The following is a 72,089-nucleotide window of genomic DNA, read 5'->3' on the forward strand; positions in this document are numbered from 1 at the left end:
GCCCAAAGATTCTCAGAAACAATTACGCTTGAGGATCCGTTTTAGCAAGATAGAAAAAGGTATAATTGCAGATGAACTTATCACCCGATACGCATCAAGATCACAAAGAAAGAGACGGAAACCATTTGGACAGGAGAATCCATTTGGACCACAAAGCCCATTTAGATAAAAGAATCCAGTGGGATAGCTGAATTTCTTTGGCCAAAACAGTCCATTGGGCCAACAATATGTATTCGGGTAGCAAAATCCAGTGACACCATGAATCCAGCTATCCAAGCAAAATTTGGTAGGCACACCAAATCTAGTGGGAGCACAAAATCTGATAGGTGCACCAAATCCAGTTGGAGCACCAAATCCAATTAGAGCACAAAATCTGGTAGGAGCACAGAATCCAGTGTGTGGCAGGGGCAGTATCATAGGTACCACCAGTTCGACCAGCCAAACCAATGAATCTGAATGGCACTAGCTTGAAGCACAAGTTTGGAGAGTATAAGAATTGCAAGAAATATGGCCGAATGACCATGTTGCACAATTCGAGATGCATTGGCAAGCTAGTAGTTTCGACAATATGTTTGGAGATCCAGAGAAGTTGCAATAGTTTGTGGTTTGTCCCTATGTGGTGGCACACTTCAACATGTATAGGAGCTGCACACATAGTTCCTACAACGGTTCCACAAATAGAAGACTCCGAACAACATCACAAGAAGTTACGTGAGCTATGGGAAGAATAAATAATGGTGGAAGATTACGTGGAAAAGTCTCGTAATTTGAATGCACAGTTGGAAGTGGTGGGAAGACCCACAATCAAAACGTTTGGTCAAATATTTATGCAAGGGCCTCAAGAAAGAAATCCGCAGTGCCATAAGTGCATTGTAGATCTCTGGTGCAAATGGATTCAATTAGTTAATCGATGTGGCCAAGAAGGCAAAAAGGAGATGTGGATCAGCAAAGAGCAGGTCCAAGAAAGGTGATTCTAAAAGTGAATAGGACTCTGATAAGGACGAATTCGGCTGTGATAAGGAGGAGGACACATAATCATAAGGTGACGATTCGAACCGTGATTTAGACAAAGAGGATAACAAAACCAAGAAAAAGAAAAAACACAAGAAGAAGCCAACCAAAAAAGAATCAAAGAAAGACAAGGCCCAAGAAGAGATCCAAAAAAAAGACAAGTGAGATGGAGAAACTGTTGGAAGAAAAGATGAAAAGTTTGGGAGTAACCTAGTCAGCATCAAAGATGATCTATGGAGTATTTAGTAAGGGTCATCCCATCGAGGAATAAACTAGTTAGCATCAAATATGATCTACGGAGTATGTAGTAAGGGTCATCCCACTGAGGTGCACTGGTGTAAGCCAAATGTCAGGATGAATTTGGCACAAAATGTGCCTCGTATGCCAATAACACGGGGCCAATGAGGTGGCAATTGAACTAGCTACCACAGCATAGAGCATGGCATAGATTCAGTAAAGAAATAATTGGAACCAACAAAGAAATTACTGAATGGATGGAATTTTTTTAAAAAAAATTGAAAGAGGTCTACTTTTTTTTAAAAAATTACTAAAAAATTAGCAAACAAGAGCTCATACAAAATGCTCTCATGTCGAGCTTTGACAGCCTCATTGGGCCAGCTGACAACCAACCATCTAGTCTGGGAGGCAATGTCCAAAACAACCTTCTTACACGGTAATGAGAACACCACAGTGCTGTTGATGGAGGCCTCGTAGCGGGCTAGCACATAATTCGTTGTCTCCTAGTTGTCCAAGTGTTACCTCAAGATATTGTAAATTAAAGGTCATGTACTAGCATGAAACTCTATTATAAAGTTATGAAATTGTGTCTTGCACTTGTTGAAGGCACTCTATGGTAATACCGTATCTCTTTGCTACTCATACAATACCCTAAGATCTTGCATTTCAAGTCATTGTCTAGATCTGCATGCGCAAATTGTATAATTTTTCCAAATTTAGCTTGATTCCAGCTCAAAACACTTGTTTCCTCTTCAAGGGGTCAACTATCTTGAGATACTCATCTTGTTTGTGAACTTGTCTCTAACTTTGATGTCCATAAACCCCTCTTTCTCTTACTTTTTTCAAATATTTCTCTTTCTCTCTTAGCTTGAATTTTTTCCTCAACATCACTCTGTGCCACAAGACATTAAAAAGTTTCAATTGATACTATGACATGAAGTTGGGGGTAGTGAAACTTCATGCACCTCTTTGATTTTTGTTTCTTTGACAAAGATCCTTTATCGCTTGAAAAGAGGGATAAAACATACATTTTATGCAAAGAAAACAACTGCACATCTTCCTTCCTTACTCCTATGATAAAAGGATAAATATGCTAACATCCTAAGTTACATTATAGTCTAGATGAGGGAAAAGAAAAGGATCAAGGAAGTCCATGATCTTACCAAGTTGATCTGCACCAAAGAGAAGGGCAATGAATTGTTGAAAGAAGATCTTATGTATCAACATGCATGCATATATTAAGTGCTAAACCTAAATGCATAGAATGATGCACCTAAAAGAGATCTTGGAAATTATATAAATTTCATAAATAACTAAGAATTGAGAAAAAAATTTAAAGAGAAGGGCAATGCATTGTTGAAAGAAGATCTTATGGCTCAACATGCATGTATATATCAAGTGCTAAAACTAAATGCATAGAATGATGCACCTAAAAGAGATCTTGGAAATGATATAAATTTCATAAATAACAAAGAATTGAGAAAAATGTTATGGGCCACAATGGGGTTGAATAGTCATATAAATTGCCCTCTATTCATACTAATTTTGCCTGAGTAGAATTCTCCCTCAAGGCCCCACCTTCATCAATGAACCAAGGCCCATGAAATTTGAAGAGAAGAAAAAGATATATATACACAATATCTTTAGAAAAGATTGACCCACGTGGTTGCAATGAGAATCCAAAGAAAGATGGCTCGTAGGCAAGAAATGGAGCATGGAGAGAGAAGAAAGGAAGACTAAAGAGAAATGCCATATTTTTAGAAGAAATGAAATTGGAACTCACGGAGCTCATATCGTAAGAGAAGTAGAGTTTTCATAAGGAAGAGAGAAAGAGAGGAAAAAAGCTCCAAGACTACTCATCCACTATGGAGAAAAGTAGACTCCAAATTCTATACAAGGGAACATATGCAAGAGTGAGAGAGAAGGCTCAAGGAAGAGGCTTGAGAAGACAAGAGATACAACAATATGTGGCCTAATGGTGGGATAATTGTTGAACAAGGGAGAGGAGCGCTCCTTATATGGATACTATGTCACCCTCCTTCACCCATAATTACTACATGTAGATTCCTTTCCCCAGCAAGCACATAAGCTCGTATGTCAGCATCCATGTCCTTCTTGGTTACTCTTGACATGAGTCCCATCACAAGATCCCCATAATTCTTTTAAAATAAGAAAAGTCAAGGTCTAGAGCCTGTAGGGATTCTCCCTTTTCCATATGTTTGTATCCTCCATATTCTACATAAGAATTCTAGAAGGATTTCTCTTGATTCCACACTCTTCCACATGCCCTCCACATGCCCTTCACACAATTGGCATACAATCTCTCTTATATTATTGAGAACACATGGACATGAGACCCATGTCTTTACATGACTGGCTCTTTCTATTTTCTAAAAATGCCCATAATATCTCATACACAAATAAGTATCACCCCATACCAAGGTATTTATTATTCATACACATGGTATTCTCTCCATCCCTTATAATATCTTAGAAAATGAATTAAAGTGATAACCACTAGGCTACCTCTTGATCCTCACACTCTATCAAACATACAAGTGATACTAAGAACAAATAAAATATATCAAATTTTGTGTCACATCTTTCCCCCCAGCAGATCCTCTCTTGTGATAGAGAGGATTTGTTGGCCCTCAAGGTGGTTGAGCATAGAAGAACTTAAGGTGATACTCATTGGTGTGTTTGAGTATCAATGTGCCATCAACATAATTCTTCTTGACTCAAGATGGTCACTCACATTGAACAATAAACGTTTTGTCTAGCTACTTAAACAAATGGCTATGACCAAATCCCCTTTTATAATATCTTGATTCTTGCGTAATTTGGTGTCAAAGCTAGCCTTCTATCATTGTTGAGTAGCGTTCAAGTTTTATAAAGCCTGAAATTGACATTCATGCAAGGCTTCTAATTCTACTAACCATTGACCATAGGCATCTAATTCAATATATGGGTTGAAAGATGGCTTCCAACCCATATACTGATTGGAATGGAGTAAGGCCAATGCATAGCTTATGTATGGCTTTGTAAACCTATAAAACTTCTACAAGTGCTTATCCCAAAGCCTTTTCTTGCTATCTACAAGCTTCCCAAGTGAAAAGTGCACAACAATCCATTTGTTTTGTCAAACAAGCCATGACATTGGGGATAGTATGGTGTGAATATGCTATGACTTATCTTTAGCTTATGTACGCCTTTTTCAATTAGTTCATTTCTAAAAGAGGATCCTCCATCAATGAGGATTTAAAATGGACTTCAAAAGCATGTATAAATTGGATCAATGAGAAATTTTGCAACTATTCTTGCCTTCTTGTTCACTATGGCTTTGGCCTCAGTCCACCAAGTTGCATAATTTGTGACCACTAGTAAGTAATACTTACCTTGAGATGAGCAAAGCAGTGGTCCCACAAAGTCCAACTCCCACATCTCAAAAGGTCCTGACATATGCTAGAATAGGTTTGAAGGGCCCAAGGATTAACTATCATCATCCAAACCTTTGGCACACTAGATAATGTTGAAACTTCTCATATACATCCTTCTAAAGACATGACCAATAAAAACTAGCATAAAGTATTTCCTAGTTGTGTTGGCTAAAGCAAAATGACCAGAGTATTCATGGTACATTTCTAGGATTCTCCTAGTTTTTGTGGGGTTTACCACTCGACAAATCACCTTGTTTTTTCTTAATTTATCAAGAATGTCATCAATAATAGTATAGGGGAAAGCCTTACTTACCAATCTCTACTTCTGCTGTACCTCAAGGAAACATGCCTTCTTCCCATGTATTGTTGAGCATATTGCAATTGTGAACATCTTGTGTCCACCAAAGAAACCCCCGCCCCCCCCACCCCGGTCTTGTGTTGCAATGTCTTGATTGTCTAATTCATTTGCCCTTTGATTTTTTTTTAAATTCATAGGAACAGACTTGCAAAAATCAAACTGACTACATAGTGCTACATCAATGAATGTATTATTACATGAAGCTGAGAATCCCCCCTCACTTCCAATTCTTTAACTTGAGTTTTAAGAAAACATTCTCAACCAAGAATCAAAGTATTATACTCAGCTACATTATTAGTTATGGTACTTGGAAGCTCTTTTCCTTTTGGCCATACCTTTTGATCTTTAGGATTCATTAAGACCATCCCCTTAGATCTATGTTGATGTGAAGGAATAAAAGCCCCATTAAAATATAGTAAAAAAGCTATTGGTGGTGTCTCTCTTTCATCCCCTATTTCCTCCTTACATTTCTTTCTTTCTTCTAGATCCTCCCATCCCGTGAACAAATCTACCATGGTGGACCTAGTGGTATTTTCAGTGTGATGAAAAAAGAGAAAGAGAACTCTTGAAGCTTTGAAAGCCATTTAAAAAATCTCCGCCCAGGATCATGCTTGTGTATTAGGCATGTTAATATAGATTAAGAGGTAAGGAAGAAAAAGGTGTTACCCATCCGGCACTCACCCAACTATTGGTGAGCTAGTCCTATCCACCTGGTGCAAGAACCTTGTCAATGCCACCTCTGACAAGTCTTTAAGACCTCTACCACCCAATGATAAAGGGTAGTTAGTTACCCCATTGCCCCTTAGCGATAGGTTGTCATACGTCTGTTCAAAGGTCTCTTAGTTTTTTGCTTGATTCTATCCCACGATGGGGATGACTGTTGGCTAGAAGCCTGATAAAAAGGGCAGTCTGCCCCATTGTAAAGGCTACCTAGCTAGTTTGAATACAAGAAACTCCTACTCACTTGTCCCTTATTGTTAATTTTTCATGCTCTACAAGGTATTACTTTCATCAAAATCTGGCCATGACTTTGTTGAAGTATTGTGTTTTTGCTATTCTCTCTCTCTCTCTCTCTCTCTCTCTCTCTCTCTCTCTCCCTCATTTCGACTGCTATTGTTGACTCATACTATGTTTGATCATCACTGACTCCCTCTGTCACATAGTTCACTCTTTTTCCATTGTGTGCTTCCCTTTTAACATGATTGCATGCACGAGTACGCATTACACAGTGCAAGTGCATGTGTTCACACTGGTTTGCAGCTGCACGTATGCTACTTCATTTGGTTCATCATGCTGTTGAGCCCCTGTGTAGCAATAACCTGCTAACACTTTTGGTAACCATGATTGCACTACAAACCCATGCTTGTGTAAGTTCACCCATGAAGCCCATTACCAAGAATGTGAGTGTCATCGATCCGTTAAGTCAGTTGAGTCCTTTGGGTCCATTGATGTTCACCTTTATGACATCTTGGATGATGATAACTCTACAGAGGACTACCTTGACTTCCTGCATGCCCCTAAGGAGCTTGCGAATGGCATCCCTGTTCCACCCTCGTATCCTCAACCCGTCGATTTCCACCTCTTTTTTCCCCATCTTTCGCATGCCCATGCTCTTTGTTCCCTAGCTTTCGCATGCCCATGCCCACACCCACCATGCCTATGCATGTGTTTTAGAATGGATACTAAATGGCCCAAGTTCACTGGCCATGTCAATCAAGATGCTGATGCCCATATATCATGTTGTTTGAGAGCACATGGGATGTAAACATCCAACCAGTGCAGCGCATTGAAGCCATCAAGGTCACCATGTTTTTCTCTCGATGCGTTGTGAAAGAAGCATATCAAGCATCGAGAAGGCTAGAGTGGACTCTATTGAAGCCGTTTGCTTGCTTGAGAAGCACTTTCCCTCGAGCATTATGACAACTCAAGTGCACTTGCTTGTGCACATAGTTGATGAGGTGGCCATTGCAGGTACCATTCATAGTCGGTAGATGTTTTTTCTTGAGTGGTTTATCAAAACTTTGAAGGGATTTATAAGACAAAGAGCAAGACCAAAAGCAAGCATGGCAGAGGGATGGCTTGTACAACAGTCATTAGTATATATCGTGGAGTTTCTTACATCCACGGATCCCGATATGCCATAGGCTTGGCATAACAAGGATGATGATTGCATCGTTGGTGAGGTTCTCCAAGGAAAAGAGATTGAAAGAAAGATGAGCGAAGAGCAAATGGAAAAATTAAATAAGTTTTGTATCCTCAATAGCAAGGAGATGCAGAAGTGGATTGAGAGATATGAAGTGGCCAAAGGAGAAAGAATAGTTGCAAGGAAGAGATGCAGAGTAATTTGTAGGTGATTGCAACCATATCCATGGGATCTTGCCCTTCTCCCCACTCACATGTCACTTGATTGGCTACAACTGGTTCTATGTAAAGCCGAATGTGATGGAGAGACAATAAACGAGTGTGAGGGAGAGTTATCATCATCTAGATGTATGATGCATGTACGTTTCTTACCTCTTGATGTAATTAAGTAATTATTTGTGGCAATATACGCTATAAAATAGATACATCTTCATTGTTTTAATGATGCTCTTTTGCAGTACAAAAAGTACAGTGCATTATGGTCATATGTATGAAATTTTCACATGGAATGCATCAATTCAAAGAGAGTCACGTATGATTGTGGAGTCATGGCTAACTTCACACAAGATAGCTGAGAAAGTGCTTTGGATACCAATCTTCTCTCCTCACAGTTGGATTATTGTGGAACAATACGTGAAATCTATGAAATTGATTTCAGATGATTTATTATTTTCATTCTTCATGTAAAATGGTTTAGAACTATTTACAACGGTCCCCATGCAATAGTGAGAAAAGACAGAAGCGGTTTCTTTGCAATAGACTCCACCAAACTTTGGACCGATGAAAGTGATACTTTTGTTCTTCCCAATCATTTTGAGCAGTTGCATACTAATGATTTAATTAATTGAAGCTTTCATTTTTAAAGATCCATTGATACATGTACTTATGCATAATTTCATATATATAATTGATGGCATTTGGCACCCATCTTCAATATAGGTGGTTTTTCATCCGAATCGTTCTGATCCAAGATGGTGGTACGTGATCCAAGTTCCACCACGAAGTAAGCAAAATTTTGAAGATAGAGATGTGGATATAGAGATGCCACTACCAATGCTGGATCCAATTGATCCAAATGGATCTAGCGAAGAAGATGAAGATCACAATATGAGCCAAGAGGAAGATGCGCATAATGACATCGTATGGGAGGAAGATGGAGATCACAATATTGAGGAAAAAGATGACGATCGTCAAGAATCACTACACTTTATTGAAGAAGATGATCAAGTCTTAGGTGAACGTACAATGCTAGAGTATGATGATGATATAGGAGATCAACTCGGTATAGAGTTAGAGATACACTTGTTTGGCACGTTAGACTTGAAGCCGTTGATGTAAATGCTCTTCATTGATTTTTTTCATCTCAAACTTGGACATGAATATATGAGCTTCAAACTTGATGTACATGCTCTTGTACTTTTATTCTCTCAAAGGATCAAACATGTATGAAAAGGAAAAAAAATTTGTCATTGGAAAAAAGTATCTTTTAAGGTCGGTATGGGAAAAAACACTCTCTATAAAATGCCGCTATAGGAAACTGTCTCAGTGTCACTATATAATGACCATTCACAAGTCTAATAAGTGTCGCTATATAGCGACGCTCTTTAAATGTTGCTATATAGCGACACTTGTTTAAAGTCGCTATATAGCGACACTTAACAAATCCTGCTTTGATTAATGATGATTAGCACCCTTTGCACACTAAACGTCGGTGCTTAAGCATCGAAATAGGGCCTGTGTGTAGTAGTGAGAGACATTCCACCCCAAAAAATTTGAAAAAAAATGGCTAGATGGCCCCAGGTGTGAGCAGGCGTGACTTTGGGCTAGACGGGGGGAGACATTCCCCCAAAAAATTTTTAAAAAATATGGCTTGATGGCCCTAGGTGTGAGTAGGCATGACTTTGGGGTAGATGGGGACCCCGTATGGCCTAGAGTCGCAGGTGCTCACACCTAGGGCCATTTGGCCATTTTTTTAATAAAAAGTTCGAGGGAATGTCTCTCCATGCCCCAAATACTATTGGGGACTAGTATTTGGGGCATGGAGAGACATGCTCCCAAAAGAATTTTGAAAAAAAATGGCGAGATGGTCCAAGGTGTGAGTAGGCATGACTTTGGGCTAGATGAGGACCCCGTCTAGCCCAAAGTCATGCCTGCTCACATGTGGGCCCATTGGGCCATTTTTTTTCAAAATTGTTTTGGGGGACTGTTTTCAAATTTTTTTTGGGGGCATGTCTCTCCATGCCCCAAATACTTGTCCTTAATAGTATTTGGGGCATGGAGAGACATTCCTCCAAAAACATTTTTAAAAAGAATGGCCAGTCGATGGCCTAGGTGTGAGTAGGTGCAACTTTGGGCCACACGGGGTCCCAATGTGGCCCAAAGTCACACCTGCTCACACCTGGGGCTATCTGGCCATTTTTTTTCAAAATATTTTGTGTGGCCCAAAGTTGCACCTGCTCCCATCTAGCCATTTGTTTTTCAAAATGTTTTTAGGGGAATGTCTCTCCATGCCCCAAATACTGGTCCCCAACATTATTTGAGAATGGAGAGACATTCCCCTAAAAAATATTTTAAAAAAAATGGCCAGATGGCCCTAGGTGTAAGCAGGCGCAACTTTGGGCCAGACAAGGACCCCGTCTGGCCCAAAGTTGCGCTTGCTTACAACTAGGGCCATCTGGCCATTTTTTTAAAAATATTTTTTAGGGGAATATCTCTCCATTCCCCAAATACTATTGGGGACCAGTATTTGGGGCATGGAGAGAAATGCCCCCAAAAAAATTTTGAAAAAAAATGGCCAGATGGCCCCAGGTGTGAGGAGGCACGAGACGGGGACCCTATCTGGCCCAAAGTCATACATGCTCACACTTGGGGCCATCTGGCCATTTTTTTTCAAAGTCTTTTTGGGGGAATGTCTCTCCATGCCCCAAATACTATTGGGGACTAGTATTTGGGGCATGGAGAGACATTCCCTCCCAAAAATTTTGGAAAAAAATGGCCAGATGGTCCCAGGTGTGAGCAAGCGTGACTTTGGGTCAGACAGGGACCCTGTTTGGCCCAAAGTCGCACCTGCTCACACTTAAGGCCATCTGGCCATTTTTTTTCAAAACTTTTGGGGGTGAATGTCTCTCCATGCCCCAAATTTTGGTTCCCAACAAATCAAGGATGCCTAATAGTTTTTTTTTTTGCGGGGGGGGAGGTCAAGATTTCCTAATATTTTTCCAAATCATCTTCTCTCTTTTATTTGTTAGGAACCACTATTTGGGGATCAATCTTGTTGAAGCCTAATTTAAGTGGTTGCCTTTCTTTGTTTACACAATACTTGTTCTTCTTGGCTCAACTGATTTTTCGTATAGATGTGTGGCTAATAAGGTGTACTAGTGTTCATTATAGAGAAACTTGCTAATCATCAAGAAGGGGTTGATTAGGGGCAAGAAGTAATGTCGTAAGGCTCTTCCATTAAGAATTCACACTTCAAAAGTTCATAAATCATTTTTGAACATTCCAATTGCTTTTGTAGAGCATAAACAACATGTGACACCGTTTCATGTTGATGTTTTCTTTTCTTTTTTTCCTCCAAGATAGCAGACAACTGAATTATTTTGAGCTTGCTTCTTTTTCATTTAATATAGCTCTTACTTATTTTCATTTAATAAAAATATTGCAGCCCTTGCATCTTTTCATTCAACATAGCTCTTGCTACATTGAGCATTGCTGTGGCCTTATTTAACTACATTGCACTCTCTAAACTTTGTACACCACATTGTTGCCTCATACTAGATGTATTACTATAAGAGAAAATATTAATGTACCGTTGCCTCCATGAATGAGGGCATACAACCCAACACTCAATGGATACAGCAAAGAGGACGAGAGAGAACACATAGTTGGCTATACAAAATTACACTTTCTATCATACTAAAATTATAAACATGGTACAATATATTACGCTTTCTATCTAAAATTATAAACATGATACTAAAATTACACTTTCTATCATCCTAAAACTATAAACATGATACAATATATTTAGAGCCCTAATGAGGGTGGCCTTAAGTCCATAAGGACTCTTCACATAGGAACATAAGATCCCTTTTAAAGTCCTCTATCCTCCTATCCATCGACCCCTGTATACAATATATGAGCATATGTGACAACATATGTACATGGATGATGACTAGCCGAATGACCCATACTTCAACACTCATGTGTCATTAGACAGTCTCAAATCACAAAAAAATAGGTAGAATTTGAAATTCTCAAACTTTTGACAAGGCAAGGCTCTAGTTCTCAAAGAAAGAATGAACATGATGAATAGTTCCTTCGCCCACCTGATGTGTGAAATGGTAGCGATGTCAATGTGCTTTGACCTCTCAAAATATTTTGGATTCTTTACCCATGTAATGGCACTCTGGTTATTACAAAATATCATGATAGTACCATCTTGGACTACACCAAGTTCCTCTAGCCTTGGCACTTTGCATGTTTTTTTCAGCTAATCCTAATGTTTTTTCTAGGTGTCACATACAATATCACTTTTACCCTAAACCTAATCAACACCTGCCCCCCATTCAATTAACAACTAGTAGGTTTCATAATTGTTAGTAGTGATAACTAACTTGCTATCATGTTGGGTGTGTGTGACACCAGCTTGCCAAAAGACTTTGATAATATTGTAATTTTCTTTTGCATTGTCTTCATACTCTGGATTTCTCCATGACTCATAGTTTATGTGCCAATGTGTCTATTCCACCACTAGATATTGCTTGGTATGATTTATTAAAATAGACACACCATTATATATTTCTTGGTATGCTTTATTAAACTATCTTTAAAGTGAAATAAGCAACTTTTTTCCTTGAATCCCACCAATGGTATAGATTGATCTTTTTTATAAACTTGCCTAATAATTGCATTCCAAATTTCCATGGAATCATTTTTTGTGAAGCCATGGAATTGAACGTCCATCACACTATGGTTTCTCATCACAATATTTAATGTCTTCCAAATTTTAATTTGGGCTATTGTGTCTTAAATTTTCATTTCACCAATGGCTATTGTCTATAGACTTGGAATATTGCAGCAATAAAAAATTATTTAACATCCTCCAAAAAGTTAAGATTCAAATCAAGGAAGGGTGCTCAATGTGAATATCTTGGGCCATCCGCATGTGTTGCCATTGTGGATGACCCACAGGCCCTTCATACATGATCAAAGAACACCAAATAATGTTGCAAATCCCTTTCCTTTTGCATCCTCCTCACCAAATCTACATCTGATGATGGTCCAGTAGTGGAAATTTTAAAAATGCAACCATCTCTCATTGTTAGTATCTATTAATTGCACAGGAAACAAGGTAGCATGGAAGTATTCATATAGACACTTGAAAATAGAATCAATTGAATTATTAACTGGATTTGAAGCCACCTTGAATGTCTCAATCCATATCTAAAGACTAAACAAAGAATTCTCAATCAGTATTTCTTTATATTGACATTGATAATAAAATGTTGGAAATCATTAACTGGATTTGAAGCCACCTTGAGTGTCTCAATCCATATCTAAAGACTACACCAATATTTCTTTATATTGACATTGATAATAAAATATTGGAAAGACCCACATGCCTCCTTTGATTCATAGGGCTCCAAATATGATAGCAACACATCAAAGGTCCCATTGTCTATCAACTTTCTAGCATTCTCTCTCTCTCTCTCTCTCTCTCTCTCTCCCTCTCTCTCTCTCTCTCTCTCTCTCTCATTCATTATATCTTTATCTATCTTCCCCTCCCTTCTCATTTCTCTATCCAAGTCCTTCCCTCCTCGCTCTTACTCTTCCCCACTCTTTCTTCCTCCTCTATATTCCCTCTCTCTTCCTCTTCCCCATCTCTCTTCCCTTTCTCTCTATCTCCCTCCCTTTCTCTTCTCTAAAACTTCAGCATGTGCTCAGTCTCAATACATGTACTCAGAGGTATGTCATCGAATAGTCCAAACTACTTCAACATAGAGAAAAGTATCTTGCTTGACTAAAAATATGACTTCCCTTATTTGTTCAATCTCAACACCAAAAGTATAATGCAAAAATCCAAAATCATGCATTTCAAACTACCTATGATGACTGCTCCTTGACAGCTTGTTATTGTTTCCTATTATGTTGAGGTCAGCCATGAGTCAACATTGGAAGAGTATTTCAAATAATATCCAATGGTTGATGACCCACAACTGATTAAAGATAATATTCAACTTAGAATCCTTATACATAAGCAACTTTCAAAGACCCCATGGATAGGCATGAATCAAAGACACAAATATCATTGACTCTAGCATTGTTACCTCGGATGTATGAGCATGAATCTCAGATGTATATTTATTGGGAAGTTTACAACCTCTACACACTAGCATTTATGCAATGGTCCCCTACATTCTACACAAAATATTTTCAAAGAGGACAATGATGCGGGTACAGGTAAAAGAGGAATAGCGAAGAGTGAAATGGAAGCAAGGCAAGTAATGAATCAAGGGAGATAAAATCATCTAGAAAGAAGGAATGCATGGTGGCACCAGCATGATAGGGGTATAAAGTTGAAGTTGACAATGCCCCTAAAGAGTGCAAAGCAAGGTGTTCTTTTTCATGTGGAAGAAACTATATACCTTTGAGTTATGATTGCTTGCTAGCGATAAGAGTCCTTACAATTTGCTCACAATTTAGGCCTTCACAATTGATCTCAGGTCTTTATTGAGGATGGAAACTTGGTAGAAGAATACCAATATGCAAATCTGAATCTCAATGCTACTTATAACTAAGGCGGTGATAGCTGAAAAGTCTAACTAACCTATTATTTTACCAATTGCAACAACGCATGGGTTTCCCATTAGTCTATTAATTATACTAGATCACAAGTATTTTAAACTAAACAACACAAACAACCATTTCATATGCAAGCTACAATGACATGAACATCAAATCAAATGACTAAGTGTCAAAGCTTGGACAATTACATTTAATAATGTTAAGTACAACAACATCAAAAGTAGAATAAACGACCAAGTGTTGAAGCCGAAACTATCATACAACATTGATAAACTACAATGACACTGAAAGCCAAATAAATGACCATGTGTCGAAGTTTAAACATTTGTTTTATAAAATAAGCTACGACAACATTGAAAGCCGAATAAATGACCTAGTGTCGAAGCCTACTTATTTTATAAATTATATATCTAAGGAACAACACCAAAAGTCGAATAAATGACAAAGTGTTGAATCCTATTACTCTTCTAAGGTTGAGAGACGACACATACAGTCGAATGATACGACCAAGTGTCGAGCTAGTTTCAAAACAATGAGAAGGAGTCCTTGTAATGACATCAAAGGTTGAATATTACAACCAAATGTCGAAATGCAGACTTACTTACTTAACCACACATATAATCGAGTAATACGGTCCAATGCGGAAAGATAAGCACCATGCAAATGCATGGCCCAAGTAATTGACTCAAATATTACATTACAAATCAGATGATCGACGTATTATGTGAAAAGGCCAAATACGACACTACGTCGATATCTAATAGTCATGTAATATCAAGAATAAAAAAGTTATGACACTGATATCAAGTCTCCAATAAACCGTAAAGGGATGGTAGTAACCACGTTATCCTACAGCTCTTCAACGCTACCATATTTTGATGTTATGTAGCAAGCACAAAGCAAGAATGACCTAGAGAAAGGTTGCCATGCTAGTGTCTCGGCAACCTAGAGTTCTTCATAGCAAACTTTGTAATAACTTAGAACTTCCTATGAAAAGCCAAGCAAGTGATGTGCCTACGTAACAAGGGGACTGAGAGTAACTCGCATGAGCTCTGTAATTCATCGCAAACATTTGAATCAGATATCCCTATTACAAGCACATGCCTATTGCAACATATTGCTGTTGTTATTGCCTATAGCGATGCCAGAAAACAAGCATGAACTCACGCAAAACTTCACACAGCCAACATCCAAACAACTTCACACCTTCAAACATTGATAATAACTTGGCGCAGGAGGGGATAGTTCCACTGAGGAGGTTGAAAGAGAGATCCAAAGCATGCAGGGTAGTGAAGTTGCCAAAGTGAGGAGGAATTAAGGGTGCCAAAGAATGGCCCATAATCTATAAAGTCCTGATGAAAGCACCAAATGAGAGGATCGTAGAGAGCGAGTACCTGGATGAATGGCTTGTTGGTTTGCTTGCTTCTTCTGATCGCTTGTTCACATTCGTGCTAAACCGTGGAAAAGTGGATGAATGGTCGATTGCGAAGGCAAAGTAGCTTGTACATTGGTGTCGTCTTCTCCTCCCTCATCGTCTTCAAGTTCTGGTTGATCAGCCCTTATCTCATGTTCTATCATGCTATCTCTTTTCCGTTTATGGTATGCCTAGCGTAGATGAGACAAGCATCAAAGTTAGAGTTATCAAAAGTAATTAGAATAGGCCAATGATGGAAAACCTTTATTGGAAAAACATGCAGCAGTGCCTCGCCTAGCTTATCCTAAGGGGTTTCAAAATGGAATGAGGAGGAATGAGATGTAAAGCGTTGCATGCTCAAGGAAGGGGCAGCCTTTGATAGATCCACATCAGCGTTTGAAGAGGAAGAGGTGGAGAGACTCTTGCTTTAGCAAGAGAGGATCGTGGAGGATGGGGGAGAAGGAGATGGTGAGGAAGATGGAACAAGATTAGGAGGGGATTTCAAAAGCGGCGGCCCGTTAAAGGGCCATTAAATTTTGGCAGCAAGATTTGGCAAGATCAAGATAAGATTGCACCTTCATAGCTTGTAGAGAGCTTGCAACCGTGTTATTCATATACCATTTTATTCCATATTCAAGAATATTCTCACAATATTGCACAACCTAGACATCATGGTTGGATTGATTTTGCAATTGCATCATCGACAATTCTTCCCCTATGGTTGATAGTGAGAATGGGAGAGGACTTGTGAGAACGTTCTAAAACAAGATGGATTCATTGTTGAATTTTACAAGGGATTTTGGCATGTCATTTAGGATGTTTTGGTTAGTATGCTTAATTTAATGTGTTACAATGGTGTTCTATTAGAAGGCATGACTAATGATTGGAGCTAGTAGACAGAGCTGTGATGCTCATCATGGAGGCACCAAGGCTCCAATATGAGGCAACATTGAGCCTTGCAACAATGGCTACCCCTCTAGGCCAAGAGCAGATCAAGTTTCCTATCATTGCTCTACACTAGAGGCACACTACAAAAGAGGAGGAGGGGGAGGAGTAGGGCAGGGTGAGACAAAAGGTCTCTTGTAGAGTAATGGGTGCTAGGGCCCTAGCCAAAGAAATGAAACTTTGTGATCGATGATGGCAGATAGGTTATGAACACAAGAGTCGCATTATCATTGGTGTAGAGATGATAGATGGAAGAGGATGGAGATATAGGCATTTAGCAAATGTAGATTCCACCCCATAAGATCCATAGCTTGTAATGGGTGGAATCAATGTCAAGAATTAAAAATCTTAACAAGGCAATAGCTGATTAATGGCCAAAAGTACATGTGGACCAATGCGTATTTTCCATAGTTTCCACGCACACCAAATATTTGTGAAAATTATTTTTCCCTTTCACAGGCATATAACCATGGTGGATGCCCCTTGGCCTTCTTTGTCCCACTCTTTCCCAGTCTTGCTAGCAATGCCTTGTGCCTCCCCTTGCCTCATGGCAGTAGTAGCCCTCTTGACGAGCATTTGCTCTCCCCCCTACACTGACCTCTGCTCGTCCGTTGCTTCAACTGGCTTAGCCATGTGATTGCCCTGCTGTCCACCAAGGTTGAGCCAAGATTCCTAGCTATGGTGAAAGGGAGGTGGTTCAATAGGTTTCCTTGTGCCCCCCTCAACCCTGTGTACATTAGGTTAGCTACTTCTTGTTAGATTATGCTAGGTTTCATTATTACTGTACATTATGTTAATCAAAATAGCTTATGTCATCTTCTGTTAAGCAAAAGTGCCAATACCTTAATGCCAATTTGTGAAATTTAATGTGAATTGGTTTTATGCATGTGAATTTTTTACTTAGAAAATGAAAAATATAGGTGCTTGAATCACTCTCATATCATAGTAGATTATAAGAGTTACAAATTCTCAACAAAAATCTCACAAAACGGTACTCATTATGTTCGAGATACACTATGCAAAATAGTGCAAAACTACAATTAGGCCCATTAAACAAATTTCTAGAACTTTGCAATCCGGAAACAAAGATTTCTCTTCATGCCATGTTATGAATTCTAGTCATCTATATGTTCTATAAGTTGTACCATGAGACGCTCTTGGAAAGATATTAATCACAAAAAAAAACAGCCTTAATGTCATACCACACTGATACACTCCACCTATGTCAAGAAGATGTAGACCGAAAGTAATGGAAAATAAGTTGCCAAGAAGAATGCAACTCATAATAGATTACAACAAAGAAAATAATCGAGTAGCCACATCTTCTAGTCTTCTACATAACTTCATCACAAAATCAGCATCTAATACGTGACAATAATATAAATTATATATGCACATAGCTTATTGCTTCATCATTGCATGTATGACTACAATATAAGTGCATTTAGGACCTATGCTCCAACGCCATGCTAACACCTATGTACAACCACATCCATGACAACTCGGGGAGATTTTAGCATTGTCCTTCTAATAACTAATCCACCACTAGATGCCGCAAACAACAAGATGCCATTTCTAGGCATTTTTAGGCATTGTGTAGCATGAGTGTAGCATATGCCGCAAAAAACAAGATGCAATTTCTAGGCATTTTGTAGCGTATATAATACCTTGAGAAAAGATATGGTCTAAGAAGCTAGAAAGGGTCTTCTTTAATCTTTGAAGATACCATATATAAGAGCCTTCTTTAGCTCTCAATGTACCAGGCACAAGGGCTTATGTTCTCCTAACCTAGAAATAGTTTTATTCTTTCATTTACTTTGAATTGATCATGTTTACCATATTCTAGTTCAAACTTTCACTGGTAGTGATGCTCATGGTACTTGCTAATCTACAACTCTAGGCACAAGTGCGTGAGAAATCCTCAAGCATAATGGGATTCTCACTCAATGAAAATTTTTCCTTTTGCTTTGATCCCTTGTTGCTATATGGATACTATATTTTCCCAAGTGGGAGAATCCTTTTGAATAGGGATATCTAAAAATAAATACCTTACTTCTTTACTCTCACAGGTTTTATCCGATGGATTTAATTATAGAAGTGGCTCTCCACTATCTATTCTTTTTTAAATAATAGATCAATTGTTTGAGAGCCTAAAGGATCTTTACAAAGGCAGTGCTAAATAGACTGAGTAGAACCAAAGAAAATCAAGTATAAGAACTTCAAAAATAGTCCTCCACCATTGATTCAATGCAATCCCTCTGTGAATAGAAAGAAAAAAAAAGAGAGTGACGGGATAAAAAAAATTTCAAAAAATAAATTCAAAATTAATGGTGTTCATCAAGATTAGAGATCAATATATGCAAGAAAGCATAGCATCCTCATAGCATCCTAATCTCATCCTAATGAAAAGGCCAAAAAAGAGCAATAAAGAGAGAAAATCATAGCATCATAATCTCATCCTAATGCAAAGGCCAAAAAGAGCAACAAAGAGAGAAAAGTTTTTTAGAATTCTCTAGAATTCAAGAAAGCATAGTATCCTAACCTCATCCTAATGCAAAGGCCAAAAAGAGCAATAAAGAGAAAAGGTTTTTAGAATTCTCTAGAACTCAAGAAAATGCAAGAGGAGCGCTTACTCATTTCAAAAGGAAAATGCCAGTAATAGCATTTCAAAATGTCCCATGACATAAGCCACTCTACGCAAATATCCATGTCACATGTTGCAAGCTTCTAGACAATTTTCAATATAAAACACCCTTCTGTATATTAACCTTTGGGTATCAAATTACTTCCTTATGTATATATAAATATGTAAGTAATTGAATTAATAAAAACCCATCTGTTGAACTCACGTGATAGGGTTACATATGACGAGTGACCAGCATTTGGGGCATGGAGAGAAATGCTATTAGGGACTAGTATTTGGGGCATGGAAAGAAATGCCCCCAAAAAAATTTTGAAAAAAAATGGCCAGATGGCCCCAGGTGTGAGGAGGCACGACTTTGGGCTAGACGGGGACCCTATCTGGCCCAAAGTCACACATGCTCACACCTGGGGCCATATGGCCATTTTTTTTCAAAGTCTTTTTGGGGGAATGTCTCTCCATGCCCCAAATACTATTGGGGACTAGTATTTGGGGCATGGAGAGATATTCTCTCCCAAAAATTTTGGAAAAAAATGGCCAGATGGCCCCAAGTGTAAGCAGGCATGACTTTGGGTTAGACAGGGACCCCATTTGGCCCAAAGTTGCACCTGCTCACACTTGGGGCCATCTGGCCATTTTTTTTCAAAACTTTTGGGGGGGAATGTCTCTCCATGCCCCAAATTTTGGTTCCCAACAAATCAAGGATGCCTAATAGTTTTTCTTTTTGGGGGGGGGAGGTCAAGATTGCCTAATATTTTTCCAAATCATCTTCTCTCTTTTATTTGTTAGGAACCACTATTTGGGGCTCAATCTTGTTGAAGCCTAGTTCAAGTGGTTGCCTTTCTTTATTTACACAATACTTGTTCTTCTTGGCTCAACTGATTTTTTGTATAGATATGTGGCTAATAAGGTGTACTGGTGTTCATTATAGAGAAACTTGCTAATCATCAAGAAGGGGTTGATTAGGGGCAAGAAGTAATGTCGTAAGGCTCTTCCATTAAGAATCCACACTTCAAAAGTTCATAAATCATTTTTGAACATTCCAATTGCTTTTGTAGAGCATAAACAACATGTGACACCGTTTTGTGTTGATGTTTTCTTTTCTTTTCCTCCTCCAAGATAGCAGGCAACTGAATTATTTTGCGCTTTCTTCTTTTTCATTTAATATAGCTCTTACTTATTTTCATTTAATAAAAACATTGCAGCCCTTGCATCTTTTCATTCAACGTAGCTCTTGCTACATTGAGCATTGCTGTGGCCTTATTTAACTACATTGCACTCTCTAAACTTTGTACACCACATTGTTGCCTCATACTAGATGTATTACTATAAGAGAAAATATTAATGTACCGTTGCCTCCATGAATGAGGGCATACAACCCAACACTCAATGGACACAGCAAAGAGGACGAGAGAGAACACATAGTTGGCTATACAAAATTACACTTTCTATCATACTAAAATTATAAACATGGTACAATATATTACGCTTTCTATCTAAAATTATAAACATGATACTAAATTTACATTTTCTATCATCCTTAAACTATAAACATGATACAATATATTTAGAGCCCTAATGAGGGTGGCCTTAAGTCCATAAGGACTCTTCGCATAGGAACATAAGATCCCTTTTAGAGTCCTCTATCCTCCTATCCATCGACCCCTGTATACAATATATGAGCATATTTGACAGCATATGTACATGGATGATGACCAACCGAATGACCCATACTTCAACACTCATGTGTCATTAGACAGTCTCAAATCACAAAAAAATAGGTAGAATTTGAAATTCTCAAACTTCTGACAAGGCAAGGCCCTAGTTCTCAAAGAAAGAATGAACATGATGAACAGTTCCTTCGCCCATCTAATGTTGTGTGAAATGGTAGCGATGTCAATGTGCTTTTACCTGTCAAAATCTTTTGGATTCTTTACCCATGCAATGGCACTCTGGTTATTACAAAATATCATGATAGTACCATCTTGGACTACACCAAGATCCTCTAGCCTTGGCACTTTGCATGCTTTTTCCAGCTAATCATAATGTTTTTTCTAGGTGTCACATACAATATCACTTTTACCTAAACCTAATCAACCCTTGCCCCCCATTCAATTAACAACTAGTAGGTTTCATAATTGTTTGTAGTGATAACTAACTTGCTATCATGTTGGGTGTATGTGACACCAGCTTGCCAAAAGACTTTGATAATATTGTAATTTTCTTTTGCATTGTCTTCATACTCTGGATTTCTCCATGACTCATAGTTTATGAGCCAATGTGTCTATTCCACCACTAGATATTGCTTGGTATGATTTATTAAAATAGACACACCATTATATATTTCTTGGTATGATTTATTAAACTATCTTTAAAGTGAAACAAGCAGCTTGTTTCCTTGAATCCCACCAATGGTATAGATTGATCTTTTTTATAAACTTGCCTAATAATTGCATTCCAAATTTCCATGGACTCATTTTTTGTGAAGCCATGGAATTGAACGTCCATCACACTATGGTTTCTCATCACAATATTTAATGTCTTCCAAATTTTAATTTGGGCTATTGAGTCTTAAATATTCATTTCACCAATGGCTATTGTCTATAGACTTGGAATATTCAGCAATAAAAAGTTATTTAACATCCTCCAAAAAGTTAAGATTCAAATCAAGTGAAGGGTGCTCAATGTGAATATCTTGGGTCATCCGCATGTGTTGCCATTGTGGATGACCCACACGCCCTTCATACATGATCAAAGAACACCAAATAATGTTGCAAATCCCTTTCTTTTTGCATCCTCCTCACCAAATCTACATCTGATGATGGTCCAGTAGTGGAAATTTTAAAAATGCAACCATCTCTCTTTGTTAATATCTGTTAATTGCACAGGAAACAAGGTAGCATGGAAGTATTCATATAGACACTTGAAAATATAATGAATTATTAACTAGATTTGAAGCCACCTTGAATGTCTCAATCCATATCTAAAGACTAAACAAAGAATTCTCAATCAGTATTTCTTTATATTGACATTGATAATAAAATGTTGGAAATCATTAACTGGATTTGAAGCCACCTTGAATGTCTCAATCCATATCTAAGGACTACACAAAGAATTCTCAATCAATATTTCTTTATATTGACATTGATAATAAAATATTGGAAAGACCCACATGCCTCCTTTGATTCACTAGGGCTCCAAATATGATAGCAACACATCAAAGGTCCCATTGTCTATCAACTTTCTAGCATTCTCTCTCTCTCTCTCTCTCTCTCTCTCTCTCTCTCTCTCTCATTCATTATATCTTTATCTATCTTCCCCTCCCTTCTCATTTCTCTATCCAAGTCCTTCCCTCCTCGCTCTTCCTCTTCCCCACTCTTTCTTCCTTCTCTATATTCCCTCTCTCTTCCTCTTCCCCATCTCTCTTCCCTTTCTTTCTATCTCCCTCCCTTTCTCTTCTCTAAAACTTCAGCATGTGCTTAGTCTCAATACGTGTACTCAGAGGTATGTCATCGAATAGTCCAAACTACTTCAACATAGAGAAAAGTATATTGCTTGACTAAAAATATGACCCCTTATTTGTTAAATCTCAACACCAAAAGTATAATGCAAAAATCCAAAATCATGCATTTCAAACTACCTATGATGATTGCTCCTTGACAGCTTGTTATTGTTTCCTGTTATGTTGAGGTCAGCCATATAAAGTTCAATATTGTGAGAGTTTATTTTTGCATATACCCCGTGATCAAGTGAACTTATCCTGAACCCTTGTTGTCTAAGATAAGTGTCAATCTTGTTGTGCCAAGCCCTAGGGGCTTGCTTGACACCGTAGAGTGCCTTCTTTATCTTGCACACTCACTTTTTAGATCCTTTGTCCACAAATCCTTCTAGTGGCTTCATATAAACCTCTTCTTGTAGCTCTACATATAGGACTGTAGAATTGACATCCATCTGATACAAGTGTAACCCCATAATACAAGCAAGAGAAAGAATAAGGTGAATTTTTTAAATCCTTGTGGCTAGGTCAAATGTCTCCTCATAATCAATGCCCTCTTGTTGAACATACCCGTTTGCTACTAATCTTGCCTTCTACTTGTCTACATGCCCATCAAGTTGCTTTATTTTGTAGAGCCATTTGCAATCAATTACATTATTTGTTTTTCGTGATTCCACCAACTCTCAAAATTCATTTTTTAGAATGCCATTTACTTGTCTTCCATGGCATCAACCCATTCCTTGGATTTTACTACCTCTCAAAAGTTGAAAAGTCCTTTGATGTAAGCCACACAACAAATATATGCTATTTACACTCTTTTAGGCTTTAGTTCTTGACAATGCTCTTTGCTTCATCAATAGCTTCTTTAACCACCTTGGCATCTTCTTGGATGATGTGTCTTCTTGGTCATGCTAACCATGATATGCATTCTCTATTCATGAATTTGTAGAAAGTGTTGGAGATACCCATCCATTCCATTGATTGCTCCTACTCACACTAGATAGCATGTCATCAAATATCCCACATTATATGGATGTCTATAAATCTACATATTTAGCATTTTCAATCACTTTTTTGTTTACTCTTCCATGTGATTTTGCATAATCATGATGGCAAGTACCTTTCCTTACCTCCTCATCAAATATCACATCACAAGGAGCACACATTTTATAAGCTACTGTAAAGAATAAGGGAGAGAGATAGGAGACTCAAGTTCAGCTTTCTTCACAACACACAAAAGAGAGAGGACACAAGGTTGGAGGGTGAAGCCTTTCTTCACTTTTGCACACAACAACAATACAATAGAAGAGGGAAATACCCTATATGTCAAACCTAGAATACGTGGTTCATATGTGAACCCAAACCAAAACATACGTGGTAGTCTAACTACACCACGAGTACAACTAACATAGGCGGTGACATAAATGATAGTCATCCAGGAGATATATCGGGGGTAGAGCTTGATATCTCAACACTCCCCCTCAAGCTCAAATCCATCTCACGTACACCAAGCAAGCTCCTAAATCTGCGAAGCTTCTCGGTACCCAATGCCTTCGTAAAAATATCAGCCACCTGCTCCTCAGTGCTGACATAGACAAGATCAATCTCACCAGCTAGAACCTTCTCTCTCACAAAGTGATAATGCACCTCAATGTGCTTCGTTCTAGCATGATAAACTGGGTTATTAGCAAGCATGATGCTGCTAATGTTGTCACAATGAATGACAACTGCTGCATGAATTGACTGTCCCATATCTGCAGGTAGCTTCCGTAACCAAGCTACCTCACATGCAGCCATTGCTGCACCCCTGTACTCAGCCTCTGTGCTCGACAAGGCAACTGTTGGCTGCTTCTTGCTGCTCCAACTGATGGCACCACTCCCAAGGGAAAACATAAAACCACTAGTAGATCTCCTGTCTGAGACACTACCAGCCCAGTCAGCATCTGTGTATCCATGTACCTGTAATGCACACCCAGCTTCATAAAACAGTCCATAATGCAATGTGGACTTCACATACCGCAGTATGCGCCTAGCCGCATCCAAATGTGGCTTCCTCGGTGCCTGCATAAACTGACTCACCAGCCCCACAGCATAGCTCAAATCTGGTCTGGTTATAGTCATGTAAATCAAGCTACCTACTATGCGCCTGTACATAGTAATATCTTCAAGAAGCTCACCTGTCTCTGCATTGAGCTTCACATTCTGCTCCAATGGAACAGAAATAGGCTTACAGCCTGTCATCCCATATTTGGACAGCATGTCCAAACCGTATTGCCTTTGCAACAGCCATATCCCACTCGGGGATCTAATAACCTCAATGCCCAAGAAGTAACGCAGCTCTCCCAAATCCTTCATCTCAAATTTCTGCTTCAACAGCAGCTTCACTTCATTAATGTCTGCATCACTATCACCTGTAATAATCAAGTCATCAACATAGATGACTATAAGCACAATCCCTCTGTTTGTCCTTTTCACATAAAGTGAAAAATCTGAATTGGAAATCTGAAATCCAATAGTGACAAGATATTGCCCTATCTTGTCTGACCATGCCCTCGGCACCTGTTTTAAGCCATACAAGGCTTTGCGCAACCTGCATACAAAATCGGGATGTGAATTATCCTCATAACCTTCCGGCTGCATCATATAAACCTCTTCCTGCAAATCACCATGCAAGAAGGCATTTTTCACATCCATCTGATGCAAAGACCATCCCTTTGCAGCAGCCATAGCAATTACTGCTCTCACGGTTGCCATCCTTGCAACCCCAGGGGATTCACTCTTCATTAAAGGGGGACGTCACCTGCGTGCATGAACTTCAAGAAAACCCCCTATTTAAGATCCATGTAGGATTATAAAACACCCCTATTTAAGCTTATAAGGTACAAGAAAAAGTCTAGTGTGCTCCCCCCCTTTCCTTAAACCTACGTCAAGACGGCTATCCTATTTTGTCAAACAACAAGACTATAAGACGGCTATCATATTTTGTCAAACATCCATCTGTCATCTGCACACCCTCCGCACACTTGTTACCATACATAGTTAGCATGGTAATTCTTGATTCAAGCCTAATAATGATGATAACAGCATTCGTTAAAGTTACATCTATCAAAATAGATGTTCTTGATTCATGCCTAATAGTGATGATAAGAGCACTCATTTGTTGGCATTACATCCATTACATGCTAATCACCTACATCGACATGCTAACCAAGGCAACATTATACCATTTTGCATATGTATTGATTGTACATCTACAAAGAGTAAACATATCCACCGATGTATTTCCATACGTAAAGCTCTTGAAATACTATCAAGATGTCTTTTCAAGTAAGCCTAGCCTCCTTCCTTGCCCAATACATATTCTCCAAGTATGTTGGAGGAACAGATACGAGGTATGATGATCCTTTTAATGGACAAGGCTGTAAGTGGCATAGCCTGGGCATCCCTTAATCCCATCTCCTTTAATCCTCAATGGGAGCAACAGGTGTAGCTGGCCTTATCAAAGCTAGCTGCATATCATATGCATTACCTCCTTACAAAGATGTAGTAGAAGCAATAACTAGATCTACAAGACAAGCCTCATCACCTCTAACATAGCCCCATATACTCTTACCAACTAACACATTATTCACTATAAAACTCCACATGGAATACTTGGTTCCATCCAATTTATCCTCCCAGGCCAAAACTCAAACGTCTCCCGAATTTAGATTCAGATTTCGATTCTGAACCATCTTAGATGTACGCATAAACTGCCCACTGATTCACATGCTGTGAATGGTATTGCACCAACAAAATCACATTAACCCACTAGCCAATGCTTGGCTAAACCATGCACAAACCTCACTGAACTTCCAATGCAGACCTGTACTTGCAAAACATGAACTAATTTGAATGTTGTATTGCCAAATACAGAGGTAAACAGCTCTAAATCCTTTCCCATAATTGGCAACAGCCTCAAAACCTGCTCAGAATAGTGTAGACAGCAACTACATTCACTATTATTGGGACGGACAAGCTAGAAAGCTGTAGTAGACCCAATATATAGCGTATAAGAATGATTACACACTAAAATAAACAAGTTTCTTCTCCCTTAAAAAACAAACACTAGAATGAGAAAGCTGAAAAGCATCTTGGAAGTTTAATAGGCCAAAACTTCAAACACGTCTCTCGAATTTAGATTCAGATTTTGAATCTGAACCATCTTAGATGTATGCATAAACTGCCCACTGATTCACATGCTGTGAATGGTATTGCACCAACAAAATCACATTAACCCACTAGCCAATGCTTGGCTAAACAATGCACAAACCTCACTGAACTTCCAATGCAGACCTGTACTTGCAAAACATGAACTAATTTGAATGTTGTATTTCCAAATACAGAGGTAAACAGCTCCAAATCCTTTCCCGTAATTGGCAACAGTCTCAAAACCTGCTCAGAATAGTGTAGACATCAACTACATTCACTATTATTGGGGCGGACAAGCTAGAAAGCTGTAGTAGACCCAATACATAGCATATAAGAATGATTACACACTAACATAAACAAGTTTCTTCTCCCTTAAAAAACAAACACTAGAATGAGAAAGCTGAAAAGCATCTTGGAAGTTTAATAGGCCAAAACTTCAAACACGTCTCCCGAATTTAGATTCAGATTTTGATTCTGAACCATCTTAGATGTACGCATAAACTGCCCACTGATTCACATACTGTGAATGGTATTGCACCAACAAAATCACATTAACCCACTAGCCAATGCTTGGCTAAACCATGCACAAACCTCACTGAACTTCCAATCCAGACCTGTACTTGCAAAACATGAACTAATTTGAATGTTGTATTGCCAAATACAGAGGTAAACAGCTCCAAATCCTTTCCCGTAATTGGCAACAGTCTCAAAACTTGCTCAGAATAGTGTAGACAGCAACTACATTCACTATTATTGGGACGGACAAGCTAGAAAGTTGTAGTAGACCCAATACATAGCGTATAAAAATGATTACACACTAACATAAACAAGTTTCTTCTCCCTTAAAAAACAAACACTAGAATGAGAAAGCTGAAAAGCATCTTGGAAGTTTAATAGGCCAAAACTTCAAATACGTCTCCCGAATTTAGATTCAGATTTTGATTCTGAACCATCTTAGATGTACGCATAAACTGCCCACTGATTCACATGCTGTGAATGGTATTGCACCAACAAAATCACATTAACCCACTAGCCAATGCTTGGCTAAACAATGCACAAACCTCACTGAACTTCCAATGCAGACCTGTACTTGCAAAACATGAACTAATTTGAATGTTGTATTGCCAAATACAGAGGTAAACAGCTCCAAATCCTTTCCCATAATTGGCAACAGTCTCAAAACTTGCTCAGAATAGTGTAGACAGCAACTACATTCACTATTATTGGGGCGGACAAACTAGAAAGCTGTAGTAGACCCAATATATAGCGTATAAGAATGATTACAAACAAGTTTCTTCTCCCTTAAAAAACAAACACTAGAATGAGAAAGCTGAAAAGCATCTTGGAAGTTTAATAGCAGCAAATATGAAGTTACACAAGAGTAACACCTGAACAATCCATGAATCTAAACCAAAATTTGATAGAGTAGAAAACATAAAATGCATCTTGAATGTTTACTAGAAAAACTAAAAATTAAACAAGAGTAACACCCGGACAAACCATGTCTACAATCCATGTCTATAATCCATAAGTTTAGCATTGACACATCTATGGGCATCTTCTCATAAATGCTGCATCATGCCACATAGCTTGCCAACAAATTTATCCTGCAAAACAAACATAAGCTCCCTGTCAAGTTACATGCTGCAAACCTAGGATCCCTATGTGATAAGAAGGATTGAAAGCACATTAACAAAAACATATGTTACCTTCATCTACATCAGAGATTAGAGCAGTAGGGCTGCAAATGGACTAGGAAGGAGGGAAGGGAAGGGACGACTTCAAAATGGATAAACTTTACAAAGATTTAAAAAATAGAAAATGTACCTTTTCTGCCTTGAACATATTCATTGAAAAGTTTGTAGTCATTCTCATCAAGATGGTATTTCTTTGTTTGTCGATCATAGTTGAGATTGGCCAAGGCTATTATAGATTTCAAATCCACACATTGGTTGTCAACAAGGTCATATGTGTAGGTCCTAGCTCCCTTTGCTTGTTGATACCATGACAAATGAATTTGAACATTCAAAGGCCTATCCAATAGATCAAAGGGGCCTCTTGTCTCTTTTAGACAATTTCCAACCTTTCTCCTCATGCTTACCACCCTTCCAAGGTACCACATGCCGTTTACAGCACCCTTACTAGTATTCCCAGCTTTTCCTTTTCCTCTTGTCTTTTTGTTTGCATTTATTGATGTGCTTTCAAACAATACTGCACAATCAGATCCTATACCAAGACATGTTCCTGTATGAATCATTGCCTTCTTCTCCAAAGAAAAATACACTCCACTTTTCACCCTTGTTAATCTATCTTTAGATAGTGTGGGATTTCCATTCAATTGGCTAACAAGTGTGCTTTTAGAAATGGCTTTCCCATCCACTTCAACAAATGGCGATATTTCACTAGCCACCTTCTCCTCCTCATCAATTAGACAATCAATCACATGATGAAGCTCACTTTCACTAGTAATTTCCTCATCCAGATCACCTCGAACACCACTATCAAAGTGATTATCTTCATCTATAAGTAGAACATCATCCAATGATTCATCTTCATCCACATATTCAAGATTAGGGTTGAAGAGTTCTAAGAGATCTCCCTCCTCCCATGAGTCATTCCAAAAAGTTTCATCGCGCATACCAAGTGTCTCACTTATGGCCTTTGCTTCTAATAATCCCTCTTTCAATGCAGATACCATATGGTTGTCACTACTCACACAAGCATAGTCTCCCAGGTTGGCCAAAGGAGTGTCATTCTCCTTTTCCAAAGTAGCCCATATATTTTCTTGTTTAGAATGAGCTGCTGGAAATTTAAGAAATGAACCTGCTTGAAACTCTGCTATTCTATTAAGTGCTCCTGTACTACTCAGCAAATCAAAGCCATCATAGCATCTTTCATTCCGAACCATTCCACCCACCTTGCTGAAAAAATTCTCACATGCATCCGATCCCGTGCAAGAAAGGGGTACGTGCAAGTGAGGATGCTTTTCCCTAAAAGTCTTTATCAAGAGAACCACAAAGTGACATGATAACTGAATGTCAATGAATGTTTCTCTACTGATAAAGTTTTGCTTTAAAGAGTATGCATCATGTTTAGTGATCCACATGCGCCAAATCCTACATATAGAAAGAACCATGAGTATTAGCCACATAAACCTTGGAAATATGTTCAAAATCCTTTATTCATATATCACTAATAGCAATGGTAGCAACTTCTACATACCTGAAAAAGAAAGACACCTTTCCTGCAGCTTTCACACGACCATACAAGTCTAAGGTAGGTGATAAGAAAATATCAATGTAAGATGCTACTATTGATAAGTACATACATGTGCCCAATGTCCGCTCTTGGTGAGCACCATAGCCTTCTTGTAATAACTTCAAACACTTTTGTACTTTCTTTGCAGCAATCCTTTGTGCAGCTCTCCAATTTTGTCTATCCTTCCTCTCAATATCCCCTTCTTGCAAGCCATGTTCATCAACCTTGAATAATTGATATACAATTGCTACATGATTCAAAGTCACAAGCTCTCTACCAAGTACCAACCTCCTAGATGCACTATCCAAAGGATTGATAAGTTTCTTTCCATTATGAATATAGTCTTGATCATGCAAACCACTGATACTCCCATCAAATGTGATGTGTGCTGTAAAGGGCCAACCCTTCCAAGGAATGCACAACCTGGGACCTTGACAAGAAGAGTAATCTTGCAACATCAACTTTCTGCGCCTACTATCCCCATCTGAAGCATGTCCTATCAATGGACCTACCACGTCCCTTAGAAAAATGTTCCAAGAAAGCTGAATACTCTCCCACTGTTCTCTGACAAACATGGAATCAAACCTATTACATGTCAATTGCACCAATAGAACTAGCTTTGGCAAGCATTCAAGAAGAGGATTCACTATCAATACCCTTGCATAATGAGCAATCACATTATGTTGAAAAGCATCCACAACTCTAAGATATCCATCTTGACCATCACCAACTTGCACGACAAAGTCTGGAATGCAAGTGTGTTCCAGCTTTTTACCACAAAAGCCAACCAAATTATCATCACGTGCCACCCATCTCACCATTCTTTTCACAACTGTTTCATCCTCAGCTAGAAGAGCTGGTACACTACCCAAGGGTATACCTTTCTTCATCATGTGACAAGTGTAAACTTCTCTTGCATATGTTGAAATATATCCTCTTGTAAACCAGTTCGAAAGAAAAGTGCTTTTCTTGTGGACCTCATTGTGGTGGACATGTGTGGACCTCCAAGGTTAAGTGATAAGAAATTATGCAACCTTGTCCCTCCCCATATCTTGACAGTCTCAAATAATTCCTTTGTTGTATTGGAATATCTCTTCCCTTGACCTACTCTTGAAATGTTTTGTGAAATGTCAACAAAGAAGTTCCACAATGCCTTCTTTCCCTCAAACAGACCTAGCTCATGAGCATTGATTATATCTTGACAAAATTTTCTAACATCTTTCCTCACCATGGCTTCCATAGTGCTCTCCTGAAGACTTCTAACCTTCACGCTCAATGCAACAACTTCAGTTCTTGTGAATGCTATCTCCTTCTTCAATACCCGAACCATTGTGGATTTTGTTTTTGCTACTCTCAATAACTCTAAATGAGTCAAATAATCTAACCGTCTACCACCTCCTGTGTCTCTTGATCCACGAGTGTCTAAAGATCGAATTTGTCGATACACTCGCATGCGAAAGTCTCGTTCTTTAGGAATAGTAGCACATGCACCACATTGCAAATTATCAAAGTATGTTCCCTCCAAACATATCCGCTTGCAATCCTTATGACGGAAAGTGCCATTAATTTCAATGAACTCTGTTGTCCCCATCATAATTGTTGCCTTAGTTGCTGGCTCATTGTGCCATTTGCCACCTCCCTTACTATCATCCAAAAAGGGCTTCAAGTCAACCACATTCCCATCATAGTTATATGACCCTTGCCAAAAACCCCAACACAAGGTTGCAAGCAAGCTACTCTCTGTGAGCAAAGAAGGAATCTGTTAAGTTTAGGGTTGACTTGATGGAGAGAGAGCCAAAAGCCATATGACTAGCTACACCTAACATCTCTATAAAAAAACAGAAATAGTGATTGAAAATAGAAGCTTGAAAATTTGTCTAATGGAGAGAGAGCCAAAAGCCATATGACTAGCTACACCTAACATCTCTATAAAAAATCAGAAATAATGATTGAAAATAGAAGCATATGAGAAATACCTGATGGCTTTCGTGATGCATTGGCAGTTTGCAAGGTGTCATTATCTATAAGAAAACATTACAATAGAGCATAAGAAAAAATGTTCACTTGGAAAATACAAAGCTGATGGAAAACACAGCTAGAACATGTGAGTTTTACCTTTAGCAGAACATTTCTTGAAAAAACCACTTAGATCTCTTTGCTTCTTATCTATAATTGTCACCTTGGATGGGCGACCACCAGCCCTCTTCACTTGATTACTAGAATCAATGCCACTAGCCTTTGTGATATGTAGCTTGGATTTCATATGCTCAATCATGCATTGTCGTAGAGATCCTGTCTTTGGAAATAGTGGTATCCACTTGTTATCTAGCATGCAGCTTATATAGACTTTTGATAGAGTGCTATAATCTCCAATAGTCTCTTTTACTAGTTGAAACACCACATTACTCTCACTTGCAAAGGTTGAAACCTCCAACATTGCTTCATTTACTTTTTCTTTTCCTAATTCCATAATGTCATCCAATGAATCAAGGCTGTCTTTTCTATGGCTCTCTTGCTCACATAACCCAATAATCCTCATATGGGATGTTGAGTTGATGTGTGAGTGTGTGTAGTTATACAAAGTGTCAGGACCCCCTTGACCATAAGAGCAATCACACTCCTCACACCAAATCTGAAACAATGCTTTACCATCCTTGTCCTTTGACATGAGCTCAAATCTATCATGTCGGCCTTTTGCTCTTAACTTTTCTTTGGCTATCTTAATCTCCCTCTGCCATTTTTTGACCTCAGATGGTGTTGCAAGGTGACTCTTCAATCGATTCTTAGAAACACTACCACACGTAGTCGAATCATCCACCATATTGTACCTCTCACACCCTTGAGCAAGATCATGCATACATAAATCTAGAGACACTGTACACTTTGGCTACATTTTATTGCTATCTCCAACTGAGTCCACTTTTTGGCGTTTGGCTTGTGTATCATATTCGCTTTTCAATTGGATGGTTACTTCTGCAACATCAACTATCCATCTCTCCTCTTGCTTGGCCCCTATTGGAATTTTCCTAGATCCTCCCAAAAATATAAACTCATCTATGATGAGATTATCAAGGATGATCTCTTCTCTCAAGTCCTTGTAGGTACCACCGGTTTTAAGATGAACATATCCCAACACATGATTTTCAGCCACACCCTCATCTAACACAATCACAATATCATGCCTCTCCATGCTCCTATAACAGGGCTAGATAACAAAAAAGGTGCCCAATAAGATAATCTCAAATGGACAGAAAAACCTGTTGTAAAGTAAAGAAAATGAGGAGAAAATTACAGCAAAACCATCATTAACATGTTCAAAATGAAGGATGAAATGGACATAAAACCTAGAGCAAAGTATAGAAGAATCAGAGCTGCTTCAAGCCAACAATCTCCTTTTGAAGCTTATAGCTACTCTAGCAACTAGTAACAAATTACAGCACCTGTAAACAAATTCCAATCAAAAACATGTGAGTTGAAGTAGAAACATAGGCCTTCTCAATGCATTATTTGCAGTAGCAGCAAAACCTATTGTAAAGTAAAGGAATTGAGGAGCACTAAAGGTATATAAATTGATGATGACGATGGGATTAATGAAGGTCACCGTGCAATTAGGGCAGAGTACAAATACAGAAAAGGATTCTTCTTCTCACTAGTTGTGGTGGAATCTTGTTCTTCTCTTTTGCTTTGGATCTGTGCTCTGCCCAGATCTCATCATTCTTCCTCACTATGTCTACCCCTTCCCGGAAGCGCTACGGGAGATTTGTCTCAAAGATGTTCCATCCAAATAGTAAGCTTTTAACCAGTTACCTTATATGTATCTCGCCTATGGGTTACAGAGCTAGTGATAAACAGTTTTATAAGAGTGAATTTGCATCCTAACTAGCTTTTCCAGTCAGGGAATAAATTCATCACCCTTGAACAATGACTTCTTGCCCTGTGCTGCAGTTTATGCTGATGGAAGCATTTGCTTGGATATATTACAAAATTAGTGGAGTCCAATTTATGATGTGGCAGCTAACCTAACATCTATCCAGGTAGGTAACCCATATTTAGCTCCTTCTTGCGGTTGAATGCCAGGAGGGTATTTCTTGTTGCCTAGGGTCTATATCTTACTGCTTTCTGCAAGACTATTTTTTCAAGACTATTTTAATTTCTATAAGAACACTTCAATGTAAAAATTGTGTTGATGCACTTTCGTGGCTATTTATGCAGTCGTTATTGTGTGATCCAAACCCAAATTCCCCAGCCAACTCGGAGGCTGCTCGCATGAACCGTCGAGAGTACAAGAGAAGGGTCCGTGAAATTGTTGAGCAAAGCTGGACCGCGGAGTAAAGAGTCTTGAGATGCTTGTACGTCTGCTGGACTATGATCTTGTAGCTTTCCTTCTTTAGTTCAGACTGTACTCACTGCAACTGGGGAACATTGACTATGGTAATTGACGATTCTAGTTTATAATGATTAGCTCCTAGATATCAGAAAGTGTCGGCCAACATGTAATCTGCCAATCAATAGTTTCTGGTATGGGCTGTCTTATCAGCAAGCTGTGTATCTTTTTATACATCACTTGCCTCTACAAAGAGAGGGAGGACAACTTCAAAAGCATTGTATCTATCTTTCGTATAGTTTTAAGAAAGTTATTATCCCAGTGCAAAACCTATTGTAAAGTAAACCTTATAAAACTTCGTAAGTCAAATAATACATTTATAATAACCTTAACGCACGACTCTTTAGAGACACTACAAACATACACAAAACACCTACAAAACACTTAAAAGAAAGTTACATAACACGACTAAGCATGATGAACAGGAGCCCAAAGTACCTTCAACAGAACCACGGCTAGGTAATTTTACTGTTGGGTTTTGTCGTCGTCGCAAGCTTCGGAGGAGCCCTAGTTTGCAGCCGAACCCATGCTCTTCGTAATCATGCTGCTAGTTGGTATTGCCTCTACCCGCAGCTTTGATCCAAACTAGATCACTGCATACCACTGCATCGAAGCCCTGCCTTTTAACGTATGCTACTTCTTGCCCATCAAAAATGTCCCGCAAGTGCCTTTGTGGTGTCGCAAGTGTTCTTTGAAGTTGAAATCGCCAGACAACCAACGTACATCAGGCCATACATTTTCCTAACCAAAGAAGCAGCCACCGAAAAAGGGAGACGATATCTCCAAAACCAAACCGAAAGCGAGATTACAAAGGAAAATGAAAAACAAAAAACACACACCATAAATACCAAGAACCAAGCGAACTAAAATACAAGCATCGAGAAGACCCTTTCAAGCTTTCTCTAGTGATTGAGCATAAGACATGGAGGGAGGCGGGTTACTGTGACATTGAGGCTTAGCTCGAGCCGTGTTGCCTAGATTCTACGCTGGTGACGTCCATTCGGAAACATGGAGGGAGGCGGGTGACTGTTAAGAGAAGGATTCGAGCAAGATAAGCGATTGTTGCGAGAGGGCGAGCAAGACTGTTCGGAGGGGACGATGATGGAAAGGCAGCGGCGGAACGTTCAAGGGGAGGCAGAAGAAAAAGAGGGGAAAAAGATAGGGCAATAAGATAGGGCAAAAATTTTCCCTCGCTTCCCCATTTCCCCCATCCAATTTTGGGGATAAAATTTGCTCCCAATTTGCTCCATTTTACCATGGTTAAGAAAACACTCGAGAGTTACTACAGCTAGTGGGGATCCATCCAAGCTTCCAAGTACCAGAATGAGACTATCGATTCTGTGTGGCCGAAACGAGAATCCTGCCACGTGCATGAGCCAGTTTGGTGAGATCTTTGAGAGCTACAACTCTTATAACCTCTTGCTTAGGTGGGAACATGGGACCGTATCAAATGCCTTACAAAAGTCTACAAAGCAAGTGTAGACTTTATGGTGCCTCGACTATTGTCTCTTAATGATGGCTTTGTAATTTTGTAATTACTGATCAACTACCTTTGTAATTTTGTAATTACTGATCAACTACCTTTGTAATTTTGTGACCACTGATCAACTACCTTTGTAATTTTCCCAAAAAAATTACTTCATAGTTACAGGTAAGCTATAAGGGACAAGCACACTATAAGCTTGGACCCTATCTATTACGGACATTTGGGGCTCATTTTGGGGCCCCGAAATAATTTCACTTGAGTATTCTCTCAAAAAGGTAGGCATGGATAATATTTGGCAAATTAGCTCAAAACTTGTCAAGCTTGGCATACTTAGACGCTACTCTTTGAGATGTTTCCGATGGTGGCCATCGTGTGTGTACATACTTGGGAGGGCAATTAATTTCTACTTTTGTTGGCAAGCCAACTAACCTAATTACTTTATAACATCTTTTCCAAGCCCAAATCTATCATGGTTTCCTTAGTTATTAGGTTCACCGCCACTGATCCATAGAGAGAATGATTTAATGATATATTTATTTTATATTATGAAAGACTGTTTATATCATGACTTACAAGGTTGGATATCAAGTTCCTTGATTTGAACCACCCTTAAAACCCATTTCTTGGATCCACAACATTGGGACTCCATGCCCACTCCATGTAGCCTTCCATTACTCCATTTCTTATTTAATCCTCTAATAGATAGTCTCTTTGTCTTTGGGTGATTGGGCAATTTTGCAAAGTGTGCAAAGCAAAGTGTACTAGAAAGATAGAGTGAATATTTACAAATGCCAAAAGAGAATAAGGACAACTTAGGAGAACCAGCTTGTGGTCAAAATCAAAGAGTGAAAGAGTGAGAGGGTATAGGTGTGGGTGTGGTGGTGTTCATGTGGCCATGTTATGCTTAATTTGTTTGTAGGAATGCATTACTATGGAACATTTCTTACACCTTTTTCCATAGCCTTTTCTCTTATTTTCTCTAAACATTAGCCCCTTTAATTAGCCACGATTAGTTCTTTGATTACCATAATTAACAATAAGAATCACCATCAATGAAGGAGACCTAGTGTTAGTTTTGGGCTTAGTTCATGAACACCCAGTGACTGACTTATCAAATGAGTATTTGTGTGTCATTTCTACATTGGGTCTACATCTAGGGTAAAGATTAGTTCCCCCCCCCCCCCCCCCCCCCTTCCCACCCCCCTAACTTAAATTTAAGATTGGCCAAAACATAAAAGGGCCCCCACCCCTAATGTATAAGCTTATGCATCATTTGCAAAAAACCCCCCTAGTGTACACTCACGTGGTATCGTAAGGTTCCCCTTCTAAATCCCCCGGGCTTGCAACTGGGCTGAAAGTTTCCTCATAGTCAATTCCATATGTCTACGCAAAACCTTTGGCAACCAATCTTGCCTTGTACCTGCTAACAGACCCATCAGCATTGTGCTTTACTTTGTAAACCCACTTGCAGCCAATAGCCTTCTTATCATGAGGCAAAGGCATCAAATCCCAAGTGTGGTTTGCATCCAAGGCAGCCATCTCTTCATCCATAGCTGCTTCCCAATTTTTATGCCCTGCTGCATCCTCAAAACATGTGGGCTCTGGCTCCTCTAGAACCTTGACCATATAAGCATAGTGATGTGCTGTATACCCATCATATCTCAGCCTGTCAACTGGATACTTAATACGAGTGGACCTCCGTACAACTGGATCAGTTGCAGGAGTCTTTAAATCATGCCTGCTTTTCCTTGCACCAGGTGTAACAACAGAAGGAATCCCAAGTTCCTCATCAAGGCTCATTTCAGAGCCACTTGACTCTCCATCAACATGAGAGCTACCAGTAGACACATCAAACACTGGAGCATGGTCCACTTTTTCTTTTCCCTTATGTGATACCTGCACAACACTATCAGGACTGCCATGTGACGATTCACTAGATCTCAATCTCCTTGTCCATGCATTAGATCCACTAGTAGGGGACTCTCTGGGTCCACTCAAGGCTTGAGATTGCTGCTCTGCATTTATTGCAGCATTCCCATTTCCTACATCTGCATCTCCTACCATAACAGTTGGTGCATACCAGCTGCTCATTTCATCAAAAACAACATCTCTGCTCACTTGCATTTTGCGTGTGGAAGGGTTATAACAGCGATACCCTTTCTGGTGCAGAGCATATCCAATAAAGATGCATTTTTCTGCCTTTGGATCCAGCTTTGTTCTCTTCTCATCAGGAACATGAACATAAGCTACGCAACCAAATACCTTCAAGTGAGAAATATCTGGTTTTTGGCCTGTATACATTTCTTCAGGCGTCATGCCATGGACAGCTGCAGTGGGGGTTCTGTTCATAATATAAACAGCAGTTGCTACTGCTTCAGCCCAAAAATAATCAGGCATGTTTTTCTCATTTAGGATCGCCCGTCCTACTTCTGCAATATGCCTGTTCTTCCTTTCTGCAACCCCATTCTGCTGAGGGGAAGACCTGCATGAGTACTTCCTTTGAATTCCCTGTTCTTTCAGATATTCACAAAATTCTTCTGAAAAGTACTCTCCCCCTCCATCAGATCTTAGCACTTTAATATGCACACCTTTCTCTTTTTCAACCATGGCCTTAAAAGCCTTGAAATGGCTGAACACTTCACTTTTGTGCTTCATAAAATAAATCCACACCTTCCTAGTGTAGTCATCAATAAACGTCACATAATAATGGCATCCACCAATAGAAGCAGCTTTGGTTGTCCAAACATCTGAATGGATCACTTCCAAAGGTCTTCTGCTCACCTTAGCATTTTTGGGAAATGCATGTCTAGCCTGCTTACCCATTTGGCATGCTTCACATACCTTTTGCATTCCCTCAACTCTGAATTTAGGCAAACCTGCAACAATGTTTTTCGTTTGCATAGATTTCAGCCTTTGTATATTCACGTGCCCAATGCGCTTGTGCCATATCTCAATATCTGCAATGACACCTCTCCCATGCGCAAACATAGCAGCTTTCACCTCAGGCATATCAACATCCAAGGTGAACATTCTCCCATTTTTGTTGCCTTTTGCAACCAAGCGGCACTTATTTTTCAAGTCCTCAACAAAGCATCCATCAGGATTAAATCTAACCTGCAGACCTTGCTCAACCATCTGGCCAACTGAAACCAGGTTCTTAGTGATTTTTGGAACATGAAGTACATCTGCCAAGTACTTCGTTTTGCCGTCCTGCATAGCCAATGGCACTTTACCAACCTGCGTAATTGGGTGTGCAGTATCATCACCTGTTTCAACATAACCTGGCTTATCCAAATTTCTAACATCATGAAACCACTCACCATGACTGGTCATGTGGTTAGAGGCACCTGAATCAACATACCAAACATCATTGCAAGCTGCAACATCTCCTGACATGGAGTTAACCATATGCTGCATCACAAAAAGGTGCTCATTTCTGTCGTCACCATGCCCACTTGATGATGCATAGTTGCTTTGCTGCAACTTCCCACTTTTGATGTCATTCTGTTTTTTATAGCATGTATTCTCCTTGTGTCCAGGCTTTCCACAATAATAGCATTCTGTGCTGCTATTTACTTGCTGGTTCCTTTGCCATGAACCACGGCCTCTTTGGCTCCCCCTGCCTCTAGAACTACCACGTCCTCCTCCATAGGACTGGTTTTCCTGTTGTTGCTGTTGGTTCTGATTTCCTGCACGGCCACCAAAACGGCCTCTTCCTCTACCCCTGCCTCTACCTGTATTCGAGTAGAAAGCAGTCTCTTGAGAAGTTGAGGTGGCTGAACCACCATTCCTTTGCTCTTCACTCAGCAAGAGAGCAATAAGTTCCTGAAAATCAGGAAATGTTTCACGGACTCCAATGGATGTCCGAAACTGTGCATAATCTTTTCCAAGACCACAATTCAAGGTCACGGACACTAAGTCCTCATCATCAACAGGTGCTCCAATGGAAGCAAGAGAATCTGCAAGGCCTTTCACCTTCAAGGAATACTCATTTATATTCATATTTTTCCTTTGCACATTGTGTAACTCCTGCTTTAGCTGCATCTTTCGTGCTTTGGTATTTGTGCTATACAGCTTCACCAATGTATCCCATGCCTCCTTAGGCGTCTCTAGATCCTGTATATGCATAATCATAGAATCTGAAATGCTAACAGACAGCCAATACAGGCATTTTCTGGCCTTTTCATGCCATTCTTTAAAGGCCTTCAATTCAGCAGGAGTAGGAGCAGCACCCAAAACTGGTTCTGCAGTTTCACCACTGATGTACTCCCAAACTCCCTTTCCCATAAGGAAGTTTGTTATCCTGAACTTCCATGCTTGGAAGTTGTTCTTGTCAAGCTTCTCACTGACAATGGTAGACAGATTCTCAGACATTTTACAAATCACGAATTGCAACAGCAACCTGTAAACACAGCAAATGCCTCACAAGGGCAAATAGCAAAACTTCTGCAAACAGCCTCACAGGGGCAGATCCGCAACACTGACGAAAGTGGTATTTCACTACACAGTCACTTCCTAGTGACGATTTTGCATCAACAGGCAACAGGCATGAATCTGCAACTCCCAATATCTCTGCACACAGGCATACGATGCAATTTCTGCGGCACCTTTCCACCGACTAGCCGCGCAGTGGTCGCACAGCGAAAAACAGGGCCTTTTTTTGAGTGCCTGCGAAGAACTTGCGCCTTCAAAATGGGCCCCGAAACGGCCTCAAATCAAAAAAATAAAGTCATATACTGCGCTCTCGCCACACCGCAAAGGGCCTCTCAATCTGAAACAGTGCACTCCTGCACTTCTGGCTGTGCTACCTGCAGAGATTTGCTCCCAAACTCGAAATAGGAAAGCAACACTGGTCCTCTTACCAGGACACCACAAACTTGGCTTGTTTTCTTGAGCTCCTTACCACGAACAAGGCTCTGATACCATGTAAAGAATAAGGGAGAGAGATAGGAGACTCAAGTTCAGCTTTCTTCACAACACACAAAAGAGAGAGGACACAAGGTTGGAGGGTGAAGCCTTTCTTCACTTTTGCACACAACAACAATACAATAGAAGAGGGAAATACCCTATATGTCAAACCTAGAATACGTGGTTCATATGTGAACCCAAACCAAAACATACGTGGTAGTCTAACTACACCACGAGTACAACTAACATAGGCGGTGACATAAATGATAGTCATCCAGGAGATATATCGGGGGTAGAGCTTGATATCTCAACAGCTACAATGTTGTATAGCCTATCAAATTTGTGTTCCTTTATATCCAACCAAAATTCATTTCTTACTCTTGGAATTAGAATAACCCCTCTTGTCCTTTGATGCATGAGGATACATAGTTGATCCGAACCCTCTGAGATGCTAGATATTTGGCTTATGTCCACTCCATGCTTCCTCTAGTGCCATATCATGTAAATAATTGATGGGGGATTGGTTCAAAAAATAAATTTGGCTTATGTCCACTACATGCTTCCTCTAGTGCCATATCACATAAAGAATTAGTAGGTGATTGGTTCAACAAATAAATCACCATGCAAACTGTTTCTATTAAAAGCTTGTCAAGCATGTCCTTTGTGTCCTACTCGTTCTACACTCAACAATCGTGTAGTTCTTGCTTTCTTTTGTTGCTCCATTTTGTTGCCATGTTTTAGGCAAGGAAAACTCTCCATTGCTTGCAAAACTCAGTAAAATCTTTGGAGACATATACCCCCACTATTGTCAAAATCCTCGGGGGGGTCACTATGTATGAACCCTCTATATCACGTGCATTCAAGCCCTATTTTTAAAATCCCTTATCTGTAAATTTTTCATAAATACAATGTACCCCTTTTCTATACAAATCTGTAAATTTATCCCAAAACTACTTTAAAGAGTCCCTTATGTATATTTATTTCTGTAAATTTTAGAAATAAAAAATATCCTTCTGTTGAACTCATGTGATAGGGTTACATATGATGAGTGACCCCCCGAGTCAAAATCTAAGCCATTTTCTTGAACTCTTTAAAATTTGCAAGTAGTTTAGAGCTTTGATTCATGGTAGACAAAATATATTTCTAGTAATCATGAATAAATGTGACATAATTTTTGCTATATGATCGATGTGTGTCAATGACATGTGCCTAAAGTTGAAGCTAATGAATTGAACACAAAAAAGAAGTTAGTTACTCCATAGCACTCTCTAGTAGTAATACAACAAGAGTTTTCTATTTAAGCCCATACCTTTAATGCAGTGAGAGATATATAAGAGGCAAAGGAATACCTTTCAAGATTTGCTTCAAGAAGATGGCCATTCAGTACCCTAGAACATCAAGCTCTACAAAGATGGAGACGGGGGAGTTGAATTGTGTTTTTAAAATGGGGGGGAAAAATGCAATTGAAATTGGGGGGGGGGTGATGAAGTGCATTTGAAAGAAACTTTGACTGAGGAGTGGGCTTAAAGGTAGCCCTTTTGTGCAAGCTATTATTGCAAGCTTCTATTGTGGGGGTCCCAAGCATGGATAGTTTTGAATATCCAAAGGTGCTCCCACGTGTGTTCTTTTTGGAAACTAGAAACTTTACCACTTTAAAGTGCAAAAACATATGTACCACATGACCTTGCACAACTAGAAATAGATGTAAGTTGTATGTATATAAAATAGCATTCTAGTGGAAGTGTAGAAGGAGGGTGTGGCCTTGATAAAGGAGAAGGGGGAGGATAGGGGGAAAAAATGTAGAGGAAGAGTAGGAAAAGTAGATAGAGGGCAAGAAGCAGAATGAGATGATAGTGGTAGTGGAAGTTGTTACAAAAAAGTGCATGATAGAGAAGGAACAAGAGGAAGAGGAGGAGGTGGTCATGCTAAGGTGGGAGTTGCAATTATGACAATAAAGAACATGGAGAAGAAGGTGGAGAGGATAGAGGTAAAGGTGGAGGAGGAGGAGGAGGAGGAAAAAACCCGCACACCAATCTAAATAGTGTCATTCCTCCTTTAATGCTACCAGTGGTAGAATGGAGTTAGTTGTGCTTGCTCAACTACTTTCTAAAACTACCTTCTTCAATATTCTCACAAAATAATAATTGAACTAAGTTTTTTCTTATCCATTAGCTGATGGTGAATAATATGTAGTGAACTCTTATGGACAATCATATGCATTGCTGTTAGTTTATTTATCAACTTTGTTCAAAAAAATAGGTGGCAAGAACCTCATCTGTTAAATTATAGCGCACTGGAACAAAAACTAAACAAAGAATAGAGTACACATCAAACTAGAGATGTGAACAAAATTTTCCTTCAATATTGATGTAGTACAGATGATGGCTCTGTCCACCCATGCACTCCCACAGTGGAGCTTAGATGGTGATCTAGACAGATACTAAGTGAAGAGCTACTAGCTAGAAGATCTGATCTGATGCAATGGACTAGGAAGGTCGCATCTTTATAGCTATGAGGGCGGTAGCCAGATCAACGTAGTCGGTGGAGCCGACCAGTCAACCTAGTCGGCTGAGCCGACCAATCAACCATGGAATATTCAAGGAATATTCCCTATACCGTCACCTCGAGAATATTCCCCAGACCCCAGTGAGAGCAAGGGGCTACTCTGACATGCAATTCAGGCTCCATCTAGTGTCTCGGGCTCACACATGGCTTCTCCTCATATGGGGCCTTTACAATTTGAGCATCGGATTTATTGTTTGGGATTTACAAAAACAAGTGCGATGGTTAGTTTGGGATTTTCTAAAAGAAGCGGTCTCAAATACATTTTCCATTTTCCATGATAAGTGGAATATTTTTTCCTTACAATGAGACTACATTTTCTTAGTACTATCTTAGTGGTCCTCGTGCACCACTCCAAGACACCCCAATATGTGCTCATGTGTGTCTCAATCCAATTTGAAGACACTTTTACCCTTCTTTTGTTGTCGCAGAAGTTGCATCCGGAACTTAATAGCTCTTACTAGATGAGCGTACATGAATGTTTGTGGACTCTTATGTAGCAATTCATAATTGCGGCCTTTCTTGGATGTTTTTTTGTACCAAAAAGCTTCGACTACTACATCCCAATTCTCATAGGTTGTTCCCATTAGGGGAGAAATGGGGCCTCAAAAGGGCCCTGTAAGGAATGGATTAGGGGAGGATTAAGAAACTTAATCTCATCCTATGTGGGGAGGGGTCATAATGGAGGGTCAAGTGGTTTTGGGGGGCTAGAAGTGGTTTTGCCAAGCAACAGTAAATAGGGAGGAGTCAAAAAAACGTCCATAAGTTGTAAATATATAGCAATTGTCACCTTAAGGGTTACACTTGATTGGTGGTGCATGGCTTGGTGGGTGGGGGTCATGAGGTCTAGAGTTCAAGTCCGGCCAAAAGCAATAAATTTTTAAAGAGGGGGGGCGAGTTTTGTGGGTGCTCAAGGAGGCGCTCATCCATGTGGTAGGCTCGCATGAGGCAGTGCCCTACTCTACCCAGTCCCCCTTTGTTGACTTGTACTCATGGCAAGCCCACGTAAGGCGTGGCCTGCCCTGGTAAGTACTGCCCACTGTATTACATTCCCCCACCCTTTTTGTCATTTTTTGGTACTCCTCCCCCCCTTTTTGTCAGCCACCTCCCCTGCTTTTTGTCATATTTAGATGCACACATCCCCAACTTTTTGAATTTTGGATGCTATCAATGCAACCCCTCCCCAAAGCTTTGAATTTTTGGAACACATGGCAACATGGTATTCCTTCCCCCTTTTTCAAATCGAAACCATCTATGACCAATGCATAATAAATTCCACATGCCACCTCAACATGGCATTGGCCCACAATTTCCACCACTCTCCTTGGAACACCTCAAATCTTTTTCTAATCCCTTGAAATTAGGAAACACTAATTAGAGGAGAATTGGAGGCCATTTTGAGACCCCAAATCTCCCCTAATGCGAATTATCCTTAAATGCTTCCTCAACCTTGTGCTTAGGTTTTGTGCACTACAATAGAAAGAATGGGTCATCTTCCTCATTGTCCCCAGAGGCAACGGACGACGACAACTACAAAGTTTCTCCCTCTTCCAGACAGTCAGTGAGGTCATCGAAACTCTCCCCAAACTGTGGCAAGTTGTTGTTTGTCTCTCCATTGTTTGTCACTCCATCTGAACGTAGACTTGAACTCGCTTCCATGTCTTCACAATTGCAATGTTCTCAGAATCGTCATGATCCCCTATGATGCACGCATTGCAAAAGAAAGTTGTCTTGTTTCAATCAGTGGTTATTTGAAAAGCCCCATATGTCGTGCAGACCATGAACTCCTTTAATTTTCTCACAATCGTGCCAACTTCTCCTTTGCACTTCATCCACTTTCACTTCATGGAACAGTCTACGTACTACACTTATTCTTAAGGCTTTGTTTATTGTATGTTAAATGTGCGCCTATGGAGGGGTTGGCTACTGTAAGCCATGCTACAGCATTATGGGCATCATTAAGTTTTTCTTGAGGGCATGTTAGTTGGTGTTTAAGCAAAGCTTGCTTATTAATAACACCACCACATCCATCATGTTCACCCTTGCCATGACTAGACCCAAAGAAATTCCACATCATGTATAGACTGGTTAGGAAATTGAACCTTGAGAAAAAGTAGATTCCACGGGTTGGTTTAAATTGAGAGGCAGCTCCCTCTGACCACACCCAATGTTGTTTTATATTTTTTACATGGGGATTTTCCTAGTTCAGCCATTGTCAATGCAGTGGAAAAGCATGCTGCACAAATAAGGTGTCATGTTCCCTATCAGCTGAAATGTAGAAATGGTATGTACGTTGCACTAGCCTGGACTCCTGTGAGTCGGCAAGAAGATTGGAATCAATCGTAGAATAATCAAGCAAATGACTATACGTGATATGCACTAGAATTTTTATCTGCTTGTTGTACCAGTGAGCACTTTATATCTCATCTTGTTCTTAAAATGAATAATTTTCAGCAAAATCTATGACAGAAACATTCGTGTCATGGGAAAAATATTGCAAGGCACATCCAAAATTGCTTATCCTTCCAGTTGGCCATGAAATTATGAAGCACATATTTTGGGATGGATTGAACCATGTGACCTATAAGCTCCCACGAAGATTGAGTGCTCTTATGCAATAGTAGCCATCTCTTTTTTTACGATAGTTCAACATTGGCATTTTCAAATCTTCTCCATTTTAGAGCAACATGGTTGTCTTCCCTCATTTCATTTGGACATACATGAAATGTCTTCTTCTTCAGCTTTAGACTGCAATGCTTGCATGAGCCACAAATGCATTCAATGCAGTGCCACTCAGAGTCTCTCTTTGGACAAACCATTGGCTCCCACAGAGACCTTAGGCTACAAAATCTGCTCTCCCTTGCAACACATGATGAGAATCCAAATGGCTTATAGACTACATATTCATCAGGGAGACATGAGCATCGATCCCCATGGAGCAATGCTCCAACACGACCATATCTCAAGTCATTCATAGCTTGCTGGGGGCCAGGTCAAAGTCTATGTGTGTTTTGCAACAACAAACATTCCTATCTTTGAGTTTCCTAACGTACCAGGGCTTTCAATGCTCAAAGCTCCTTTGCCCAATCAAAATGTCAGGATTCTGATCCATAAACTTGAGATACAACTCTGTCTACGGATCCAACATGCGAGAACAACAGAACAGTGAGCCCTCTTTTAAATGGAAAAGAAGTACAATGAGCCCGCTTTTTGCACTACTAAAAACAAGACAAAACACAGTACTACGCACAAAAATGCGGCTTAATTAAAGTATATAATGAAGCAAAACAAATTTCAACCACCGTGCTAGTTTGGGACAGTCACAATTTCAACTACCCGACCGGTTTAGCACAATCAGAATTTCAATCACCGGGCTGGTTTATGACATGTTTAGGGCATTCAACCACGGGGATGTTTAGGACATTCATAATTTCAAGTACCGGGATGGTGCAGGCCAGTCACAATTTCAACCTCCGAGCTCGTTTAGCTTAACAGCCTCAACTTCACATATGCGCAAATAACTAGTAGATTGCTTTTCGTTTCTGAATTTCAGAATTAGAAAAGAATAATATATTGCTTTTCATGTCTGAATCTCAAAATTTTAATCAATAATTGATGTTTGTCTTGAACTAGCACCGGACTTGTTTAGGATAATCACATTGAGTCCAAGCCATTCCGGTCTAGAAATTAAGTGGTATATGACCCAAATAGCAAGAAATTAAATTTAACTAATTTAAGTACTAAGAAACAAAGTAGCTTCAACCATCGAGACCATCAACAACTAATGTTTGTTCAACCACGCTGTTTTAGGAGAATCACATAGTTTTGGTGATTGAGCTGAAGTAGCCATGGTTGCATGATGTTCCAACCATCAGGCTGGTTTAATAAAATAAAAATATATTGCTTTTTTGATGTGAAATATATTACCGTCGTTAAGTTCTACTAACCATGTCACTGAGCTGGTCAACATGTAATGTCTATTCAACCATGCTGGTTCAAGACAATCACATAACTAGTGATTGAGCTGAACCAGCCACCACGGTTGCATGATGTTCCAACCACCGGGTTAGTTTAGTAAAATAACAATATATTACTTTTTTGTTGCAATATATATTGCTGTTAATTTTAGCTCAACCATGCCACCGGGCTGGTCAACAACTAATGTTTGTTCAACCATACTGGTTCAAGACAATCACATAACTGCTGATCAGCATACCACCGGGCTGGTTTAGGACAATCACATGATTTAGTCCAATCCTGTTTTAAGAATGAAACAAGTAAACTATCCCAAAGCTCAATCACAAACAACCACCGGGTTGGTTTAGGCACCACTGTCCTGCATGGTTGTATAAAGCATGTGTATGATGTGCTCCTCAAACACCTTGCATTCCATCCTCTTTTTATAGATATCCTTTCTATTTGGAGAAACTCTTGTATTTTTGTGCCAAAACGTCGTCACCATAGCAGTGACTTTTGCACTTAGGCTATCTCTCCTTTCTTGCGCTCTGTTGAAATCCACATACTTCTCGGATCGGGATGATTGTGCATTGCTTCTGCTCTCCATTCAACCGCTAGAGCCACGTTGGTCCTTCTGATTGACATCTTCGACATTGTGTGCCCAAACAGTTTCTCCTTTGTTTTAGGGGACACCAAAATAGCGAATGTCTCCCTCTTTGCAGCTAGTTGATCTAAGCTATGCACCCCTTTCACTTTCTATAGGCCATTTCTTAGGTTAGAGAGCATTGCCTCTTGGGCGTGCATCTCCCAAGGTGTTGGTAGGGTTATTACTCTACAAATTTTAAGGTTCAAGCTAAATATTAGGAAGACTCAAGGCTAGTATTCACTTGAATGGCCTGATGTTGCTGCCTCAAAAGCTCCCACCAACCGTGACACCACAACTCGTGTTCTTTGTTAGAGCTATATATAGCTTGCCCTAACTCAACCTAGTCCTCAACTATATATATGCCTATGATCTATGAATAGAATCACTTTCTTGGGAGCAACTCTTGTGTCGGTCTCTCTCATCTTTCTCTTCATCTCAACACAACTCTTGTGTTCGTCTCTCTCCTCTTTCTCTTCCTCTCAACATGGCTATGTTCTAGCGTGACTGTGAGGAGAAAGCGGTATGTTTTTTTGTCAATCTGACAACACGATCATTCGCAGAATGTTCTTTCTTATCATTTCAACTACTTGATCGCTAGGTTTTGAGTTGATATGCAAAAGTTATCAAAGATGCACTGCAAATAAGCGTTATGGTCATGATTGATGGAAATGGCCTGCGATGGCTTGTTCGAAGCGTATGCGCCGGTTATTTTAACTGGCTGGGTCACTATATTCCGATTTCAAGTAAGAAAGTTATGATTATTTCTTTTTGATGCCTACTATCAATAAACTGGTAGAAGAGTGTTTAGACAAGAAGATGAACACTCATAACAGAGAAGAATTGATCTAGGACATGAGTCTCCACCAGTTGATCACACCATTTTGCACTCAGTATTTGTGTTCCTTTGGATTTAACACATTAGCATATCATGATTTAACATTCCCACATGAAGAAATAAGATGCTCAATCACATAAAGCAAACTTCTTTAGCTATAGGACTCCATAAAATTTAGATGAAGAGGAGACCCAACACCAATCGGTCATATCCATAAAAACCAAGAGCGCAGGGTTGTTGTTGTAAGCATAGTCAATCTTTAGGGATCAAGATCTTATCTAATCAATGCCAAGTAGAGTCTCAATCTTGATGTTAAGAGTAAGGTAGCCCAATCTACATGGTCTTATAGTGATAATTATATATGTTCAACAGACTAGAAAGTTGATTGAGAAAATTACTTGGACAAAAGGTTGTCTATCATATGAAAGTAATTTTTTATATTTATTAGGTCATCAGTGAAAACAAGAGTTTAGTGCTTCATCACTTGTGGTTTCATGCTGCTTTTGCAAAAGTAAAAGCCAATGATGCTTCACATATATTAAGCTAGTTTTTATTTAGTGCATCCTTTACTGAAGTCTAGTTTCTTATTTAGTTCATCGCTTGCTAAGTCTTTGTGTAAGTGCTTTGCTACTCAACATTCATAGAGCGTCTTTCAACCAAAGAGCTCTATCAATATCTATAATCGGGTGCCTCACAAAACTTGATTGTTTTTCAGCAATCACTATGGCATACATCTATCAATATCTATAATCGGGTGCCTCACAAAACTTGATTGTTTTTCAGCAATCACTATGGCATACATCTATGTGTTGGAGCTATTCTTTGCCTGTTGGTATAAATATAAACCAACTTTCTTTAATGTTGTACATGATTGGCAACCATGATATCATTGTAGTTCAATGCAATTCCTTTTCCTTGATATTCTATTTGAAAGGTTATGTTATTTGTATTCCACTACATTCATATGCTTGGTGCTTTATTCACAATGATAATACATGTATTATTATGTTTTGCGAGCAAATTTAGCTACAACTTCAAGTTTCCATAAATCTCGGTTAAAGAGACTTGCCAAATATTCTATATTAAGCTTTACTTTCAGCATGAGCTGATTGATTCAAAGGAGCTTCCAAAATATTTTGTATAGTTTTGAAGGCTAGATTTTCTTCAATTATCTTATCATTTACTTTTGATTTCCTAAATGTTTTATGTTATTTTGAAGGTGAGAGTTACTTTCGATTATCTTATGATTTTGAAAGCAGGTTCTCTTTCATCTTTGTTAATCAAGCATGCCTATAGGCCATCCATTGTATTTGATCTAGAGCTCATCTAGAGTAGGCTAAATATCATGTAGGTATGCTTGATATGCAAAAGAAAATGTCAATTTAATGTTTCTTTCTCTCTTATAAGCAACATCTTGCTTGACTTGCTCGTCATGTATTCAACACTAGCTTCACTTTCATAAGTTGGTCCATCCTATGAAAGAAAAGGACTTGCCAAATGTTTTACGTTGTTAACATTCTAAGATATTTTCTTTCAATGTTTCTTTTCTATTTAGCTTTGATATTATTACTCCTTGGATACGTTACTTCACATATGCAAAGGTGCTTCTCACATGTTTTCTTGTCGTTTTCAAGGCACTCGTTTATTTCCAAGGTGAGCTCATATATTCTCTTTTATCACACTTAGTTGTTTCTCCGAGTACATGTAGGTTTGCACAAATGCCTAGATACAATCCAATAGATTAAATGCACATTTGATACCTACAGGATGAGTATATCTAATTTGTTTCTCATAGTCATCTATATTTACGAGTGCATGCAAGGTCTTGCTAGACCAATGATTTCTTCCGTCTTTGTCGATTAACTTATTGATGACTTATAGTATGTATTTACTTATTGGTTCAAGCAAGGCATACTTTTATTTTTCCCTTTATGTGGTGAGGTATACTTATATGTCTTTTATGAATGAACACCTATGGCTGACTTAATGAGTACTGGTTTGGCCGTGGCATCTATGGATTACTTATTGCATACTCATTTGAATGTGGCAAGGTTCAATGTCTTTCACGTGACAATATTTATGAACACATATGGCTAATTGCTTGAGTACTTATTTGGAGGTGGCATATGGCTAACTACTTGAGTACTCATCTGGATGTGGTACATGGATTATTACTAACTCCTCGTTTGGATGTGACACATATTTACTTATCTGGACATGGTACATGGATTATTACTAAGTCCCCGTTTGGATGTGACAAATATTTATCTGGCTTTCACGATGGACACATATGGATTACTTATTGAGTACTCATTTTGACATGGTCATATTGCGTCCTCATTTGCAGGTGGCAAGGTTCAACGTCTTTTAGATGAACACATATGGATTACTTCTTGAGTACTCGTTTGGACATGGTACATATGGATTATTTATTAAGTACTCATTTGGATGTGGCACATATGCATTACTGTTGAGTACTTGTTTGGACGTGATCACCGTTCCCAGATGCCCATTTTCTTGGTTTCTTCTGGATGTTCTTTGTAATCTCAGATGCTCGTCTTCCTGGTTGTTCGGTAGTTTCGGATGCAAATAAGTTGTTATTTCATTCCCACTATGATTATGTAAGTTGTGTCTAATCCACACAAGCTTGCCTCTTGTCATACGTGCATGGCTTATTCTCATTGTATTTTTGGTTGTTAGATACTTCTGGGATGCCCAATTGTTCGTATCTTTGGTTGTTCGGTACTTCCGATGGCCCAGTTGTTCGGTACTTCTGGGATGCTCAATTGTTCGGTACTTTTGGATGTCCAGATGCTCGTTGTGTTTCTAGAATATTGGTTCTTGATTTGCAAGATCATTATGGGCTCGTAATTTTAGTTATTTGGTACTTTTGATTGCCCAGTTGTTCTATACTTCTAGGATGCTCAATTGTTCAGTACTTTCGGATGTCGGGATGCTCGTTGTGTTTCTAGATTATTGGTTCTTGATTTGCAAGATCATTATGGGCCTTTCTGTTGTATTGCTATGGCTTTCTTACACTATGCAAGCGACATTGCAGCCATGGCTTTGTGGACATATCAAATCCGAGACTTTAGGATGCCCAAATGCTCATTGTGTTTTTGGATTATTGGTTCTTGATTTGCAAGAACTTTTCGGGCCTCCCTATTGTGTTGTTATGGCTTTCTTACACTACCCAAGAGACATTTCAGCCCTGGCTTTGTGGACATCTCAAATCGCCCCTCCATACTCATCTTTGGAGTGACCGAAGCAATTTGCTCATACATTCATTCTTGGTACAATAGAAACAGACACTTGAATATTTGTTGTGTTCATATACACTGCATGAAATAGGTCATTTTATGTGGATGAATTGTGCAAAACATGAAGGCATGATTATAAAGGTTTGAGGAGGTTTAACCAGATTGAACTTGGAGACAACAAGCTCTACTATTCAGATGAAGAGCTCAAACATCGAACTTGAAGATCTCAAGACCTGATTATGCATAATCACTATGTCAAGCAAGTTGCAATTTCCAAGAAGATTTTTTAATTTTTCACACATACTTTTCACTATATCATGCACCAAACATAGTGCCTATACTTTGCACTGTACTATGGACAAGTGCTTGTCTTATGCCCTTGTACTATTCACATGCAATTTGCATTGTATCATTCAAAATGGCATATGGCCATCCTTTGTATATATATTTTCACATAGATATATATAGTGGCTCTGGTTTTTTCCCTTGTACTCCCTAAGGGTTTTTTTCATCCATAGCTAGAGGGCCTAGTTTGAGTGGGGGTGTTAGAGCTCTATATAGCTTGCCCTAACTCAGCCTAGTCCTCAACTATATATATGCCTATGATCTATGAATAGAACCACTTTCTTGGGAGCAACTCTTGTGTAGGTCTCTCTCTTCTTTCTCTTTCTCTCAACACAACTCTTATGTCCGTCTCTCTCCTCTTTCTCTTCCTCTCAACATTCTTCGCTTTGACTACAATGATCAAATGCGTGCATCTACAACTGCTTCCTGCTGCTGCTGCTCTACAAGGAGTCTTCTTTCTTCTCGTTCATCCTTCATTTGCAAATGTTGCAAAAGTGTCTTCCGTGTCTTCCCTTTGGCCTTTTTGTGTTTTGAAGCATCTAAGGCCACATTGCACTTGTTTGGGATATTCAACTCTGTATATGTGTATCACCAGAAAGGGGAAATTGATGCTGATCTATTTGTGCAATCTATTTTTTGATCTAGTTGTGCAATCTATTTGTGTTGATCTATTTGGTGCAATCTGATGCTTCAAAGCATAAATAGGCCAAAGGACACGCTATTGGGTTTGATGCTGTGTATTATGAAATGCAATGCTTATGAGCCATATAGCAAGCAAGCGCATGGAAAAAGAAACAATTCAAAATTGTAAATAGTGTTGGATTTATTAAAAGATCTTTGCACGTGCACAAATTGCACATTTTCAACTTCTTCCAATCTAGGGTGAATCTAGATACCAATACGAACAACTATCAATGTTTTAAGACCACCATGCAGTAGTTCCACTAATTTGGATTCCAAATTTTCAATCCATTTTGGTTTTCAACAAATCAAAAAAATTTATGGATGCTTTTGGAGTATCATGTTGCATTAACTACCACGTTATGCCTACTAGTTTGGGAGCATACCCGTTGATTTTGGGAAGACCTTGGCTAAGACAGGTGGGAGCAATACAAAACTAGAAGATGGGTACAATTACAGTGCATAATAAGAAGGGAAAAGCCAAGAAATTATATGGATTGAAATCTCAGAACAGGCACAAGATGCTCCAAGTAAGTATTTTATTAGCGTAATCTATTTTTCCTTCCAAATTTGTGAGTGAATTAAAAGCAACTTATCAACCATTCCACGTGTGTTCAGTTCATACTACCTACTAGCATTTCTCATAGTGTATCGAAGGACGTGAAGGATTGTATTTACAAGATGGACAAGCTTGTGAGGTACTTTACAGGATACAAAATGTGACACGTATCAATGCTCCATCTCGACTCTCGTTCCAAATCCTTATTTCATAATCTTTTGGTCTCATAATCAAGTTTGGAATGTGTTCTACAACTTGAAGACAAAGTTTGGCAAATTCATTTGAGCAGCAATGCATAAGTTATGGGTCATGCAAGATACCTATATATAGAAAATTCCCTGAACCTCACCAAAAATGGCTACACTCAAGCAAACAATGACCCACTTGCAAAGATAAATAAAACTAAGGAACCAGATCATGATGTTCCAGGGGAAGACCCATCGTGGAGCCCAATTCTTGAAAATTCTCTTGAGAGAGTACACATTTGTGCCCTTCATGATATTTTTAAAATAATTGAAAAGTTGGTGTACCTGTACATCATTGATACATACAACTTGAAGCCCCAACAAGAGAGTGAGAGGATGACTGCTAGAATTGAAAAGGTTCTTTCAGATATGGGACTACACTTCTACGCAAGTTAAGATTACAAAAGTTGAGAAAACTAGATAAACATGCAATGTTCTTTGTAAGACAAGCTTTGGTGGTGTCAAGGGTTTAAAATTTCTTTCTACAAAGAAAAAGAAAGACAAGCTCAAACATACTGATGAGTTTGATGTATAGAGAAAGTTGCATGATTCCTGTTGTGAATGAGGGGGAGAGGGTTAAAAAGGATTGGGAAAAGCTCGAGTTTGGTTAGTTGTTGATAGCTTGGTACCTTTGCTACAAAAGAAAAGGTTCAAAGATGATGATGCTGAACATTTCATCAATGCTATAAATGGCTTTAGCTAGAATATGGACATATTTTGGGAAAAGAATCATTTCACACAGTACATGGTAATCTCTAATTTGGATATTGAGATATACATATCGAATGTCCCACTTACTAATTTGTTTTCTTGTTGGGCAGCACATTTTATATGTTCATGCACCATATGGTGTGGTGCATTATGTAAGCATGGGAGTGTGTGGTCCACTTAGGGCATCATAAGGATCACATTGGCAAGCATGTTGTGCATATAGCAGGTAACCCAACATGAGGCTAGTAGAACTAAGTTGAGCATGATGGTTCAATTGGTTCAAAGGTGGTACATCCATAATCAAATAAGAAAAATTGAAACACTAGCATTTAAAGTGTCCTTAGTGTACCAGGCAGTGTGAGATGTTAAAGTTGAACGTAGAAGAAGACTATACAGTTCACCAAATACAAGGAAAAATCATGCAAGGTGGTATGCAACCTGTCACATAGAAGGGGGCATATGGGTGGAGTCAAATGAGATTGATGGCACCTAGACTCTTCTAATGTGGATTCCCATGCATAAGTTTTAGAATTAGTATTTATAATTTTAGTTATGTGATATGAAATAACTTATTGATGTATCAAGGCTATGTGTTATAACATAAAAGAGAAAATTTGAGTTGTTGGATGTTAATTATAAGTTTCCAGGTCAAGACTGCACCAATTCTATGCTTTTGGAGTTTATGTTGACAATAATTGTTGGAGTTTTTGCTTTTGGAGTTTATGTTGACAATAATTGTTGTTAAAAATTAGGGTTTTGGGCCCTGTATAAAGCAAAAATATTGCAATACAAAAGGGAAACTCAAGGTTGGACCAACTTTATATTTTTGAAGTTTACGCTGAAAACTAATTTTTTAATTAATTACCATGTTTTAGGCCCTATATGTAGGACTCATTTTCAATTCATTGTTTAAGAGCTCTGCACTCCCACACCCCCTCCCATTTACCCTTGATCCCCCATCCCAGCCTTGCTTTTAGACCCTCTCCCTCCCTCCCTCCCTCTCTCTCTCTCTCTCTCTCTCTCTCTCCCTCTCTCCCTCCCTCTCTCTCTCTCTCTCTCTCTCTCTCTCTCTCTCTCTCTCTCTCTCTCTCTCTCTCCATCCCCCATGGCTAAGACCAAGTAGAAGGCGAGGAATCTGGGTGAGAAGCTGCCATCAAATGATGAGGACACACTCAATAATCCCCCACCTTTAACAAGAGACACTGGTAGAAGATTCTAGTGTGAAGGAAGAAAATTCAAGAAGAAGAGATGATTCAAAGACCAAAGAGGAGTTCTCGCAATGAAGGGAGTAGAGGATAAAAAAAAATCAATTAAATGAGCAAATTTTTCATGAGGCGTAAGCACAAAAAGAGTTTCAAGATCAAGGAAACCCCTAGGGAATCAAATAGCAGCCACCTCTTCCCACACCCACGCCAAGGAGAGCACATCAGCCACCTCTATGTCCAGGCCAAAGAGGTCCTCCTGTAGTGAAGAAATATAGGTTCAAACTGGGTATTGTGGCACTTTGGTAAATTTAGAGGCTTTAGAAGTCAATCGATCTACTTATCCCAAAGATGAGGTTTGCTAGAGTGGTACATGAGATCATGCAGGATCTTAACCAAAGCACAACATCTAGGTGGTTGAGGTGAGGGGTTGTGGAGGCCTCTTTGTATATTTAGCAGATGCCTTTCTTCCCTTGTAGCATGCAATTGAGGCCTACTTGGTACACCTCGTGGATGATCTTATACTAATTGTCATCCACACGAGTAGGGTCATTGTGACTATAAAAGATATACATTCACTATAGGCCTTAGGAGACCCAAGGGGGGCTTAAGGTTGTTTTGTGTATTACGCCTTGGGTGATGGTTAGGGATGGTTTGTGTATGGAACCGTGTGTGAGTCTCCATCTTTTATTTTGCTCCTATGAATATTATACATATACATATACATATACGTACACACACACACATATATATATACACAGACACATATACATATATACATATATACATATATATACATATATATGCATACATACATACACATATATATACATATATATACATATATATACATATATATACATATATATACATATATATATATACGTATATATATATATATATATACACACACACACACACATACATATACATACATATACATACGCATATATACATATACATACATACATACATATATATATATATACATATACATACATATATATACATATACATACATATACATATATATATATATATATACATATTTTATATATTTTATAAAAATATCCCTTGTTTTGAATGCACATTGTACATTAATTTTTTGAGAGGTGAACCCCCCGAGTGCACATGCTATAAATGCATCCCATTAATAAGCCCGTGCAGAGAGAATATAGCACACTTCACATGCTTATAAATGCATCCCATTAATAAAGTCTATAGCTTTGATAATATTGTACAAATCCAAGGCATTTATGGATGGAGGCAGCTTAAAAGAAGTTATCCCTTCATCATTAGGAATTTGCTGCACCAAAGAAAGCACATCAATACCATATTTATCAGGTGAGAACAATAGTAGTTGAGGTATAGAAATATGTGTAGGTAATAACATAACTCATTGGAACATTCTCGATAAGGTTCCCCATCTTTCCCATCATTTGTGCATTCAATTTATCTTTTGCAAATGAGGAGGAATATGTGACCAAGAATTGAATGAGTGACAAGGAATGGTGCTCGACATGCATGTTATGCTTTTATGGGGTGTGTATGTGCGCGACATGCATGTTATGCTTTTATGGGGTGTGTATGTGTGTGTGCGCATGTGTGTGTGTGTGAGAGAGAGAGAGAGATTTTCATTTTTAAAGTTATCGTGCTAAATAGATTTTAAAGAATTGATTAGCAACACCTTTTCTTTGTTTTGTAGAATGGTATAATCATGTCCTTATACACCTATGGATTCTTGTGCTAAATAGATTTTAAAGAATTGATTAGCAACACCTTTTCTTGAGCAAGGGAAATTTTACTTCATAGCACATACATAGTGAGATTTTGTGACATATAGACAGACTTACAAGATCAAGATTTTGCCTCTCATAGTCCATCCCACCCCGCTTGAACACTTAGTAGCGTACTATACCCATAAACAAAGCTGTCTTATTCTTTAGTGTTGTACTAAGGTCGATGCGCTGGTTTGGGTGATCAATGTCCGATCTCGGTGAAGTAAGATCACCAATCCATGTCGGAGCATGAGACGATTGTTGACACCGTGGTATCGCGTAGTTTGATAAGCCCATTCCAAGAACCCAGACATCATGTAGCCTAAGACATCCACATAGGACCTCAGCCCCGGTCTGTTGACCAGCTGATCGGAATTTAGAACCTTGTTTTGCAAACTTACAAACTCATTGTCCAAGGTGTGTATCATGTTACTAACTTGGTATATGGACTCCTGCAGGCTGTAATTGTGGAGGACGTAGAGTACGGATGGCAGATTTTCATATTGGCCTTCAGAAAATTCTCTCCGAAAGGATAGAAGGTCGTTCACATAGGCTATGTGATAAGCTACGAGCTCTTGAAGCCTGACAATAGTAGGATCCACAAGAATCTCGTCCTCTAGATCTAGATCGTTACCATATTCCGCCATGATCATGAATACGTAGCCCTCGCCACTGAATTTTCGGAAAGACTGGTAAGTTGCAAGATCGACGATCCCTTTCTCTCGGCACCACCGAGACTCCAGGAGTAAGGCATAGAAGAAATCTTTCACACTGTTAATGACACGCTTTTGCAGCCTCCAGCTAGAAACTCCATGCATCTCCTAGTTGAGTAGGAGGGGCGATTTTAGGGGGGGCATTCTGGGGATGGGTAGGGGGGGGGGCATTCTGGGGATGGGTAGGGGGATGCATCTTCTCGGAGTAGTCAGGTTGAGGCAAAGTCGAAAAGGTTGGCTTATCCATGCTCTCTTGCCTGACTAATGTGGCTTGCAAAGGGCTTGGAAGGCCTCGGAGTAAGTAGTGCAAGTGGAAGCACCTAGCCATACACTTATATAGGCCACTCCGTTGATCATACGTGTTGAAGTAAAGGAATTTCAGAAGCCATTTTTTAAGGGCCGACCTTCTATAATGGCATTAAATTTCATATTCATTAACAAGTTACTATGCGGTGAATAAAAGTTCCAATGCATGTAACGACTGCCAAGGAAAACCAAGACACACAAAGAGAGAGAGAGAGAGAGAGAGAGAGAGAGAGAGAGAGAGAGAGAGAGAGAAGGAAGTAATAGGGGGAATAGAGGGCTAGTTGAAAGACATGTGCACATTGCCATTGCCTTTTTCTGTCCTTCAGATGTTGACATTTTCTTACACCACATGCATAAGAGAGAGATAGACAGAGAAAGAGAGAGAGAGAGAAAGAGATTGGTCGGTGGTTGGCTCCTTGTACAAGGAGTCAATATATACCCTTTCAGCTTTGGTTTTATGCACATGGCGTTAAAGGATTTTTGGAAGCCATTTTTGGCACCATGTAGGAATATCTGATCATGGAGGATGTTATCATGTGGTTTCACTCTCCTCTCAAAATTCAATTTTAATGAGAGAGAGAGAGAGAGAGAGAGAGAGAGATTAGTCGGTGGGTGACTACTTTTTACTAGTGGAGTAGTGAGGTCTAGGTAGAAGGTGAGGTTTTGTGCGCGGAGTGCATCAAAGTGCATTTGGAGGATTTGGATGATGGTGCATGGTGCAAGTGTATATATGGCTAACTATGGAGACACCTCCCATACATCGTGAACTCCTACTGCTCGTAGTCTTCCAAACCCTGACTCTTCCAAGTGGCCAGTGGCATGTTGTCTCTCATCTTGGAGGGAGACTGTGAGGCTCCTCTCTTGTGCCAAGAGATTTTATAGGGAGCGGATCTATTGGTCCTAGGTCTCCTGGGTGCAGGTGTACCACTGCTCTGCCTATTATTGCTGCTCCAACGTCGTACACCGGGCTGATTCTGCCTTTTCTACTTGATCCATAAACGTTTGGACCAGGGATTTGCTAGTGGTGAGGTCATCTTTGACTTTCATCAGAGTGAGCTGGAGCTCTTCCACTTTAGCCTAGTACTCTTCGGCTCGATGTAGTGCGGCTTGGCCCGTTGCTTGAGCTGCGACCATTGTCGAGTGGCTTTCATGTGTCGAGAGCTGGGCTTGAACGAGGTTGGAGGAGAGTTGTGAGGCTTGCTTTTGATCCTTTGTAAGATTGTGCGGGTGACTTGCGGCAATTGTGCCATGGCTTCAAAGAGGTTCATTTCTATGGTGTCGGTGTGTGACGATTGATCTGCCATCACATATGGCTATAGCCTCCCATTGCCCTGTACTGGGGTGTGCTGAAAAATTGTGTGGCCTCTGCTAGGCTTGCCCAAGGCATGGAAGAGGTGCCTCTGGCAAAGGATGCAGTCTCCTGAGGGGTGGTGGAGATTGAGACGAAGGGTGCGGCCAGGGTTGTCGGCATAGTCTCGGCTTCTGGATGGATGCTAATTTTGATGGTGTCATTGCCTTGGAGGTCTTCAATGAGAATAGGCCCTCCTTGCACCTATTTGCCCTTATCTTGAGGACTTGGCCGTGCTGCATGCGTAGTTGTCATTGCACAAATTCATGGAACTGGCTTTCCTCATATGGGTTGGGTGACTGACTTTGTTTTGGTTGCACTTGGGGGATCGAAGTGGCACCTGGGATTGTCCATGCTCTCTTGGGCCTAGTTTCTGTCTCTTCATGCTCGATCAGCATGGGACCGATGGCAGATTTCTCAACAAGTCCATAGCCGATGGGTGGATGCTGACTTTTGAGGTAGTAGAGGACCGGCATGTACAACATGGGGTTGCTGATGATGTCCCCGTGGGTGCTGAGGTCCTCTCTCATCTGAATGCAATAGTAGTCAGCCCACTTCGTCTTTTGAAAGTTCACCATCCTCAACAAGATATTGGGCACAATGGCTTGATGATGATCTGAGTGCTTTACTTGAGTGAGCCATTGCAGAGCTCTTGCTGGGCGCTCTACCTCAAGCTTATAGATGGTGTTGAACTAGATGTGGCCTCTGCACTTGTGGTGGTTGTAGGGACAGACCTTCTTTAGGGAGTCGAGAATCTTATTTTGCTGAGAATATTTTTCTGCCACCACTGGCAGGTTGAATATTACCCACACCGTGTCTTGATTGATTTGGTAGTGGTGGGAGTTGCCTGCTGCATCTCTCAAGACACCAATTTTGGTGTTGTCATTGTATGTCTTGAAGAACTCTACCAACAGCTTCATGTCCCGGTGGCATGGGAAGCAATCTGCTACTCTCTACAAGCCTGAAAAGTTAAGGTCTTCCATGACTACCGGGTCCTGGAGAGCGGAATATGCTGCTACAGTGTGGTAGTGGAGGGTGTAGTCCCGACCCTCGAATGCGAAGTGCGAGTGGACCATGCAAGCATTTAGCTCTCGGAGCTATGATTCTCCCAATGGCGAGTGTGCTTGCGAACACATGATCTTGTCCTCACCAATGGTTGGGACCGGGGTGCGCTTCCATGTTTTCGTGGGAGTTGCCTGCTGTGACTGGCTGCTCTTGAATAGCTTGTCTGGTGGAGGTGTCTTCCTCTTGTAAGTCCTCCGTGGGTATTTTGTCCGGCATTTGAATTGTGGCTGAAGGGCTGCTCTGAGAGTCTGATGGGCCAGTGGCCTCTGAAATAGGGCGAGGGTGGAGGTCCAGGTGTGACTCGAATTCGAAAAAGTCATGCTCGGACTCCATGGCAAACAGAAGTGGGAGTTGCATGGCAAGGGAATCAGTGGATGAGGAAGAACAAGAGGACATCAATTTGTTGGTGGGGATGGAGGGGAAGTGGGTAGGAAACTGTCAGATTTTTGGAAATGTTGATAGAGTTTGGATGCAACTGCTATGGTGATGACCCGGCTGTGTGGGCCTACTTTTATAGATTTTTATCCCCGCGAATGGTGGGATACTAGTTTGGCGGCGATCGGTGTTGAATTTATGGCGACGGTCAGCAGCGAACATCGTAGTATCTTTTGAATTTGCTTCCGTTTAGGTAGCCATCCATTTATGTTCCATCAAGGGTGGCTATTCGGCACACCTCTTGGGGGGTGATCTCAGCTACATGGGAAGGACCCATACCTCGATACTTAAGCTTATGTTTGATGTTGCAAGCATTGTACAGGAGTGCCAAGTCTCCTTCTGCTAGGTCCTTGTTCTTGAGGTTGCGGTCGAACCACTTTTTACGTTGAACCTTTTCTACCTGGAGAGCATAAGCTGCTTGCAACCTTGTCTCCTCTAGCTTTTCGAGGTCGACAGGCCCATAACACTGCTATGAGCTTATGCACCCAGTCGGTACGACTGGCTTCTACTGTACATGTGATAATCTTACAACAAATTTTGTTTGATCTTTTAGCCAAGCCATTTTCTCTGGGGTAGTATGGCGTTGACATCCTATGAATGATCATAAACTCGCTTGTCAGGATTGCTATGGTTTTGTTGAGGAAGTGAGTTCCTTGGTCACTGACTAACTCTAACAGGCATCCAAACCACATGATGTCTTGTTCATATAAGAACTTGGCGATGGATCTTGCATTAGCCTTTATTGTGGCTCTTCCTTCGACCCACTTGGTGAAGTAGTTGGTAGCTAGGATGATGTATCGAGCCCCGGTCCCCTTAGCGACTGGGCTTATGGGACCAATGAAATCGATGCCCCACTTCTCAAAGGGTTGGTCAGCTCTAGGATCTCAGTTAGGGGCATCATGTCATCCCTGTGTGGGATTTGGATGCGCTGGCAGGGGTCACATCGTTTGATGAATTTGGCTGCATCTCCGAAGAGCGTTAGCCACCAGAGACCAGCTTGTAGCACTTTTTATGCTGTGAAGAGAAACATGTTATAGCTAATAAGTAGTGCCTGAATTTCTTGACTACAAAGGCCATGGCAACACCCTCTCTCTTAGTGGTGGTGTAGTTAACTTTGACCTCATTTAGTTGACGGCTGGCGAAGTATACCAGGTAATCCAAATTATGTTCCCCGGGCTGAGCTAACACACATCCAATGGCAAAGCTAGAGGCATCAATGTGGATGTGGAATATTAAATTACAGTCGGGAGACGTCAATACTGGGGCAGTGGCTAGAGCTAGCTTGAAGGTTTCAAAGGATGTTTAACATTCATCAGTCCACTCAAAGGATACTAGTAGTTTGTACAACACGCGGGCTATGTTGGCATAGAATAGTATAAATCTTTGGTAATAGCCCATATGTCCAATAAATCATTGGACTCCCTTAGCATTGGTGGGGGGCTATAACTCCAAAATTAGTTTGATTTTATTATGGTCTGTAGAGATTTTATTGAGGGGGTTGAGGGATATGTGGTATAAGTGACACTTCTCGAGGATGAGCCTGAGATACTTCAGGTGGTCATCCCATTTCGAGTTCATGCAGATATTGTCCAAGAAGACTTCTACAAAGTCCCTCAGGTAATTGAATACCATGATCACCATACATTGGAAAGTAGCTGGGGCATTGGTTAGACCAAATATCATAACCTTGGCTACATATACTCCCCATTTGGTTGTGAAGGTGGTCTTATGTTGATCTTGGGGGCCGATTGAGACTTGGTTATAACCCGAAAATCCATCTAAGTAGTTATACCCTTCCTTTCCAAACAACCCTTTCTAGAACATGTTCCGTGAATGGCAGGGGGTAGTGGTCACATCTAGTGGCTATGTTAACCTTCTTTAAATCCACGCATACTTTAATTCTTCCATTCTTCTTTAGAACTATCACAATGGGCATCTGTATGCTCGATCTCATAGATGAATCCTGCATCTATGAGTTTTTGGATTTCTTCCCTCACTATGAGTGCCTTCGAAAGAAATATTGCTCTATCATGCAAGCCTTTGAAGGTCAAGCATGAACAAGGCCATCAGGAGAGCTCCACTTGAAAAGGAATATTGCCCTGCCATGCAAGCCTTTGGAGGATGTCAGACATAAATAGAATAGGTCCACCATGCATAGGTGGAGACGAGGCTAGAGATGAAGACGTTCAATGGGCAAAAGAGGTAAAATGGAAAGTCGCTCAAGAATATGAAGCTTGAATACAACACATGGCATTATCATGTTTGAAATGCAATGCGACCACATTGTAGAAAGAAGAAGATAAAACGGGGAAGATGTTCATAAAAGCAAGCATGGAAAACAAGGAGCAATTGAGAAATAGGCGATGAGCAGTGGAGAAATAGCATTTTGTATGAGATGAGGCTCTTTTATGCCTACATCTAAGGAGCATCTAAGCATTACCAACCCAATATTTCCTAGTCAAACACGTGCCATTTGACCAATTGGCATACCCAAATTATCATGAGTTGCCTTCAATCAATCAAAGTCAATATGGCCCTTGAGGGCTCCCCTTTAGGGGCAAGGGCCATATTGTCAAGTCCTAATGGCATGATTCACCTACAAAACTATGATGGCGATAGGTAATTCATTGTGGTGGGTGGAATTAGACTTCAATCGATCTTTTATGCATGTGTTCAAATAATCACGAGTTCCCTTCAATGAATCAGAATTCAAGCTGAATTAATCACACATGCCTTCACATGATGGCATCATTCCCAACCACCAAATTTAAGGCGAATTAATCACATATGCCAACCCAATGGAATGCCTAAATAATCATGAGTTGCATCCAATCAATCAAAATTTGAGTTGTATACTTGCGTCCAATGCATGCCAGCCATGTGGCTTCATTTCCAATGGTTGGGCCATCAAATTAAGTCTTGATGACTGGTAATTAACTGCTTACTCTATTTACTTTGCATGCAAGCCTGATGGTTATCACTCGGGGGGGTCACTCATCATATGTAACTCTATCACGTGAGTTCAACAGAAGGATATTTTTTATTTCTAAAATAAATATACTCATCATACAGAAGGCATACCCAAATTATCATGAGTCGCCTTCAATCAATCAAAGTCAATATGGCCCTTGAGGGCTCCCCTTTAGGGGCAAGGGCCATATTGTCAAGTCCTGATGGCATGATTCACCTACAAAACTATGATGGCGATAGGTAATTCATTGTGGTGGGTGGAATTAGACTTCATCATATGTAACTCTATCACGTGAGTTCAACAGAAGGATATTTTTTATTTCTAAAATAAATATACTCATCATACAGAAGGCATACCCAAATTATCATGAGTTGCCTTCAATCAATCAAAGTCAATATGGCCCTTGAGGGCTCCCCTTTAGGGGCAAGGGCCATATTGTCAAGTCCTGCTGGCATGATTCACCTACAAAACTATGATGGCGATAGGTAATTCATTGTGGTGGGTGGAATTAGACTTCAATTGATCTTTTATGCATGTGTTCAAATAATCACGAGTTCCCTTCAATGAATCAAAATTCAAGCTGAATTAATCACACATGCCTTCACATGATGGCATCATTCCCAGCCACTAAATTTAAGGCGAATTAATCACGTATGCCAACCCAATGGAATGCCTAAATAATCATGAGTTGCATCCAATCAATCAAAATTTCAGTTGTATAATTGCGTCCAATGCATGCCAGCCAAGTGGCTTCATTCCCAATGGTTGGGCCATCAAATTAAGTCTTGATGACTGGTAATTAACTGCTTACTCTATTTACTTTGCATGCAAGCCTGAGGGTTATCATCATGGTTATAGTTTGAATCATCATCTCGGGGGGTCACTCATCATATGTAACCCTATCACGTGAGTTCAACAGAAGGATATTTTTTATTTCTAAAATTTACAAAAATAAATATACATAAGGGACTATTTAAAATAGTTTTGGAAAAAATTTACAAATTTGTATAGAAAAGGGGTACATTTTATTAATGAAAAATTTATAGATAGGGGATTTTAGAAATATGGCTTGAACGCATGTGGTATAGAGGGTTTATACATAGTGACCCCCTCGAGATCATCATTACATTCTTAAATTGACACCACCCCTGTACACTCCCTTGCAGTTCTTGATCTTACACCCTTGCACACTCCCTTGCACTCAACCAACCAATCAAAATTCAGTTCTATACTTGCGTTCAATGCATTCCAAAAATATGGCTTCATTCCCAGTGGATGGGCTGCCAAATTAAGTCTCAGTGACTCATAATTGCTCACTCTATTTACTCTACATGCAAGTCCAATGGTGCATGAAAGCTCAATGGTTGTCATGGTGGCTGCAGTTTGAATCATCATTACATTATTAAATTGATGCCATCTTTGTACACTCTCTTGTAGTTCTTGACCTTATGCCCTTGCACACTCCCTTGCACTCAACCAATCAATCAAAATTTGAGTCAATTACTTGTGTCCAATGCACGCCAACCAAGTGACTACATCCCCAATGGTTGGTCTGCCAAATTAAGTTTCGATTGATCAGTAATTAACTACTCACTCTACTTACTCTGTATGTAAGCCCGGTGGTTGTCATCATGGTTGTAGTTTGAATCATTACATTCTTCTTAATTGACGCCACCCTTGCACCATTTTACTCCCTTGCAGTTCTTGAACTTATTCCCTTGCACACTCCTTTGCACTTAGCCATCTCCAACTTCTTGCAATGTTTATCTCCTTGTGTAACTTCTATTACCTCTCACAATAGGTCCCTTTGGAAACACTGAGTTTTGCCATTTAGCCCCTCCCTAATGGATCCCTCTGGCTTGCAATCCATTCTGTCCCAAATGGATCCCCTTAGCTCACCATGCAAACCCTCCCTAACAGATCCTCTAGCTCACCATCCAACCCCTCTCCAATGGATCCCTCTAGTGGATATACTGAGTCTAACACTCACCATCCAGCTCTTCCTATCTTGAAATCATGAGACATAGTTCCATCTAGCTTCAATCTAGCTCGTACCATCTTGAAACCATGAAACATGGTCCCATCCAACTTTAGAAGCCTGATATGGGTTCTCTATCAACTATATTGTCTATAATGATAAAATAAATCTTGTTGATGATATCTTGATTGAAAAGATGCTCGGCTTTGGCAATGATGAGGAGGGTACATTGACCATGATCGAGAAAGATGAAGAGGAGGCAAAAACAATCACCATTCTTGGTCCCCATGAGAAGCCAAAAGATCCCAAGTCATCACAATATCTACCTTCAGATGATGTCTTTGGGGAAGGTAATTGGAAATTGCAAACCAAAGACTATCCAGTCATGCAAGTTGTAGGTGCAAGGCAACCACTCACCCAATGCATTTTTGGTGTTCTCAAGAGGTCATAGTATTGCATGGTCTTGTAGCCCTACTCCTCACCATCCTTGAAGATAGGTTTGCCAATGGGCCAAGGCCAGAGTTCCACTCATGCCGCAATACTTCTCTCGGAGAAGCTGTATGAGCGTCATCTTGGGACACCATTGGGATTCTTCCATCCACTCGTGAGGGTTCATCGGCTTGACATTTTCTACTTGTAACATGGTTGGTAGATGTTTTGCTTTTGGCGAAGTTGGGCGATGAGATCACGTTCGAAGAGCACTGGAGCCTGGTTCATCTTTTGAGTCTGACATGTAGACACTTTGCTTGGCTCCTTCCATTCCACCTGTGTCATCATAACTTGCGTCAAATAGTTCAGATGCAAAACTTTACGATCGCACCCCAACTGATAGGACGTACACTTTATGCATCACCTAATGTACACTCATGTCTGAGCGGAGGCAAATTCCTAGGTACTCAGAACACAATCATCAGTAACTTCATGACAATATTCGTTCATATCGGTTTGCAAAGCATGTCGACCTTCGCACGCAAGACGGCGTGATGGATACGATTCGTCAAGATTGTCGACTGCAGAAGCCCGTAATGGAACATCTACATTCATCCATCAATTCTAATCCACCACTTCATCATCAATATAAACATGGAGTTGACAGGGTATTCATTCAGCATGATCGCCAGTGTTTTGGGGTTCATCCAGAACCCTGAAAATAATTCGGGTATGCATAAACAATATGCTTTCCTCTCATTGTGTTACGATAGTCATACACTTTGTTCACTCACGTTGCAATGAATAAACAATGTATCATTAGATTTGTCAACAATATCTTACGAATAATAGGAATCATAGATTATACATTGTAGAGACAATACAGATAGAACATGAAACAATAATGAATCAGAATAGTTGGGGGTCATGTATATGCAAAACAGAGAACTTTCATTTCATTATCAGATCACAAATACAATCTCATCATCTCATTACAACAACATCTGAATTGAATCCCATTTCATCTCTTGCATGCATGAAAGAGAACTGAAGGGGTACACCCAATAGATGGTGTCCCTTCCTATCTAGATCCTATATGGATAAATATGGATTAGTACATTTATTGATTGGCATAGATTATTTACCACTTTCTTTTTATGAACAATGTACGTGCAATCGCTACTTTCTCTAGGTTGATATTTGCAATTGGTAGACACAATTGGTCTCTCCATGACTTGAGAATTAGCTTATGGCAAGCTTTGCATATAAAGTTTACATGCACAAATACCCCAAAGTTAAACCCATGCATAGAGTGGCCACACTGGGACCATCGGATATAGCACTCATCTATGATGTAACCATGGCAGATTGTGCACATACAACCCTACATCAGAAAAGAAGTTCTTCTAATTTAACTATTACAATGGTAGTCAATATCATAGTCTCACATAGTACATGAGCAAGCTCTTTCTTGATTTCCTCCTTTCTCATCATGAGAGTGCAGATGTTCTCATTCACTGTTCCACTTGCTTCTCACTAACAACAACAGCTCTAATTCTTTTACCTACACAGTTGAATCTCTTTAAATTCTTTAGCAACTTTATCGTAAACCTCTTGCAAGACTGCTAGAGTAGTTTGGATTTCGGAAAGGATGGAGGACTTCCTCAAATTTTCAAGAGCCACAGCATGTTGCTCCTGTAACTAAACTATAAGGCATTGTTCTTATCTTCCCAATATTGCACCTTCTCTTTCCAATATTGCACATTCTCATTCTTGTTGTGTGCATTTTTCCTACTCTCTTCCCGATCTACATCCTTCATGAATTTAAAGCGCTTTTGTAGCTCCTACATCACTACTCTGATTTGTGCAATGTCCCTTATCAATTGATCTATAAGATAATCTTTCTGCAGTCTCAGATGTTAGTTTGGATCTGCCATCCTGCACATTCTTCAAGTTGTTTAGCATAGTCTTGGAGATCTCCCTTGAGAAAAAGGCTAGACATTTGTTCAGTTACTCTACTGCTTCTTGAACTTGCTGAAACTTCACAATTCCTCTCATATCAAGAAAGAAATGCCTTATGTCCTTTGAAATAACCTGAACAATTTATTTCAAGTTCAAATCCTTAACTTTATTGTCTCTACTAGTCTAAGCTTTGAGGAATAAATCTGAAAGGTCCTTTTTCCTCCATGCCTTCTCCAAGTAATGAGGTTGTGGATTGCCAAAGCCGAGCATCTTCTCAATCAAGATATCATCGACAAGAGTTTTTTTATCATTATAGACAATATAGTTGATAGAGAACCCATATCAGGCTTCTAAAGTTGGATGGGACCATGTTTCATGGTTTCAAGATGGTACGAGCTAGATTGAAGCTAGATGGAACTATGTCTCATGATTTCAAGATGGGAAGAGCTAGATGGTGAGTGTTAGACTTAGTATACCCACTAGAGGGATCCATTGGAGAGGGGTTGGATGGTGAGCTAGAGGATCTATTAGGGAGGGTTTGCATGGTGAGCCAAGGGGATCCATTTGGGATAGAATGGATTGCGAGCCAGAGGGATCCATTAGGGAGGGGCTGGATGGCAAAACTCAGTGTTTCCAAAGGGACCTATTGTGAGAGGTAATAGAAGTTACACGAGGAGATAAACATTGCAAGAAGTTCGAGATGGCTAAGTGCAAAGGATTGTGCAAGGGCATAAGTTCAAGAACTGCAAGGGAGTAAATTGGTGCAAGCGTGGCGTCAATTTAAGAAGAATATAATGATTCAAACTACAACCATGATGACAACCACCGGGCTTACATACAGAGTAAGTAGAGCGAGTAGTTAATTACTGATCAATCGAGACTTATTTTGGTAGACCAACCATTGGGGATGCAGTCACTTGGTTGGCGTGCATTGAACACAAGTAATTGGCTCAAATTTTGATTGATTGGTTGAGTGCAAGGGAGTGTGCAAGGGCATAAGGTCAAGAACTACAAGAGAGTGTACAAAGATGGCATCAATTTAAGAATGTAATGATGATTCAAATTGCAGCCACCATGACAACCATTGAGCTTGCATGCACCATTGGACTTGCATGTAGAGTAAATAGAGTGAGCAATTATGAGTCACTGAGACTTAATTTGGCAGCCCATCCACTGGGAATGAAGCCATATTTTTGGAATGCATTGAACGCAAGTATACAACTGAATTTTGATTGGTTGGTTGAGTGCAAGGGAGTGTGCAAGGGTGTAAGATCAAGAACTGCAAGGGAGTGTACAGGGGTGGCGTCAATTTAAGAATGTAATGATGATCTCGAGGGGGTCACTATGTATAAACCCTCTATACCACGTGCGTTCAAGCCATATTTCTAAAATCCCTTATCTATAAATTTTTCATTAATAAAATGCACCCCTTTTCTATACAAATCTATAAATTTTTACCAAAACTATTTTAAATAGTCCCTTATGTATATTTATTTTTGTAAATTTTAGAAATAAAAAATATCCTTCTGTTGAACTCACGTGATAGGGTTACATATGATGAGTGACCCCCCCGAGATGATGATTCAAACTATAACCATGATGATAACCATCAGGCTTGCATGCAAAGTAAATAGAGTAAGCAATTAATTACCAGTCATGAAGACTTAATTTGATGGCCCAACCATTGGAAATGAAGCCACATGGCAGGCATGCATTGGACGCAAGTATACAACTCAAATTTTGATTGATTGGATGCAACTCATGATTATTTAGGCATTCCATTGGGTTGGCTTATGTGATTAATTCGCCTTAAATTTGGTGGTTGGGAATGATGCCATCATGTGAAGGCATGCGTTATTAATTCAGCTTGAATTTTGATTCATTGAAGGGAACTCCTGATTATTTGAACACATGCATAAAAGATCGATTGAAGTCTAATTCCACCCACCACAATGAATTACCTATCGCCATCATAGTTTTGTAGGTGAATCATGCCATCAGGACTTGACAATATGGCCCTTGCCCCTAAAGGGGAGCCCTCAAGGGCCATATTGACTTTGATTGATTGAAGGCAACTCATGATAATTTGGGTATGCCAATTGGTCAAATGGCACGTGTTTGACTAGGAAGTATTGGGTTGGTAATGCTTAGATGTAGGCATAAAAGAGCCTCATCTCATACAAAATGCTATTTCTCCACTGCTCATTGCCTATTTCTCAATTGCTCCTTGTTTTCCATGCTTGCTTTTATGAACATCTTCCCCGTTTTATCTTCTTCTTTCTACAATGTGGTCGCATTGCATTTCAAACATGATAATGCCATGTGTTGTATTCAAGCTTCATATTCTTGAGCGACTTTCCATTTTACCTCTTTTGCCCATTGAACGTCTTCATCTCTAGCCTCGTCTCCACCTATGCATGGTGGACCTATTCTATTTATGTCTGACATCATCCAAAGGCTTGCATGGCAAGGCAATATTCCTTTTCAAGTGGAGCTCTCTTGATGGCCTTGTTCATGCCTGACCTTTAAAGGCTTGCATGACAGGGCAATATTTCTTTTGAAGGCACTCATAGTGAGGGAAGAAATCCAAAAATTCATAGATGCAGGATTCATCCACGAGATCAAGCATACAAATGCCCATTGTGATAGTTCTAAAGAAGAATGGAAAAATCAAAGTATGCGTGGATTTAAAGAAGGTTAACGCAGCCACTAGACATGACCACTACCCCCTGCCATTCACGAAACATGTTCTAGAAAGGGTTGTTTGGAAAGGAAGGGTATAGCTTCTTAGATGGATTTTCGGGTTACAACCAAGTCTCAATCAGCCCCCAAGATCAACATAAGACCACCTTCGCAACCAAATGGGGATTATATGCAGCCAAGGTTATGATATTTGGTCTAACCAATGCCCCAGCTACTTTCCATGGTATTCAAGTACCTGAGGGACTTTGTAGAAGTCTTCTTGGACAATATCTGCATGAACTTGAAATGGGATGACCACCTAAAGTATCTCAGGCTCGTCCTCGAGAAGTGTCGCTTATACCACATATCCCTCAACCCCCTCAAGTGCCAATTTTGGGTCAAACATGGTGTCATCCTGGGTCACATAGTGTCCCGAAGCCGACAACCCTAGCCACACCCTCTCCTCCACCACCCCTCAGGAGACTGCATCCTTTGCCACAAGCACCTCTTCCATGCCTTGGGCAGGCCTAGCAGAGGCCACACAATTTTTGAGCACACCCCAATATAGGGCAACGGGACGCTATAGCCATATGTGATGGCAGATCAATTGTCACGCACCGACACCATAGAAATGAACCTCTTTGAAGCCATGGCACAATTGCCACAAGTCACCCGCACAATCTTACAAAGGATGCAAAAGCAAG

General features: G+C 39.8%; 2 protein-coding genes and 1 pseudogene across 2 annotated transcripts; all 3 read right to left on the reverse strand.

The window, feature by feature from the left end:
• Positions 1-26,223: 26,223 nt before the first annotated feature.
• LOC147899161 (uncharacterized) lies at positions 26,224-29,788 on the reverse strand. The gene is made up of 4 exons (XM_087378247.1): positions 28,507-29,788; positions 26,801-26,922; positions 26,354-26,452; positions 26,224-26,259 (listed from the first exon to the last, which is right to left on the reverse strand). The coding sequence occupies exons 1-4, from the start codon at positions 29,783-29,785 to the stop codon at positions 26,224-26,226; spliced, it is 1,536 nt and encodes a 511-aa protein (XP_087234373.1). The 5' UTR covers positions 29,786-29,788.
• A 73-nt stretch (positions 29,789-29,861) lies between these two features.
• LOC147899162 (uncharacterized) lies at positions 29,862-31,528 on the reverse strand (annotated as a pseudogene).
• Positions 31,529-31,863: 335 nt separating this feature from the next.
• On the reverse strand, positions 31,864-32,476 carry LOC147899163 (uncharacterized). Its single transcript, XM_087378248.1, has 2 exons — positions 32,053-32,476; positions 31,864-31,958 (listed from the first exon to the last, which is right to left on the reverse strand). Exons 1-2 carry the CDS (start codon positions 32,474-32,476, stop codon positions 31,864-31,866), a joined length of 519 nt encoding a protein of 172 aa, XP_087234374.1.
• Positions 32,477-72,089: the final 39,613 nt, after the last annotated feature.

Source organism: Dipteris shenzhenensis, chromosome 8, assembly GCF_047967505.1.
Source record: "Dipteris shenzhenensis isolate YYH24624 ecotype China chromosome 8, Dip_SZ_1.0, whole genome shotgun sequence".
In the NCBI taxonomy this organism is placed as follows: Eukaryota; Viridiplantae; Streptophyta; class Polypodiopsida; order Gleicheniales; family Dipteridaceae; genus Dipteris; species Dipteris shenzhenensis.

What these genes read in the sequence shown, in the direction of transcription:
- LOC147899161 (XM_087378247.1), bottom strand. Translation starts at nt 29,785, where the DNA reads ATGTGGATCACTAAACATGATGCATACTCTTTAAAGCAAAACTTTATC. An exon ending in ATATGTTCAAGGCAGAAAAG is followed by an intron (nt 26,923 to 28,506) that starts GTACATTTTCTA and finishes TATTCTGAGCAG; the next exon opens with GTTTTGAGACTGTTGCCAAT. An exon ending in TTCATGTTTTGCAAGTACAG is followed by an intron (nt 26,260 to 26,353) that starts GTCTGCATTGGA and finishes TACCATTCACAG; the next exon opens with CATGTGAATCAGTGGGCAGT.
- LOC147899163 (XM_087378248.1), bottom strand. Translation starts at nt 32,476, where the DNA reads ATGAGGATTATTGGGTTATGTGAGCAAGAGAGCCATAGAAAAGACAGC. An exon ending in CAAGAAATGTTCTGCTAAAG is followed by an intron (nt 31,959 to 32,052) that starts GTAAAACTCACA and finishes GTTTTCTTATAG; the next exon opens with ATAATGACACCTTGCAAACT.